Consider the following 72,089-nt stretch of genomic DNA (forward strand, 5'->3'; position numbering starts at 1 on the left):
ATAGTTTTGTTCTTTCGCGACGTTGGTTTATAAACGCCTCAATAGACTATTAAAAGGTGGCATAGTTGGAAAAACACCGTAATAGTTTGATACTTTGTGGCATTTTTTTTAAAAAAAGGCCTTAATAGTTTATTACGTTACTGATGTGTTATTTAAAAATGCCGCAATAGTTTGTACTATAGTGACGTTTGAAAAATAAAACACCGCAAAGTTTAATTAAAAAAAACCCCAACTTCCTCATGAATCAGCCAACTCTCTGCCTGTCTCAATTGTTTCAAGTTCTCTAAATCCTAACTCAAAACAACAACCATAGCGCAAGTACCACCACCAGCCACCGTCGCACTCTTCCGATCGTCAACTGCCAATCAGCAGGTATATTTTTCTTCTCCGTCGCATCCTACTTTCTTTCTAAAACAATCAGATGTAAGTTTTTTTTAAATCATCACTAAATTTTAATTTTTGTTTCATTTTAATCACCTAATTCTATTTGATATATATTTTAAATTGGTAATATATAAGAATTCATTTGTATATCGATAAAATCACTTTAATTTTTGTTTAATGGCCGATCAACTGTGAAATTTATAAATTAAAAATACTTTATTTCTAAAATATAATAATTTTCTTTAATAAACCAAAGTCCAACCGGTCCGAATGTAACATCATTATTAAACAGAAAAAACACAAGAAATGCAGATAAAATGGGATTTTGGAATTAGATTCAGTGACATGATTTTATCAGATGGGTAAAAGCAGCCAGACTGAGGGAAGATCTATCACTAACTCATTTAAAAAAACAAAAATCCGAAGCAAAACTGCAAAAGCAAAGTACCGGAATATATAATTGTCTCGACGTAAAAAGCAGTGCACAGTACACCACTGATCGGCCACTAAACAAAAATAAAATCAAAATATATAGCTTCACCTTAATCCCATATAATTATTGTTTTACAAGCAAACATGCCGTAAGTAACGTGTACCAGAAATTTATCGAGGAAATTAATACCACAAGTTAACATCAAAGTTGAAGAAACCCTTTTTTATGCTTAAAAGAAACCCTATTAGGGACCACTCCTTGTTACTAGCTCCTCATGCATGCTCCACCATTTGTAAGCTTAAACGAAGCTCTCTTTGTCTTTTGCAAAAACGCTACTGTTGGATCATAAACTTGATCCATTATGGGAGCCTAAACCCAAACCCAAACTAAATTGATGTCATTGCTTACATCATTTAAGTAATGATGTCATTGCTTACATCAATTTAGTTAGGGGAGAGTTAGGTATTTGTTGAATTTGTAATGGTTTAAATTAGTTTATTTGTGTGGTGTAGGATTGTTCTTGAGTAGTATAATACCCCTCCTCATTTTAGTTTAAGCATCAAGAAAAATCAAGAGCTTCTAAGTGATCGAAGAAGCAAAGTCTTATAAGAGTCAGTTGTAGTTCTTGGTTTTGGGTGAGAGTGCTCTTGTAATATTTCTTTGAGTTTCAATAAAAGTTGTTTGTGTGAGTGTTTTATTTCCAAAAAAGTGGTATCAGAGCGAGTTGGAAAGATCGAAGGTCTCGACGGGAGGAATCCAACGCCGCATTTTCTCAATTTGAGTTTTGACGCACCGCCACGAACTGCCGGAAGACTACTGTAAGAAAATCGAGTTGAGCCGAGTCAGCCGAGTTGGATCCCCTTGACCGAGTTTTCCAAGTCTCTCCCAAGGTTTTTCGGCGTTCCGGATTCATCCGTGTAATCGGATTTTACAAAATCTCATTATATTGAGAGATATGGCAAATGGTATGGAACCATTCCAAGTTTCGACACTCAACAACAACAACTATGACAATTGGAGTATCAAAATGAAGGCACTTCTTGGATCACAAGATATGTGAGATATCATAGAGAAAGATTATAATGAGATTGTAGATGATGTTGTTTTTGCTACTCTTACACCAGATCTAAAGACAACTTTGAAGGATTCAAGAAAGAGAGACAAGAATGCTCTCTACCTCATATATCAAACATTAGATGATGATGATTTTGAAAAGATTTCAAGTGCAAGCTCTAGCAAGGAAGCATGGGAGAAGCTACAAACCTCTTACAAAGGATCTAGGCAAGTGAAGAAGGTTCGTCTCCAAACATTAAGAGGTGAATTCGAATCCTTACATATGAAAGCATCTGAGTCTATTTCAGATTATTTCTCAAGAGTAGTAGCTGTTTCTAATCAATTAAAAAGAAATGGTGAAAAGTTAGAAGATGTGAGGATAATAGAGAAGATACTCCGTTCGTTGGATCCCAAATTTGAGCATATCGTCGTGACGATTGAAGAAACTAAGGACTTGGAAGAAATGACGATCGAGCAACTCCAAGGATCATTGCAAGTATACGAAGAGAAGCATAAGAAGAAGTATGAGTTTACTGAGCAACTCCTCAAGCTGCAACTCAAGGATATGCATGAAAGCCAACGCAATGATAGAAACCAACGTGACCAAGACAGAGGTAGAGGTCATGGACGAGGCTGGAATTACAACAACATCAATTCCAACAACAACTATGAGAAAGAAGAAAGCTCAACACGAGGCCGTGGAAGAATCAATTCGAACTCAAGGCATGAAAAATCTCAAGTTCGATGTTATAATTATCAGAAGTTTGGGCATTATGCTTCAGAATGTAGAACTCCCAACAACAAAATTGAGGATAAGACCAATTACGTGGAGGAAAAGACAGATGGAAAACAAACTCTTCTTCTAGCACGAAAGGAAACTGATGGTGGCCAAGCAAATTCCTGATATCTTGACAGTGGTGCAAGCAATCACATGTGTGGAAGGAAAGACATGTTCGTGGAGCTAGACGAGTTAGTTAGCGGAAATGTTTCGTTTGAAGATGATTCCACAATAGCAGTGAAAGGGAGAGGTAACATTCCTATCCGTTTGAAAGATGGGAGACATCAATTTATTTCAAATGTCTACTATGTGCCCAATATGAAAAGTAACATCTTAAGTTTAGGGCAACTGGTAGAGAAAAGGTTATGATATTCATATGAATAATTATAATCTTTCTATAAAAGATGATAAGAATAACTTCATTGCTAAAGTGCCGATGTCAAATAATAGAATGTTCTTGATCAACATACAAAATGATGTTGCAAAATGCCTGAAAGCTTGCTACAAAGATGCATCATGGCTTTGGCATCTTCGATTTGGGCATCTCAATTTTGGAGGTCTAGAGCTGTTATCTAAGAAGGACATGGTGAAGGGACTACCTCGCATCAACCATCCTGACCAGCTTTGTGAAGGGTGTTTAGCCGGGAAACAATTCAGGAAAAGCTTTCCAAAGAAGTCAGAGACAAGAGCCAAGAAGCCACTTGAGCTCATCCATACCGATGTGTGTGGACCGATCAAGCCAAGCTCTCTCAGTAACAGTAACTATTTCATTCTCTTCATTGATTATTTTTCAAGAAAAACCTGGGTATATTTCTTGAAACAGAAGTCAGAAGTTTTGAAGTCTTCAAGAAATTCAAAGCAGCAGTGGAGAGAGAAAGCGGTAGAAAGATCAAAGCCATGAGATCCGATCGAGGTGGAGAATTTACTTCCAGGGAGTTTCAAGAGTTCTGTGAAGCAAATGGAATTCGTCGACCAATGACAGTTCCTAGATCCCCCCAAAAAAATGGTGTGGCAGAAAGAAAGAACAGAACAATCCTCGACATGGCATGAAGCATGCTCAAAAGCAAGAAACTACCCAAGGAATTTTGGGCGGAAGCAGTAGCGTGTACAATCTACTTGACAAACTGATCTCCAACAAGAAGTGTATGGGGAAAGACACCGCAAGAAGCATGGAGTGGAAGAAAGCATGTCATTTCCCACTTGAGAACCTTTGGAAGTATAACCCATGTTCACGTACCAGACGAGAAAAAACGAAGCCTAATGATAAAAGTGAGAGTTTTATCTTTATCGGCTATAATGCTAATTCGAAGGGCTACAAGTTATATAATCCAAACTATAAGAAGTTTGTGATTAGTCAAGATGTGGTCTTCAACGAAGAAGGAGAATGGGATTTTAACTCTCATACATATGACTTCAATTTCTTTCCTCAGTTTGAAGAAGATGAGTAGACAATGAGGGAACAACTAGATGAATCTCAACAAGAGCTTGCAACTCCACCCACTTCACCAACATCAACCACTTAAGGAGACTCATCACCTTCATCATCGTCAAGTGGGAGTCAAAGTGAAAGAGTTGTGCAACGCACAAGAAGCCTTAGAGATCTCTATGAGGTAATTGAACGACAAGATAATCTTACATTATTTTGTCTGTTTGCCGATTGTGAACCAGTGAGCTTTCAAGAAGCGATACAAGAAAATAAATGGAGAGATGCGATGGATGAAGAAATCAAGGCCATCGAGAAGAATGCCACATGTGAACTTACCTCACTTCCCAAGGAACATAAGGCGATAGGTGTCAAATGGGTGTACAAAACAAAGAAAAACGCCAAAGGAGAGATTGAAAGGCACAAGACAAGGCTAGTTGCTAAAGGCTATAGTCAAAAGGCTGGAGTTGACTATGATGAGGTATTTGCTCCTGTTGCTCGATTGGAGACTATCAGACTAATCATTTCCTTGGGAGCTCAAAACAAGTGGAAGATACAACAGATGGATGTAAAGTTTGCATTCCTAAATGGAGTTCTTGAAGAGAAAGTTTACATTCAGCAACCATTAGGCTATGAAGTCAAAGGGCACGAAGACAAGGTGTTGAAGTTGAAGAAGGCTCTTTACGGGCTAAAACAAGCACCAAGGGCATGAAATAGCCGAATCGACAAGTACTTCCAAGAGAATGGCTTCAACAAATGTCCCTACGAGCATGCTCTATATATAAAGATCAAAAATGAAGATATTTTGATCGTGTGCCTCTACGTGGACGATTTGATCTTCACCGGAAGCAACCCAAGCATGTTTAATGAATTCAAGGATGTGATGATGAAAGAATTCGAGATGACAGACATGAGGCTCATGGCGTACTACCTTGGCATTGAAGTTAAGCAACAAAAGGATGGAATTTTTATTTCATAAGAAAGCTATGCAAAGGAGATACTGAAGAAGTTCAAGATGAAGAACTGTATGCCAATAAGCACACCAGCAAAATACGGGATCAAGATGACCAAACATGAAGAAGGCAAAAGTGTAGATCCAACATTCTTCAAAAGTTTGATAGGAAGTCTACGCTATCTAACTTGCACGAGACCCGATATTCTTCATGCAGTTGGATTGGTTAGTCGCTACATGGAATCTCCAACAACCACCCATTTTAAAGCCGCAAAGAGAATTCTTCGCTATCTGAAAGGTACAATTGACTTTGGCTTGTTCTATTCAGTTTCTAATGATTACAAGCTTGTTGGATATAGCGACAGTGATTAGGGTGGAGACATAGATAATCGAAGGAGCACTACTGGATTCGTATTTTTCATGGGCGATATTACGTTCACATGGATGTCAAAGAAATAATCGATTGTCACATTGTCCACTTGTGAAGAGGAATATGTTGCTGCTACCTCATGTGTTTGTCATGCAATTTGGCTTAGAAATCTATTGAAGGAGATAGGTTTCAATAAGAGCCTACCAAGGTTTGTGTCAACAACAAATCAGCCATTTCCTTATAAAAAAAAACAATATTCCATGATCGAAACAAGCACATCGACATTCACTACCACTATATAAGGGAGCGTGTTGCAAGAAACGATGTGGAAGTTGAATACGTGAAGTCACAAGATCAAGTTGCCGATATTTTTACCAATCCACTGAAAAGTGAAGACTTCATAAGATTAAGGAACTTACTAGGGGTCACAAGATCAAGTTTAAGGGGGGTGTTGGATCATAAACTTGATCCATTATGGGAGCCTAAACCCAAACCCAAACTAAATTGATGTCATTGCTTACATCAATTTAGTTAGGTGAGAGTTAGGTATTTGTTGAATTTGTAATGGTTTAAATTAGTTTATTTGTGTGATGTAGGATTGTTCTTGAGTAGTATAAATAACCCTCCCCATTTTAGTTTTAAGCATCAAGAAAAATTAAGAGCTTCTAAGTGAGTGAAGAAGCAAAGTCTTATAAGAGTGAGTCGTAGTTCTTGGTTTTGAGTGAGAGTGCTCTTGTAATATTTCTTTGAGTTTCAATAAAAGTTGTTTGTGTGAGTGTTTTATTTCCAACAACTACTTCTTTATTACTGTTATCTGCATGTAAAAAATTTACTGAGAGTTGCAAAATGTTGGATTACAGTTGGCAGCTTTCTGTTTCATAACATTTTTGCTGGCTCTTTGTCCCCTTACATTGTCACCTCGGGCGTCGCTGCCTGCTTTAAGCCACCAGCTATTTACTGCAGTCCACTTACTGGAACTTCCCACTGAATCGATACCGTTGAACCCATTAGCAATGAATCTGCAGAGCTCTTTTTCGCATTTGTTTGTAGTGAAACAAGAAGCTTCGACAACTCTTGTGTGTTGAAAGTCATTACTGGTGATGGGTAACTATTAAAATTGTGACATAAATGAATCCATATACATTAATTCCTATGTATTATGAATTTTAGAAATAAATCAAATCGAATGGAAACTAAAATAAAACAAAAACTAAAGATTAGTGATATTTTGAAAAAATATATTTAGATTATCAAAACAGAACCATAAGAATAGTTGAGTGACTAAATATATAAGTTAGTATCGACGTTTTTAGCGGCGTTTTACATGCAAAAGCCATTAATATTGTAACTTTAGTGGCGTTTTTGTGTAAACGCTGCAATAGAATGTTAAAAGGTGGCGTTTTTGGAAAAATGCCGCAATAATTTTGTTCTTTCGTGGCGTTTGGTTTATAAATGCCGCAATAGACTGTTAAAAAGTTTCATTGTTGGTAATATGCCGTAATAGTTTGATACTTTCGTGGCATTTAAAAAAAACGCCATAATAGTTTAGAACGTTAGTGGCGTGTTATTTAAAAATGCCGCAATAGTTTGTACTATAGTGGCGTTTGAAAAATAAAACGCCTCAAGGTTTAATAAAGAAAACCACAACTTCCTCACGATAAGCCATCTCTCTGCCTCTCTCAATTGTTTCAAGTTCTCTAAATCCTAACTCAACACAACCACCATAGCGCAAGTACCACCACCAGCCACCGTCGCACTCTTCCAATCGTCAACTGCCAATCAGCAGGTATGTTTTTCTTCTCCGTCGCACCCTACTTTCTTTCTAAAACAATCAATTGCAAGTTTTTCTTCTACTGAAATTTCTTATACACTTTGAGTCTGTTTGTTTCCCTTATTCTCTCTTCTCTCTTTCCCTCTAGCTTAAGATTCAATTCCTCTTTTCTTTTCTCTCACAGATTTGCTTAGGATTATGTAAACTAATAATCCTTTCTGCTCCTGCAGGTATTTTGTAAAATTTGTTTACTCATTCCTGTATTTATTTTACGTTTGTGTGCTCAATATAAATAATCCTTTGTCAATCTCAGGAAGTGTGTTATTCTTGGAACTCCTTTGATAAAATTTCAATGTACAATAATTTTGGAAACTATTTTTTCGTTGATATTATCATTCAATACAAAACAAAGAAGATGGTTACAATAATCAAGAAAATAACGGCAAGTATAATAAAAAAATAAAAACATTAAAATTTATGTGAAAAAGTATAATTCATAAAAATACAAGAGATAAGAGGAAGCCCCTATAACATTGAAATTGATTTACGAGAAGAAATCTAATATTAGAGTATTCCTTAATATAAATTCTCACTTTCAATCAAAATTTATGTACACATTAAGAATTAATATGTGACAATCAACACTCCCATTTTATGCTTTTATTTTCAAGCCAAAAGAAAATGATAAAATAACATCACTAATCCTTGTATTTCTTAAGCTTCACAATTTGAACTCCAAAATTAATCTTGTGTTCAATTAAGCCCCTACCTTTAATAACACTGAAAATGTAAAAATATAAAAGAAAAGTAAGATTCGAATGAACGAGCTTATATGTGAGTCAATAAACAAGTTTGTTCGTGAATATAAACAAATCAAATATACATTTTTTTGAGTTCACTCATTTATTAAATGAACATAAAATTTTTGTTCACGCTTGTTTATTTAGCTTAACAGACGAACATTATATGAATGATTCACAAATAGTTCATCGAACACTCTATTCATTTACACCCTATACATTGATCTTGGTTCTTAGCATATGCAATTTTAAATGGTAACAAAAGTTTTGGACAATAACTTAAGGCTTAAATGCACCATTGCTTCTATAGTATGTCGTTTGTACCAAGTTGCCTCCTAAAATATTTTTCGGGGCGTTTTGCCCCCTAAAGTTTAAATCGTTACCTCATTTACCCCAAATCGTTAATTATGTTAAAACACGAGGATAAATTATATATTTAGTCACTCAACTATTTTTACGGTTATGTTTTTGTCATCTAACTAATTTTATTTTTTGTTTCATTTTAATCACCTAATTCGATTTGATATATATTTTAAATTGGTAATATATAAGAATTCATTTGTATATTGATAAAATCACTTTATTTTTTTGTTTAATGGCCGATCAACTGTGAAATTTATAAATTAAAAATACTTTATTTCTAAAATATAATAATTTTCTTTAATAAACCAAAGTCCAACCGGTCCGAACGTAACATCATTATTAAACAGAGAAAACACAAGAAATGCAGATAAAAATGGGATTGTGGAATTAGATTCAGTGACATGGTTTTATCAGATGGGAAAAAGCAACCACACTGAGGGAAGATCTATCACTAACTCATTTAAAAAACAAATATCCGATGCAAAAGCAAAGTACCGGAACATATAATTGTCTCGGAGTAAAAGACAGTGCACAGTACAGCACTGATCGACCACTAAACAAAAAATAAAATCAAAATAGCTTCACCTCAATCCCATGTAATTATTGTTTTACAAGCAAACAGGCCGTAAGTAACGTTTACCAGAAATTTATCGAGGAAATTAATATCACAAGTTAACATCGAAGATGAAGAAAGGAAGCCCTTTTTCAAGCTTAAAATAAACCCTATTTCGAAACCCTATTAGGGACCTCTCCTTGTTACTAGCTCCTCATGCATGCTCCGCCATTTGTAAGCTTAAACGAAGCTCTCTTTCTCTTTTGCAAAAACGCTACTTCTTTATTACTGTTATCTGCATGTAAAAAATGTACTGAGAGTTGCAAAATGTTGGATTACAGTTGGCGGTTATCTTGTTTCATAGCACTTTTGCTGGCTCTTTGTCCCCTTACATTGTCCAGAATTCACTGCCATGATGTAGGGTTTTTCTTTTTCTTGACCTCCTTTTGTTAATTATAAAAACAACATGATCATGTTTAGCCCATTAAAAACTAGGGTTTATTAAGTTGTCTCCATCAAGTAGTGGAATCCCATTTTGACGTGAGATTGATGACAATTGCAACAACTGTCATATGGCCTAGCCTATTGGAGAAATGAACTAAACTAGAAGAAAACTTTTGGAAAATATGGGCGCAAGTCCCTCGGGCGTCGCTGCCTGCTTTAAGCCACCAGCTATTTGCTGCAGTCCACTTACAAGAACTGCCCACTGAATCGATACCGTTGATTAGCAACGAATCTGCAGAGCTCTTTTTCGCATTTGTTTGCAGCGAAACAAGAAGCTTCGACAGCTCGTGTGTTGAAAGTCATTACTCATTACTGGTGATGGGTAACTATTAAATTTGTGATATAAATGAATCCCTATACAATAATTCCTATGTATTATGAATTTTAAAAATAAATCTAATCGATTATAAACTAAAATAAAACAAAAACTAAAGATTAGTGATATTTAAAAAAATATAATTAGATTATCAAAACAGAACCATAAGAATAATTGAGTGACTAAATATATAATTTAGTCTTGTGTTTTTTATCGAAGTTAACGATTTAGGACAAACAAGATAACGTTTTAAACTTCATAGGGCCACACATCTCAAAAATACTCTAAAAGATAAATCGGTACAAATGACATACTTTAAGAAACAATAGTGCATTTAAGCCATAACTTAATAACTCTTTCCCTTGAAGAAGAATAATAAAATATGTAGGGAAACCAAAAAAGAAAAAAAACATAATTCTAAACTAGTAAAAATTAATTAACAATCAACAAGTTGATTCAACTGGTAAACAATTTGATTCTGCTTAAGCATATCTCAAGTTCGAGTCTTTGTAAATACATAAAATCCTCGCTATGAGACTCACCTACCAAAATCGGGATTGTCCGGATTAGCCAAGGCGATACCTTGGGAACCAGAAGGACCAAAAAAAAATATTAACACAATCATGAAACTGCAAAATGCTCATCTCATCTCAATGTAGCAAAGAGTTCTGGTGGGGGTTATAACTCCAAAGGGACGCATCACACAGAAACCTCCCCTGTTTATTAAATCCTCGTCAATGGATATATTTTTTTCAGGTTATATAATGAATGAATGAATGAATGAATGACTAACTTCCTTAATTCTGGAAACCGAAAACTAAGAAATATATTTACAATGCTATGGTAGAGGGGGGCAGATCAATACAGTCTGATTCGAGTCCGGATAGTTGTACGACATATGGGGCAGAGCTGGAGATCTTCTCCACAGTCACAACAAGTCTGTTAAATTGAATGTTTAATTTCATTATTCATTTATACATACATACATACACACACATATATATACATATATATATATATATGTGTGTATGCATGTATATTATGATATGAAATGAAATTAAAAATGGGAGATAGAGTAAGCAATCAACCTGATGTCCACAACCAAAGGCCATGTCCTTGGGATTACAAAGACAAATGGGGCAAACCTGTACATTTTTCAGGAGAAAAGGGATGAAAATTTATGGTAACGTCTATATTGTTCCAACTCTTCATTTTATTTGAGGTGGTCGTATTCGGCACGCATCGGAATGGTGTACCTGATTGTCGTGAAAGGGAGTTGTGGCTGTAGTAACTGCCGTTTGATATCCAGAATAAGAGTTTGCGGGGAAATAAATGGGAGGGGGAAGAGGAACTCTTTCTGAAGTATTTCCCTTCCTCATTCTGATTTTTATTGTAAAAAGGAAACCGATTAATTTTGAACAACACAATTAAGAAATGAACATGAATGGAAGTCCACAAAAAACGAATAAATTACCCCAATAAGCCAAGCTCAATCGTTGCTTTATACTGTGAAGGTATTTCCATCAAGGCTGAAACTGCAAATTCTGCTTGCTTTCTTGATGAATTCATCATCTTTGACATTATCTCAGTGAAGTTAACAAACTAGCACAATCAAGTGAATTCGCGATAAAAAACAAGTCAGCTTTTAAGAACCAGCTAATCATGTGGAACTCAGAACTTAATTCAATTAGTTCATGTTCACCTGAAAATTGTCAAAAACACGAGTAGGGATATTGTCATCAAACTCCCTCATCATGTCCCAAGGTCCATCACCAACCCCGACTAGGACGATCGACAACGGGAACTCACTGCAGCCAAATGGCCTTGTGAGGATATATGTATATCTGGTGCTACAGGATATTAATGAGAATTACCTTGCTTTTACGATTGCATCAATTGTATTCTTCTCTTGGGGGCTGAGCTGACCATGATGTGTGTCAACACTTTGGGTCACCTAAAATATACATAAGATGAGATAGAAGTTGTACACAAACTGATGTGTGGAGTTTCAGAGAAATGTGAACTACCTGTCCATCTGCAATTATCAACAAAACATGGTATTGACCACCACTTTGCTCGACAATAGTGGTCGCCATTTCGATAATGGGTGCGAAAGATGTCGGTCCTGCAATCAGCGAATATAAACGATTACTGTAACAACCAACTGCTTCTACTTCAAGATGTATATACAGCAAGAATAAGCCAGGCACCTGCAAGTCGCAGTTGGGGAACAATTTCTCGGTATCGTGCGAGCACGTCCTCAAATCCTTCACAGAATTTCTCTTCCGGATAGAAACTGAAGACGTCTTGATCATGTGTCGATGCTGGAAAATATATGAATCAGTGTGTGTCTTATAATCCAAATAGTGAATCAAATCAATGTAGAATGACAAGAGAATTGAACCTTACCATCTCCAAATCCATAACAAGGAATCAAGTTATCCTCATCAAAAGCAGATAAACTCTGTCCAATAATCGATATAGCTTGTTCATAGGGATTTTGACCTTGTCCGATGTGATGCAAGCTTCGGTGGTTGAAGGACCTCGCTCCTGGTTTTCCATTAATGTTCAAATATGGTACATTGCAGATAATTTGAAAAAAAGAAAAAAAAAAGAAAAAGAAAAATATAGGCATCTAATGGTACCTGTCCATTCGTTGCTCTTTGTGAAATCAATGCCAATAATAAGATTAGAAGACTCAAGACCAGCTTGTGCAAGTGCAGCAGTAACCTGTGATCAACAAATTCTCACAAAGAAACAAAAGGACAGGCCAAATAAAAGTTCAAAAGAATAACAGAACATGAAGCTAACCTGGTCTAGTGTCTGGTAGTTATCAGTTATCCTCGAGTATTTCCTCTCTATAGTCTTATGAACACGCTGGGGTGTTCGACATCCGTAATTATTCAACGGAGATGGCGCATAACTTGGATGCTGAGGGGTGGGGTGTCCGTAAGGACTCGATGAACCTATATCACTTGACCTGCTTGTTCGGGACCTTCTACTAGAACTCTTTGAAATTTTGAGTCCCATAACTAATAAAATCTAAAGATTAACCTTGCTTCAATGGTTCACTAATGGAAACAAGTGATGTCTCCTCCTGCAATGAGCAAACCAAAATTTGGCAAATGATAAGAGTGGACATGAAAGGTTGTACGGTTACTGTAATCTAATTCTATTGAAGTATTTAAATGTTTCAGATAAAGCGAAATTTCCATGGAAACTCAATAAAATGAAGAAAAGGGTGCCGAAAATTAGTGACCGATTCAAAGGTTATGCGACCAGAGGAAAGTTCCTGCAAATGAAGTAGAAATTTTGAACTCCAAGAAAAGAAAGTAGAAGAAGAAATTCTGGGTGAGTTTTTCCCCAGAAATGAACACGTTAGTCATTGGTTACAGATAACGTACTCAACATTCTTTCATTTAAAGAAAAAATATATAAACATACGTGTGAATCATATATAAATATAAGCAACCCCAGCAGCAAGAAATTAATTAAAGGTCAGAGAATACGGCACATGGAACTACAAGTCTGAACTTGTTCTTAATTTCCAGGTGAATGATGGACGGAAGTTGCTTGCAAATATGTTATCGTGAGCCTGTTGGTCGTTGATAAAGAGTAAAATAATACCTTCGATTTGTTGGGAGAGTGTGTAACTTAATCTAAATCTATCTCAGAAACCTCAACGAAAGTTGTGTCATTTGACAAAAATAATTATATATAAATGCTAGCCATTGAGAATTTCGACTCATGTTGGATTCTTGGAGTTTTCGTTATGTTAAATTTCCTTTCGGTTAGCATAATAAAAGATAAATATTCAATTTTTAAATCTTGTGTTAGATTTGAAGTAAAATTTAACTCTTCTTTTCCATATACTTTTTGATCTAAAGCCTATGTTATTTCCCTAAAAATCAAAGATTTATGCATACATGATTCCGATTCTCTTATATATTATTATACTTTAGCAATAATACTACTTAAATTTAATCGATAAATAAAATATAAATCTAAATATGTAAAACTAAGTCCACATGATACAAGGGATCTATTTCCTATATTGCTTTAAACATCCATATAATGTATTTAGTTTGGGTTTATAGTATCAAAAACATGTGTTAAATTTATTGGTTTAAACCCCTTGGCGTGGGTACGGTGAATGTCTCTCACCGGTTGGATCAAAGCACACTCGGATGATATAGTTAGACTTAGTGATAATATGGCGGCTGTAGGCGGAATCTTGTGTAACTTAGAGGGAGACTGGACTTTCAGATTCGCGTGAAGCTTAGGAAGATGCTTAGTCCTCATTGCTGAGCTTTGGGCTGTCTACGATTTCTTAATGCAGGTTTAGAGGTTAGGTTTCCGATACGCCGAACTCAAACCGATAGTCTTGAGGTGACAAAGATTTACAATAATTCTTTTGATGTGTTAGTTGGAAGTGTACAACATTCTGGGAATGAAGACTTTGAATCCAGCTTATTTGTCTCGTGTTGGTCAATTTGTGACAAGCAGCCGCATTAAAGAAATTGTTTAAGTTTCTTGAACCGGTCAATATTACATTCTTATTCTCCTCGGAAACTTTCTTAGAAATTTCCAGATATTTTAATGAATTGGTGCATAATTCTATTAATATTGTCATAGTCAATGAAAATTATTTCGTTACAATTGATTATGTATTCTTGTTAGAAAGAAAACTGCAGCTTAGAGACGAAGAAAGGGATTGTAGTTAACAGATTAAATTTTTTTACCCTCTCGGTCTCAAACCGAACACTTAATTTTGATGGTTGAACCTCGCAAAAGGATATTCTCTTTACCAAATTAATAGCGTATAATATAGAAGTTAAATTAGATAATAATTTTTGAGTTACTGCGTCATGTTTAGGATTGACAACGAGGTGAATTAGTATACATTTTGGTTTATGTAACATGATACGATGCCAATAAAATATAACGTTAGTGATCTAATTTAACTTGAGTTTGATTAGGGTTGTTTGTTTCACGGAAAACATCTTCCTTATTTTTCAGTGTTTGGTTGGAGGAAAAACGGTTGGTCATCGTAAAACATTTTCATGGTCAACAGAATTTCAATTGTGTTTTCTAGAAAATGACTTGCGGTCTGATTTTTGTAAGTTATTTTCCGAACTTTTCACTTCAAATAATAAATACTCAAAATAATTTTATTTTATGAATTTAATATTAATAAAATATTTTAATATCATTTTAATCAAAATATTAATTATTAAAATATTTAAAATATATTTATTAAAATAAAATAATCAATTATGTTATAATAATATAAGATATTATAGTTTTATTTTAATAATATATAATAAATTATTAATAAAATTTATATTATTTATTAATTTCATAGAAATAATATTATTAAATTATTAATAATATTAATATTATTTATATTTCATATTAATATAATAATCTAATAATATTTTAATAAAGATATTTAAAATATAATAATTAATATTTTTAAAATATAATATAACACTATTACTTTAATAAATAATTAATATAATTTATAATATTTTTATTTAAATAAAATATACAAATATTAATTTTTGTTAGGATTTTCGGAAGCTCGAATCGACAACCGGAACGGTTTGCAAAGAGGGGTCGGAACGGTTTTGTGTTTAGGGAGTAAGGAGATTGAAAGATAAAGAATTGCACAACGATTTATAGTGGTTCGACTTTCTCAACCAAAGTCTACGTCCACTACCTTAGCTCCTCACCAAGGATTTTCCAAAAAATTCACTAATTTGTTCTTTCTTTTGAGGATAAAGAGTAACCTTACAAACTCCCTAGTTTTTCCAGGCTAAACTAGAACCTTTCCCTAGCTTTAACACGGGCTAAGCTAGAACCTTTCCCCTTTACAAAAGGATAAAAGATGTAAACAAGAAAATCTCTCTCTAAGGTAGGTGTTTACAAGATTGAGCTCACAAGAACAAAATATTTACAAGAGAAAGATGAAATAAGAATGAAAAAGTCTTCTCTTGTGTTTGATTGCTTGGATAGTTGTTCTCTTTCATCTTCAAGTGTCCTTAGGTTGTATTTATAGCTTGGAATGTGTTTGAAGTCGTATATAGCCGTTGGGGATGTTTTGGAGACGTTTGGAGATGAGAAACAATTAATAAAACAGCTTGGAGCGTGGAGGGAATAGGTACCCCCCTCATGGGGAATCGGTTCCCTAAGTGCAATCTTTTTTGACCGTTAGACAGGGGGAATCGGTATCCCCTGGAGGGAAATCTGTTCCCCCTGGGGGGGAATCTGTACCCCTGGGGGGAATCTGTACCCCCTGGACAATCTTATTTTTCTTGAAACCCTTTAAAAAGAAAATATTTTTGGCTCGATTAAGGCTCGAAATACTTTGTAAAATTGTTTTAAAATAGTTTAAGTATAAAACACAATTTTACACTTTAGTAAGGATTAAAATGAACTTTGAAAGACTTGGAGTAATATTTTGATATTCAAATAATTACATCGAATATACTTAGAAAATCTTTTGTAAAATCTTAAAATTCATTTAACTTAATTTGTTATATCGAAACATCAAAATATTTTCAACAATCTCCCCCTTTTTGATATAACAAAACATTTGAGTAATTTTAAGATTTTGAAATCAAATTTGAAATTACTCTCCCTTACTTTAACACTTCTCCACTTTAACACCTTAACACTTCTCCCCCTTTTTGTTAAATCAAAAAGACTCTAATCTTTGAAGTTCAAAATAACTTTGGAGAGTAAGTAGTAAATTTGACATTTTAAAAATCATTTGAAAAATCAAAGCTCCCCCTCAATAAATGCATTCCAAATAAAATTTAGCTTTAAGAACAAGACACTTAAACAAAATTTAATTTCAACAAAGAATAACAAACATGTTAGTAGCACATGAAATTCAATATATCCAAGACTAAAATACTTTATGCAATACCAATTGTTGAAATTTGATATCAATACCAATTGTTAAAATTAAGTGTACATGCATAAAGTTTTCCAAAAATGTTATGCATTTGAAAATTTTGATATCAATTGTTAGAGAGATATCATTTTCATTTAAACCACATGCATAAACATTCAAATTTAGGTCAAAAATTTTAAAATTTGTAAAATCAAAGTATTTGAAAATTTGATATCAATTGTTAGAGAGATATCAATTGCATTAAAACCAATTTTGACCAAAATTTTATTATGATGAACTAAAAATTAATATAACTTTAAAATGTTCATCATAATCATCTTTTCAACATACATGAGATTAAAACAATGATGCATAATCATTTAAAAACAAAACTCATGCATGCTTAAAATCAAATGAGCAACCAAATAACCAAAATTAAAAGCATTAAGCTTAGAGGTTACCCATTCCTTTTTCATGTGTGGCTAGAGCATCTTGAATATCATCACTCTCATCACCATTGCTCCTACACACCTACAAGAGACATTTAAGTAGATTTCGGTATCCAAATTGCTTTGGATCCTTGGACGTTAGTTTCAATGCCCCTTGTTCCTTTCGGAACCCATACTTGCCTAATAATAAAACGTTTTCCTATCTTCAAAGGACAAGTATGTTCCAAATGACCATGATAATGACAATGTGAGCATATTGTCATTATTGAACTAAATGAATTATTTAAAATGATTTATTTTTCTTTTGTTAAGCATTCAAGCTTAACTTTTAAATCAAAATTTTGTTTTTCAAAACTATCAATTTTTATTTTTGAAAGCTCTAATTTCTTTTTTCAAAATTTCATTTTGGCTTTCAAAATCTATTTTTGTTTTCAAAAGAAAATCATTTTCAATTAAATTTTGAAATCATTTTCTTATATTTGGAGTTCATGGTCTCAAACTCCGAATATAACCTATTAAAAGCATCTTGTAACTCATCAAATGTATATGAATTAAATTCATTTGAGTTAGAAGATACCTCGGTCTCTTCATAAGCCATTAGAGACACCACCTTTGTTGGTTCTTCTTTCTTGTTTCTATGGATTTCCTCGAGCTTATTTCAAAACTCCTTGGCACTTGAACATGAAGAAACCCCTTCATTTCAGGACCAAATGCACAAAATAACATGTGCATGGCCTTGGCACATTAAGTTGAGCTTTCTTCCGTTCTTTGTCACTCCGCTTCTTCTCATTCTTCTTTGGAGAAGAGTAGCCATTCTCGATTATCTCCCATACATCAAGATCATTGGATTGGATGAATACCTTCATTAATTTCTTCCAATGATGATAGTTGACTCCATTGAAGTATGGAGGTTTGTCGGTTGGTAGGGAGTCTTCCATGTGGAAGGAGTCGGAGGTGGAAGCCATCTTCTCGGTTGTGTAGGGAATTGGTAGAGCTTCTTCTAGGATCGTCTCAAGGTGGTTAAACCTTCTTAACGAGTTAGGCTCTGATGCCAATTGTTAGAGTTAATCGATTGACGAATATGGCCAAGAGGGGGGTGAATTAGCAATTAAAATTTTGGTGGAAGCTTTTGTAGAAAATTGAAAGAAATTTGCACAGCGATTTATAGTGGTTCGACTTTCTCAACCAAAGTCTACGTCCACTACCTTAGCTCCTCACCAAGGATTTTCCAAAAAATTCACTAATGTGTTCTTTCTTTTGAGGATAAAGAGTAACCTTACAAACTCCTTAGTTTTTCCGGGCTAAACTAGAACCTTTCCCTAGCTTTTACACTGGCTAAGCTAGAACATTTCCCCCTTTACAAAAGGATAAAAGATGTAAACAAGAAAACCTCTCTAAGGTAGGTGTTTACAAGATTGAGCTCACAAGAACAAAATATTTACAAGAGAAAGATGAAATAAGAATGAAAAACTCTTCTCTTGTGTTGGATTGCTTGGATAGTTGTTCTCTTTCATCTTCAAGTGTCCTTAGGTTGTATTTATAGCTTGGAATGTGTTTGAAGTCTTATATAGCCATTGGGGATGTTTTGGAGCCGTTTGGAGATGAGAAACAATTAATAAAATAGCTTGGAGCATGGGGGGAATCGGTACCCCCTCATGGGGAATCGTGTAACCCCCTAGACCCAGCCTATGCGTTTCGACTAAGTCTAGTGGCTCACATTATGATTCTTTAAGACATTTTTTTTTTCCGAAACCGTTATTCAATCAATGTAAAATCACATTATAAATGACATGAAGTTATAATAAATCATACTATCAAAACCTAACTTGTAAATATAATACCAATAAGTAATAAATTAATTTAAAACATATCTTAAAAATCAAATCACGATAAACCGAATAGTAATAGCAAAAGTGTCATCATATTAAAATACCATACTTTAAAATAAGGTCCCTGTTAACAAAATAAAGACAACTTGCAAGGTAAAAACATTTCAATCAAATATACTTCAAGAGATATGTTGATCCTCCAAGTGCTCAATCCAGGGTAACTAACCAACAGTATCTGAAAGGGGGAAAACATTTTCGAAAAGTGAGCTAGGCTCAGTGTGTCCCAATATTACCATAAAATCACTATAGGTACACTAAACAAATCATAGTCCAATAAATCTCATAAAAATTATACTGCAGTAAATCTCTTTAAAAAGCGTTACCCTAAGGGAACATCTTAGGGCCTGAGAGCCTACCCAAGATAGATTTCGGGGCCATGGGGCCTACCTAAGAACACATCTTAGGGCCGCAGGGCCTACCCGAGAATAATCTCAGGGCCGCAGACCTACCTAAGAGTCACATTAGGTCTGTAAAATTTTCCAGCTTGATCAGAGCTGTACTTTATAAATTCGTATTCCAAAAATTCAATTGCACCGTGTTATAAATTCCATAAATCCATAAACATGGTAATCATATACCATTTCAAAACAATTATCAGATAACAGTCATAATCCATAAATCATCACATTAAATCGGTGCATCAACAATACGAAAACCAAAGAATTCAGTGTACCATATATTAAAACAAATAAAACAGTTCATTAATAAATAGGGAACACACCTCGATAATATGTTCAAATCGTGGATCTACTGATTGCTGGTTTCACCACGCTCTGCTACAGTTTTCGAACCTAATTTATAATATCACTATATTACTAATGGGTAACATAAATAAATCTCTAAAATCATAAAATTTACGAGTCTTACGAGTGAATACTGGTATACGTGGTTTAACTGATCTAGAAGAGTTGGGTCGAGCTATCGAACGATCCGGAGAGTCTCTTGTACCTTCAAACAATAATAATTAATCAGCCCCAAATCTTACTTAATTGTTCAAAACTAGAATTCTTAAGTATATAAGCATTTTTCGGGTTTGACTATCATTTTGGGGTATTTCGAGTCTGAATTTGGCCAAACGGACTACGGAATCGGAATCAGGACGTCGAAAAACATAAAGTATGACTTTTTGAAAATTCAGATTCTTGGTCAAAGTCAAAGTCAACCACTTTGACCGTAGATTTGGAGACCTTCGGATTCGAATTTGACAAAACAGACCACGGAAACGGATTCGGCACGTCGAAAACTATCATGATAGGTATACTCGGAAAAGATTAACGGTCGTTTAATGCTCGGTCAAAGCCATTTTAAGTTTTGGTCAAAGAAAGTCAACGGTCAATGGTCAACGGTCGGGTCGGGTCGGGTCAACGGTCGGGTCGGGTCAGACCGGTCAAACCGATTCAGACCGGTCAAACCGGTTCAAACCGGTTGAAACCGGTCAAACCGGTTCGAACCGGTTGAAACCGGTCAAACCGGTCAGAACCGGTTGAAAACCGGTCAAACCGGTTTCCAGCAGCCACTCGCCCTGCGGCGGCGCGTGTGGCGCGTGAGGCGTCCTCCGGGGCCCTAAAAATCCCGGAAAAATTTCTAAAAATTATTTTGAGCGATTTCAAGATACTTACAACGATCGGTTCAAATTTTTGAACGGCGGAGAGCTCGATTTCAAATCGGCCGAATCTTTGACTGCACCACCTCCTCACGCGCCGCCGTCTACGGCGGACAAGATTGACACCGGTGAACTCGGAACGGCACAAGGAACACGATGGTGCGGGAGGTGTCGTAAACAGAGCAACGATCAGCGGTGAATTTAAGATTTTCTCGGCGATAGAGCTAACAAAACCGTCGCTACTTTGACTGGAAATTCCCGACGTTTGGCCGCGTTTCGCTTCAATTAATTTGAAGGTTTTGCTCCTCGCTCGATGATGAACACAACGGTGGTTTCAAAACAACGATCGGAATTCGGACGGCGTCGGAATCGAGTTTGGAAGTTGTGTGCGTGAGGAAGGATTTGTGAAATTGATTTCTGTTTTCAAAACAGAAATCACGCATATATCAATTGTCTGCCGACACTCCATGGTTAAATTCAGGGCTTGGTCCCTGAATTTTCTTTAACTTTAAAACAAGCTCCAAGTTTTAAAATCTTTCAATTCAGTCCCAAATTTTCACAATTAAACCCTCAAATTTTAATTAAATATTATTTTGAAAATCGGGTTGTTACAATTCTCCCCCTCTACAAGAAATTTCGTCATCGAAATTTACCTTATGAGAATAGTTGAGGAAACTTAGCCTCCATTGACTCCAATGTCTCCCAAGTAGCTTCTGAGGGGCCTCGATTCCTCCATGAACTTGACCATTGGAATTCGTCTATTCCGAAGAACTCGTTCATCTCTCTCTAAGATCTGAATGGGCTCCTCTTCATATGACAAATCAGGTCTCAGCTCTACTTCTTCAACCTGAATAATGTGACCTGGATCTGGACGGTATCTCCTCAACATTGATACATGAAAGACATCATGAATATGACTTAGCTCAGAAGGCAACTCAAGCTGATATGCAACAGGTCCTACCCTCTTCAAGATACGAAATGGTCCAATAAATCTTGGACTCAATTTACCCTTACGCCCGAATCTTAATACTTTCTTCCAGGGTGAAACTTTCAAAAAGACCCGATCTCCCACTTCAAACTGTATATCCTTCCTTCTTTGATCTGCATAAGATTTCTGCCTATCAAATGCCTCTTTCAGACGGTCACGGATTAATCTGACTGTGTCCTCGTCTCTCGCACTAACTCAGGTCCCAACGTTTTCCTATCACGCAACTCAGTCCAACAGATCGGAGTGCGACATTTACGCCCATAGAGTGCTTCATAGGGTGCCATACGAATACTGGTCTGATAACTGTTATTGTAAGCAAATTCAGCCAACGGCAAAAAGTTCTCCCAACTACCATGAAAATCGATTACGCAACCCCGCAACATATCCTCCAGAATCTGAATTACTCTCTCAGATTGACCATCAGTTTGTGGATGAAAGGATGTACTATAATCCAATCTTGTTCCCAAAGCCGTATGTAACGCCTTCCAAAATCTCGAAGTAAATCTCGGATCTCGATCAGAAATAATAGACAATGGAACACCATGCAATCTGACAATCTCTGAAATATACAATCTTGCCAGCTTATCCAAAGTATAATTTACTCGCACAGGAATGAAGTGAGCTGACTTTGTAAGTCTGTCAACAATCACCCAAACAGAATCTTTTTTCAAAGGAGTCATAGGCAAGCCAGTAACAAAATCCATAGTAATACGCTCCCATTTCCATTCAGGAATCTTGATAGGCTGTAACAAACCTGATGGATGTTGATGTTCTGCCTTAACTTGCTGACAAGTCAAACACTAGCCACAAAGTCAGATATGTCTTTCTTCATACCAGTCCAATAATACCTCTCTCTCAAAGTCCGGTACATCTTATCTCCTCCGGGGTGCATAGCATATGGACTACTATGAGCCTCAGTAAGGATAGTCTGCCTCAATTCAGCGTCATCAGGCACACAATGTCTACCTTTAAAGCATAAAACTTCATCCTGATCAATTGCGTAATCTGTGTTTGTCCCCTCTACTTGCTCAAAGATGGAAAGCAAGGAGCTATCAAGGGGCTGCTTAGCTTTGATCTCATCAACCAAGGTCGGCTTAACTTGCAATTCTGCTAACAAAGTGCCATCGTCATATAAATTCATCTTGGCCATTAAAGACCTCAACTCCGATACCGTCTTTCGACTCAAAGCATCTGCTACAATGTTAGCTTTACCAGGGTGGTAATCAATCATGCAATCATAATCCTTTAGAAGCTCTAACCAGCGACGCTGTCTCAAATTAAGTTCCTTCTGGGTCAGAAGATACTTTAAGCTTTATGATCTGTGAAGATGTAACACTTCTCTCCATAAAGATAGTGTCTCCAAATCTTCAAGGCAAAAATTACTGCTGCCAACTCTAAATCGTGAGTAGGATAATTACTCTCATGCGGCCGCAGCTGACGGGATGCATAAGCCACCACTTTACTTTCCTGCATTAAAACACAACCAAGTCCTGAATGTGAAGCATCACTATACACTGTAAAATCCTTCCCGGACTCCGGTTGAATCAACACCGGTGCTTGAGTCAAAACCGCCTTTAATTTCTCAAAGCTCTCCTGTTGTGCCTCGCCCCAGTCAAACAACATATTCTTCCTTAACAACTTTGTCAAAGGAGAAGCAATGATCGAGAAGCCCTCAACAAAACGTCGATAATAACCAGCCAAGCCCAAGAAACTGCGGATTTCAGATACGTTCTTAGGTCGTTTCCAATTCATAATATCCTCTATCTTGCTGGGATCAACCTGAACACCTCGCGCAGAAATAATATGCCCCAGAAATGACACTTCTTGAAGCCAAAACTCACACTTGCTTAGTTTGGCATATAGACGATGCTCTCTCAAAGTCCGCAGAACGATCTTCAAATGCTCGTCATGCTCTGCCTCAGTACGAGAATAGATCAGAATATCGTCAATGAAGACCACCACAAATTGATCCAAATATGGTCGGAACACCCGATTCATCAAATCCATAAAAGCTGCAGGAGCGTTCGTCAAACCAAAAGGCATCACTAAAATTCATAATGACCATATCTAGTGCGAATGGCCGTTTTGCAACATCAGATCCTTTAACTTTCAATTGATAATACCCGAACGAAGATCAATCTTAGAGAATACAGTAGCTCCTCGCAATTGATCAAATAAGTCATCAATCCTGGGTAATGGGTATTTATTCTTGACCGTCATCTTATTCAATTTCCGATAGTCAATACATAATCTTAGCGACCCATCCTTCTTTTTCACGAATAGAACTGGAGCTCCCCATGGTGAAGTACTATGTCGGATAAATCCTCGATCGAATAATTCTTGCAATTGGACCTTCAACTCCTTAAGTTCCTTTGGAGCCATGCGATAAGGTGCCATAGAAATAGGTGAAGATCCCGGATAAGTCTCAATCTCGAACTCTACCTCTCTATCAGGAGGTAACCCAGGCAACTCTCAGGAAAAACATCAGGAAACTCGCTAATTGTACGAATCTCCTCGATTGTGGACAATGCACCTTTAGTGTTCAAAATACAGGCAATGAACGTCTCATATCCCTTTCGGATCATACGATCAATTTCCATCGCTGAAACTATATTGGAGAGATAGCCACGCCGTTCACCAATTAACACAACAGTCCGACCATCTGAAGTCTTCAGGGTAGCTCGCTTGTACTCGCAATCCAGATTTACCTTGTTTATTCAACCAATCCATCCCAAGAATTAGATCAAAATCCTCTAGAGGAAGCTCCATAAGATCAGCGAGAAAAATTTCTCCCTGCACCTCCAAAGGACAACGCCGAAATACCTTATTCACTAATACCGCTTGTCCTACTGGACTGTAACTGTAACAGTATTTTCAGTGTTCTCTATCGGAATCTGAAGGTTTCGAGATACTGAGCTCGATACATAGGAGTGAGTGGAGCCATTGTCCAGTAATGCAAAGTATGGGATAGAATAAATAGTAAATGTACCTGCAATAACCTCAGGCTCATCTCTGTCATCCCGACGTCTAGTGGCATAAACCAAGGCTGGCTGTCTAGCCTCAGAAACTGTTGGCCCTCTATTTTGCTGAGGTCGAGCTCTACTGTCTGTCCTGGACGCTGAACCACAAGCCTTTACTTGGCTACGATCTCTAATTGGAGTATGTACTATAGTCTGAGAACGCACAGGAGTCTGGGTAGCGATCCGCTCAGACGAAGCTAGCTGAGGACAATCCCTCCGAAAATGTCCACTAGATCCACAATGAAAACATGCTCGGTCTTCCTATAACACTCTCCCGTGTGCCGTTCCCACAAAAGTCACACTGAGGCACTAGAACCGGAACCGAAGAACCACCTCTAACTAACAGCTGAAGGTGATACAGTAGGCCTGAAGCGTGTATTGCTCCTCTGAGGGGCTGAAGTACGAGTCCTATTACCGGAATGTGCGGATGATTCAGTAGGGCCAAAAGATTTCCTAGATCGCTCCTGATCAACACGCTCTCTACCAGAAGCTAACGCCTCCATCTCCTCAGCATCCTTGGCTCTGCTTACCAGCACATCAAAAATCTCATCTTGAAGGGCTACCACCTGCCTACGTAGCTCGTATCTGAGTCCAAAGGCAAATTTACGACATCGATCTCTTTCGGTAGGCACCAGACTGATTCCATACTTTAACAATTTCAAGAACTCTATCTCATACTCTGAAACAGTCATGTCACCCTGAACCAAGTCCTGAAACTGCTGTCGTCTCTGGACTAAGTAGCGCTCACCCAAGAATCGACTCCGAAAGCGCTCCTTGAAGAAATCCCATGTCAACCGATCAGTAGAAACACTACTGGTCACTGACTCCCACCATGTGTGGGCATTTCCATCTAACATCGCTACTGCCCCCAAATATCTCTTTGCTGAGTCCAAACCCAACTGATCCATGCGTCTTTCTGTATCCTGTAGCCAATCTTCTGCTTCAGTAGGAATTCCTCCAAGCTGTCCTCCAAAAGTCCTGACCCCATTAGCAATTAGAGTCTGCGAAATAGGAACCTCAGATACAACACCAGCAGCTCTGACTGCTCCCTGTATCAACTGCAGAAATTGTCTACCAAAAGTCTCATCCAAAGCAACTCCGGTAGATTCTGACTCAATATCTGTCGCTCCTATGATCGGTGTAGTCATGCCAATACCATCGGTAGGAGGCAGATTCGTTGGGGTCGTAGGAGCAGGATCACCTATCGGAGGTGGGGGATCTACTCGTATCTCATCGATCGGATCTGCAAATCTAGCCACTCGACCTCGTCCACGGCTAGTTCGACGACCACGTCTAGCACTCATTTTGATGGATCTCAAGTTTACTACAGAAGATAAAACTTAGGGTTAGATAAGCACTTGGAGTCTCGAACACAGTTAAAAATTTTAATAACTTTGTGATATGACCTTTGTATCCTGTTTTGTAAAATATTTCAAAATCGTATCTTCCATGTGGACTCATACACAGTCGAGGGTTAAAAACCAAAAGCTCTGATACCAATAAATGTAACCCCCTAGACCCAGCCTATGCGTTTCGACTAAGTCTAGTGGCTCACATTATGATTCTTTAAGACATTTTTTTTTCCGAAACCGTTATTCAATCAATGTAAAATCACATTATAAATGACATGAAGTTATAATAAATCATACTATCAAAACCTAACTTGTAAATATAATACCAATAAGTAATAAATTAATTTAAAACATATCTTAAAAATCAAATCACGATAAACCGAATAGTAATAGCAAAAGTGTCATCATATTAAAATACCATACTTTAAAATAAGGTCCCTGTTAACAAAATAAAGACAACTTGCAAGGTAAAAACATTTCAATCAAATATACTTCAAGAGATATGTTGATCCTCCAAGTGCTCAATCCAGGGTAACTAACCAACAGTATCTGAAAGGGGGAAAACATTTTCGAAAAGTGAGCTAGGCTCAGTGTGTCCCAATATTACCATAAAATCACTATAGGTACACTAAACAAATCATAGTCCAATAAATCTCATAAAAATACTGCAGTAAATCTCTTTAAAAAGCGTTACCCTAAGGGAACATCTTAGGGCCTGAGAGCCTACCCAAGATAGATTTCGGGGCCGTGGGGCCTACCTAAGAACACATCTAGGGCCGCAGGGCCTACCCGAGAATAATCTCAGGGCCGCAGAGCCTACCTAAGAGTCACATTAGGTCTGTAAAATTTTCCAGCTTGATCAGAGCTGTACTTTATAAATTCGTATTCCAAAAATTCAATTGCACCGTGTTATAAATTCCATAAATCCATAAACATGGTAATCATATACCATTTCAAAACAATTATCAGATAACAGTCATAATCCATAAATCATCACATTAAATCGGTGCATCAACAATACGAAAACCAAAGAATTCAGTGTACCACATATTAAAACAAATAAAACAGTTCAGTAATAAATAGGGAACACACCTCGATAATATGTTCAAATCGTGGATCTACTGATTGCTGGTTTCACCACGCTCTGCTACAGTTTTCGAACCTAATTTATAATATCACTATATTACTAATGGGTAACATAAATAAATCTCTAAAATCATAAAATTTACGAGTCTTACGAGTGAATACTGGTATACGTGGTTAACTGATCTAGAAGAGTTGGGTCGAGCTATCGAACGATCCGGAGAGTCTCTTGTACCTTCAAACAATAATAATTAATCAGCCCCAAATCTTACTTAATTGTTCAAAACTAGAATTCTTAAGTATATAAGCATTTTTTGGGTTTGATTATCATTTTGGGGTATTTCGAGTCTGAATTTGGCCAAACGGACTGCGGAATCGGAATCAGGACGTCGAAAAACATAAAGTATGACTTTTTGAAAATTCAGATTCTTGGTCAAAGTCAAAGTCAACCACTTTGACCGTAGATTTGGAGACCTTCGGATTCGAATTTGACAAAACAGACCACGGAAACGGATTCGGCACGTCGAAAACTATCAGGATAGGTATACTCGGAAAAGATTAACGGTCGTTTAATGCTCGGTCAAAGCCATTTTAAGTTTTGGTCAAAGAAAGTCAACGGTCAACGGTCAACGGTCGGGTCGGGTCGGGTCAACGGTCGGGTCGGGTCGGGCCAACGGTCGGGTCGGGTCAGACCGGTAAAACCGATTCAGACCGGTCAAATCGGTTCGAACCGGTTGAAACCGGTCAAACCGGTCAGAACCGGTTGAAAACCGGTCAAACCGGTTTCCAGCAGCCACTCGCCCTGCGGCGGCGCGTGTGGCGCGTGAGGCGTCCTCCGGGGCCCTAAAAATCCCGGAAAAATTTCTAAAAATTATTTTGAGCGATTTCAAGATACTTACAACGATCGGTTCAAATTTTTGAACGGCGGAGAGCTCGATTTCAAATCGGCCGAATCTTTGACTGCACCACCTCCTCACGCGCCGCCGTCTACGACGGACAAGATTGACACCGGTGAACTCGGAACGGCACAAGGAACACGATGGTGCGGGAGGTGTCGTAAACAGAGCAACGATCAGCGGTGAATTTAAGATTTTCTCGGCGATAGAGCTAACAAAACCGTCGCTACTTTGACTGGAAATTCCCGACGTTTGGCCGCGTTTCGCTTCAATTAATTTGAAGGTTTTGCTCCTCGCTCGATGATGAACACAACGGTGGTTTCAAAACAACGATCGGAATTCGGACGGCGTCGGAATCGAGTTTGGAAGTTGTGTGCGTGAGGAAGGATTTGTGAAATTGATTTCTGTTTTTCAAAACAGAAATCACGCATATATCAATTGTCTGCCGACACTCCATGGTTAAATTCAGGGCTTGGTCCCTGAATTTTCTTTAACTTTAAAACAAGCTCCAAGTTTTAAAATCTTTCAATTCAGTCCCAAATTTTCACAATTAAACCCTCAAATTTTAATTAAATATTATTTTGAAAATCGGGTTGTTACAAATCGGTTCCCTAAGTGCAATCTGTTTTTGACCGTTAGATAAGGGGAATCGGTACCCCTTGGGGGGGAATCTGTACCCCTGGGGGGAATCTGTACCCCCTGGACAATCTGATTTTTCTTGAAACCGTTTAAAAAGAAAATATTTTTTGCTCGATTAAGGCTCGAAATACTTTGTAAAATTGTTTTAAAATAGTTTAAGTATAAAACACAATTTTACACTTTAGTAAGGATTAAAATGAACTTTGAAAGACTTTGAGTAATATTTTGATATTCGAATAATTACATCGAATATACTTAGAAAATCTTTTGTAAAATCTTAAAATTCATTTAACTTAATTTGTTATATCGAGACATCAAAATGTTTTCAATAAATTTTTATTTATAAAATTATAAAAAAAATATTTTAATAATAAATAAATTATTTTAATATTTTAAAAATATCAATATTAAGTTTTATGATAAATAATATTATTTATTGTATTTAATATTTGTAATAAATAATTTTTAAAAAATTCATTAACTAGTGTAAAAAGGGTTTAAACAACATCTTTCAAAAATCGTAAAACGTTTTCCAGAAATTTTTTTTTCAAAAAATGTAATTTATTTTACAGAAAATATTTTCCGGAAAACGTTTTCAGTAAAACAAACATACCCTTATTCATCCCACACTCAATCTAAATTCTTAACTATAAATTTGATCTCGACTTCGCTTAACGCAAAATTTAAGTCTTCACTTATTTTCCTCAAAATAAATTTAAAATATATTAATTTATTCAATTTAGTAATATACAATCAAAGTAAAATTTTAATTTAATGTCACAGTTCTAATATTTTATATACTATTATTATATCTATTTTATCAAATCTAACTAATAATATATATATGGGTATATTTTCTTTCTTTTTAATATTTTTTACATCAAAGAGAGGGAAAAGAGAATTTTAATCTTAATGGATATCTATAACATAATAATATATTTTCTTAATTCTCTTAGGTCAGGTTAGGGATGAATATTTTAAGATGAAAAAGTTTAATTTAATGTGACATAATATAATATTTAAGAATAATTATAATAATATTATTTTCTATTTTATTTTTCAACTACGTCTTTACTTTACCTAATATATATATTTCTTTATCAAGTATCCATCGTGTATATCTCAATAACATATGACATGTACAGAAATAATAATATATGATCTGCACAGAGATAAAGAGATATAAGTTTTAGCTCAAATTAACAAAAGCAATAAAGGAGATCAAATGTACAAATAGAAAATATATTCATCAACCAATGCCAAAATTCTTATTATTGGTATTGTCTATTTTCAATTCTGCAGTTCATAGTTTATATACCTTTTTTTGATTTCTTAGACTACCATCTACAAATAAATACTTGTGCCTCTGGTATAAACATATTTTTTGTAATTATCACAAATAATAACATAGGACAGTCTTCAAAATACTTTATCTGCACCGACTGAATCTTCTCAAGAATTTTCATCTATGCTATCTCCATACAATAGATGTTAGTATAGAAAACATAAAAATCAATACACCAGAAAAAAATCATATATATAAATTCTAACTCAGAAAATGCAGAATTAAAAAAATGCATGGTTACCGAGGTTGAAACTATTAGTACAACCTTATACACATTTGTAACGAAGGTTCCAATTCTATATTCATTTTTGGTCTACATTATAGAGAATGCAATTTAAAAAGATTATCTGAGATGGCAAAATATGACAATCTTTAAAATTCTTCATTTACAACTACAAAAGTCTCCCAAAATATCGATTTGCATTACCTCTACAAAATATCACTACTGCAAAACTGTTCTACAGCGGCGTTTTGAGAGTAAACACCACTAACTTTAAACATATAGCGGTGTTTCCATTCAAAACACCGCAAAATGGTAAATTTAAATATAGTGACGTTTTTTCAACAAATGCCGCAACAGAGAGTACTTTAGCGGCATTTGTATAAAAATGCCGTAATATGGTTCGTATATAGTGGTTTTTTTACAACAAACGCTGCAACAGAGTAGTACTTTAGTGGCGTTTTTAACAAACGCCACAATAGAGTTGTATAGCATCATTTATAGCGGCTTTTTTTGATCAAATGTCGCAAAAATACTCTTACTTTAGTGGCGTTTATATACAAATGCCACGAAAGACTCAGACATTTCAAGGTAATAATCTCTAAATCTTTCCGCCGCTATATTTTTATTTTGTACTCTCAAATTTCATAGATCATACGCAGGATGTTCGAAGCTCATTGAGAATGATGATAGAGGAGTGGATAAACACCCGATGTTTAGAACCGAATTGGGAAAAATCTGTGGCGTTGAAAAAATCTTCAATTGCAACAACATTATCTATCCTCGATGAAGACGACATTGCCTCTACTATTAATCCAAGTAAACTCTTCTCTCTTTTACTTTATTTTTTTTTTTGTTTAATGTTTGATTGAGTTCCCAGTCCACCTCCAATCAAGTTTTATACTGTAGGTGGAATGTCGTTATCTGTTTCAAGTGAAACACTGAAGCGCTCAAGAATTCTTCTTGATGAACTAGAGCTAAGGGATTTATTTGGTGAAATTAATGAAGAGCTTCTCCATATACAATTTACATGGAGGAAAAACTTAACGATGCTTCATCAAACAAAGAAAACTGTTTTTTTACTTCCTTTCCCCACGAAGGAGCAATGAAGACTAAATTCTAATGAACAATATTTTTTTTAATTGAAAGTGAAAGAACCTAGACTAAATTCTAGAGAACAATGTCAAACTGCATTACATTTAATTTGAATGTTTATAAATTTTAATTTATTTTAAAAGCTATAACAATGAATACACCAAGGAAAAAATATAATATAAAGTAAAACAATAGATTATAATTTACCGGTGCGCACAAAAATCAACTATCAAATTAAGCAATGAGAGAGTCACACAAGGAAATATCGAATGGGAAGCTCCACCGAATGCATGAGTTAAAATCAACACGGATGGAGCGAGAGACCTATGGAGTGGTTATGCATCTTGCGGAGGAGCCATCAGAAACAACGAAGGCGGATGGATAGTAGGTTTCACCAAAGTTGTGGGGATTTTTTCGACAGTTGAAGCCGAGCTATGGGGAGTGTTCGAATGTCTGTCTCAAGCCGGGAAAATAGGAGCAAGACATGTTATCATGGACATAGACAGCGCCGAGACATTTAACATGCTGGCCCGGAAAACACAAGGTTTGACAAACCCAATTATACTACTTCACATATGGGAGCTGATGAACAAAAATTGGGTGGCGTCACTCTTACTGCTGAAACGAGATGCGAACAGACTAGCTGATAGATAGCATGGCCAAATTGGTGCAGCGTGAAGATTTTGCTGGCAGAACATACCAGACCCCCCCCGGATGAGATCAGATCGATTCTCCAAGAGGATAGGAGCACGTTAGGCTTAGATTCATGTTAGCTTAGTTTCATACGTTTTTACCCAAAAAAATATTAGCTATTCACATAATTTAATTTACATAAATAAAATAAATATATATTACATATTTTTAATTTTAATTCTAAATTTATATCAACTTTTTATGTTAGTATAAATTATTTTAAAATTTATATAATAATTCAAGTAATAATTATGATTTTCATTTAGGTTACTACTATGCACTAGATATAACCAATGGTGAATTTAAAAATATTGGTTAGAACAATTTAAATATAATAAAAGAGTTGTTTAATATTATATATATAGTAATTTAAAAATATAATAATATATATTTAAAAAATATATCAACTAGACAATTATAACTTTTTAATATAATTTATATATATATATATATATTGAATTATATTCTATTTTTTGTTGGCATAAATGAATCATCACCTGGTTCATTTCCATTATTGAAGAGTGAGACATCACATCTATAATGAGTTAGGTAATTACTATTACATTAATCATTCAATAATCTCATCTTATGTACAAAACAATGTCTTTCTAGGGTTGTAAATGAGATGAGACAGATCGCGAGCTACTCAAGATCGACTCGATCAAGGCTCGATAAATACTCAGATTGAATGGACTCGACTCGAGCTTGAGCTCGACTCGAATTCTTAACGAGTCGAAACGAGCTACTTGATACTCAACTCGAAAAGCTCGTGAGCAGCTCGAAAATATAATATATTAAGATTTTATTTTTTAAAAATAAATTATTAATAATATTAACATTTATGTGTTGATTTTTTAAAAAAAATACAGTAAGACTTTCATGTATTTAAGGTTTAGGTTTGAGTTTAAGGTTGAGGCTTCAATCTAGTTAAGTTTAAGATTTTTTTTTTCATTTCGAGTCTTTTCGAGCTGCTCACGAGCTTCAATTTAGGATTTCGAGTTCGAGTCGAGCTTAAAAATTTTAAGCTCGCGAGTTTTCGAGTCTAATCGAACTACATTTCAAAGTTTTCGAGTTGAGTCCAGCTCAGCGATACTCGAGCTCGATTCGGCTCGTTTACACCCCTAGTCTTTCCATTGCTGAACCACCACATTATTGATTTGGGTGTTCCTTCCATTTTTAATTATTTTGTCAAATCAAAAGCGGTGGGATTTATTATTATTATTATTATTTTATTTTCTACGATAAACTATTTTTTTTATATAATAATAAAACTAATCTTTAATAGTTTATTAATTTTTAAATTTTGTTTATAGTTTCTTTCAATGTCAATTTTAAGGTTTTAAAAAATATTAATCATATTTTTTGTAAATGCTCAATTAGTGATAATGATGTAAAATAACAACTCATTACACCAATCATCGTTGACTTAAATTTTATTAATATACCATTATTTTGTTATTTACAATTTATAAAATATGTAAAATTTATTAAAATTCATAAAAATATATTTAAAAAATTCAAACAAAATATATTGAAAAAATAATTATCTTTTACATATTTTTAAGGTGTTTGTGAACGTCGTGCCTAACGCAAACTTTAACAAAGTCAAATGTATACTTAAAAAGGAAGTAAAGCAAAACAATGAACTCTTCACCAAACTCAAGTAATATATATTATGAAATTAAATGCAAGAATTTAAATCGGATGGTTACGTATCAGGTTTCTTCAAGTTGAGCTTTACGCCTCAATCTACAAGAGTGTAATGGCAACGGCAATCAGTGTGCTACTTGTGGCTTCCTTGCTCGGTTCATCCTATGCTTGTCATTTTCCAGCAGTTTACACCTTGGGGGATTCGAACTCTGATACAGGAAGTGACTCCGCGACATTCGGCCGGATTCCACCCCCTTACGGAGAGACCTTTTTCCGTAAACCGGCTGGTCGATATTCTGATGGGCGCCTGATCATCGATTTTATCGGTAAGGGTCTTTTTTGTTACGTCACACTTCTGGTTCATTTTACATGCATCCATGTATGAGCTGATACCTGCAAATTTGTGCAGCTAATGAGTTGAAACTGCCATCATTCTTGAGTGCATACCTTGATGCGGTCGATTCGAACTTCAGACACGGAGCGAGTTTTGCTGTATACGGATCAACGATTCAACCAGCCGTTGGCAAACTAATCGATGCAGGTTTTAACCCTGTATCTCTCGATGTACAGCTGCTGCAGTTTCAACAATTTAAAGAACGTGCCAGTGAGCTTTATGATCAAGGTTATATACCAGTTTCTGGTGTAAAGATTTATTATTATTTCATTCATTTATGGCAATGACTACTATTGTCTTCCTTGTATTTCAGGCAGGAATACATATAGGCTCCCCAAACCGGAGGAGTTTTCAAAGGCCCTTTACATGTTAGATATTGGGCAGAATGATCTCACTTATGCCGTTGTAACGACTTCCATCGAGCAAATTAAGGAATCCATTCCCAATCTGATCAACCAGTTTGCAGCTGCAATAGAGGTATTTTTTTTATATCTGTTTCGATTTAGCTGAAATTGAGTTGAAAATACAAAATTCAGTGATATACATTTTGCTGTCTCCCCATTGTTCTGTATATTCAGAAGCTATTTCAACAAGGAGCAAGATTCTTTTGGATACATAATACCGGTCCCCTCGGCTGCTTGCCGGTTTCCGTTCTACTTGGCCGTCCAAAACCCGGGAATATCGATCAAGCCGGCTGCGTCAAGTCTCAGAATGAGTTGTCTCAAGAATTCAACAAGCAGCTTAAAGACAGGGTGTCTCAACTCAGGGACAAGCTCCATGGTGCAAGGCTGATATATGTGGATATCTACTCGGCTAAATACACTCTAATCAATGAAGCACATAAATATGGTATGTTTAAAACCATTTTCAATCGTCTATATCAGAGAATTTCCATTGATGATGACCATATTCGATTCGGGGTTGCAGGCTTTGTTGATCCTTTAATAAACTGTTGCGGGCACTTCGGCGATTATACCGTCCAATGCGGGAAGACGGCAGTGGTGAATGGTACTGAACATTTCGGGGCAGCTTGCAGTGATCCTTCTAAACGTATTAGTTGGGATGGCACTCATTATACAGATGCTGCAAACTATTGGGTAGCCAAGAGGATCATGGGTGGCTCTTTCTCGGATCCCCCGGTTCCTATTACCGATGTTTGTTTATAAGCTCGCATACTGTGTCATGTAGGACCAAAATATTGAGCTCAATTACGCTCCAACATTCAATAAAAAATTAGCTTGATTCTAATGTTTAATTTTAAACTCGAATTACCATAAAAAATTAAACTCAAATTTAAATTGGCTCATCCATAGATCAAGTTCGACTGAATGATGAATAATCAGGAATTCATATAGATTCCTTTGAAATGTTTTACCGACGGTCTGGCATATTGTTCTTTGGGTTAAGGAGTCTGCTAAAGTTACTGGGACTTCATTCATTTATTTGCGTGCTGTTATCATGTTGTTAGTTCAGTTGAACAGTTGTAAACTGCTGCAGCTAAGTTTTAGCTGCTAAGTCATTGTACTATATAAACTGCTTTTTCAAGGTTAATAAGATACATGAGCATTATCCATCAGTTACTACTTTCGTATTCATTGTTAGAATACTCAACATGGTATCAATCGTCAGAAGGTCCTAACGGGTTTCTTTTTCTTTTTTGGCTTCATGCTTCAAGGTCATTGACAAGTGTCGTATTTCTGTCAAAATAATTTCGACTTCTCAAAAATAAATAAATGAAAAGAGAAAGTAGTGAAGGGTCGGTCCACAGGGACTCTGCAATTTCTGATGAAGTGAACTTTCTGATTTTGGATAAGGACGAGATAAGGTAGAAATTTGGATGAAGATGAGATTAAATAAGGGTTATTAAAAGATAATGATAAAATAAATAAATAAATAAATTTAAAGTGTTTGAGATAAAGAAAAACTTATAGTGAAATTAGTCTCAGACTTCAGCTTTTGCCTCAATTTTAGTTGATCATCGGAATAAAAATTTTGCTTCTGTAATTTGTCGGTTACATTCTACATGATCCAACTCCTATAACTTATTTCTCTCTCTAGTGAACCAATAATCCAACATCTATTTTTTGATATCAGTCATTTATGGAGACTAACTACGACTAACGTTATCAGCACCAACATGTTTTATAGAGATGGAGAAACCTGACTTGGACTATGTTGCCTCAATGAGAATCGATCCCGATCTCAATTTCCCTTAGCAGACTGCCGCTAAGTTTGTTCACAGGAAGTCAAACTTGCTATCAGCCGATTCTTCCTCCCAACTATAAATCATAACAACTTCCAAACCAACGTCGACTTTTTTTTATTAAAAAATATTTTGATTTTAAAAAGATAGGTCGATTACCTATCTTATTCCTCCAGAAAATTGAGAAATAACTCGAAATTATATTAGTGCTTTTCAATCCTCACAATAGGGATTGAGTCATTGTTTGAGCCATTGGCTATGGAGAAATTAGTTAAGTATGACAATCATACTTAGCATTTAAAAAAAATTAAAACAAAGAAAAACTTTGGAAAAGAAAATAAAACTTTTTCAAATAAAACTTTTATAAAACTAGAGGGAATAAGAAGAATGAATTATGAATGTGTTTTTAGGCTTACCCTGAGAGGGTATTTATAGTCTTCAAAAATCCTAAAAACAACGAAAATATAATTCCTAAAAATAAGAGATAATTCCTATAGATAATTCTTAAAATATTTAAACTAAAATCATAAAAACATGAGTTTAACTTGAATTCGAATTGCAAAAACGCGGAAGACTCATTCATCATTCTAAAAGCGTTAATTGGACCTTCTGGAAGGTGTTGACTCATCGCCTCGTCATGTGCGTCATGCCCAGAGTCATGCCTACTAATTCAGCTTTGATTCCGAAAATAAAAAAAACTGAATAATTCTATCCTTTTAATGCATTTCATAATCTAGTGTCTTGCACATAAAATGAATCAAAATGAACAAATCAACCACAAAAACTAACAAGGAGCAATTTAAAGGCAAAATAATAACTAAATAAAACACCTATCATATTTTCCCTCAGTTATTCAATGTTTGTCCTCAAGCATTCCTCAATTAACACATCAAAATCACAAGTTGTCATCTTCAATTTCAATTTATTCCTTAAACTTCCAATCGAACTAAATCCATGACAATTGTCGAATTCAAGGTACAATCAAACAAAGACACAACTAAGAAAAATTTAAGCAAGCAATATATCCCAATTATTTGCCAACATCAATAAAACATAACTCAATACCTCACAAAGATTCACACATATCCGTTCAAAGTGTTTAGGGTAAAATGAAATCACTCAAACTGTAACTAACCAAGATATTATCATAGGCTTGGAATACAATCAAATCTCCACTACTAAAAGTGAACATAATGAAATAATCAAGAGATCTTTAAATCAAGGTGTAATGGGACTTAGGTTAGGATAGAGAAAAAGTCATGATAATCGGTTTAAGTACAAAGACAAGAGATTTACAAATAGTTCTTAATCTTCATAAAATAAAAGTAAACATATAAAAACATAAACATAAACATTTTTTTTCTTTTCAATCTTTTTCTGTTTTTAGTTTTTTTTTTAATTTTTGGTTTCCCTCTTGTTGTTTTTTGCATTGTACTGTTGTTCGAACTATTTTTTTATTTTAATTTTACTAATCAAACCACTTAACTATTGAAAATAATATCAATTAAGCCACCGATCTTCTAATTCTCCGTTAAATGTTAACAGTTAGTGACTTGATTGACACTATTTAAATATTAAGTAATCTGATAGATAAAATGCAAAGATAAGTGGTCAAATTAAAATATGACCATAGTTAAGTGGTCATGGGTGTAGTTTACCCTTTAATTAACAGTGGCAGTCGTTTGGAGTAATGGTTGAACTTGAAGTTGATTGGGTGAAGACAGCGACAATGCACCCGTTACGAGTCAGGTGAATGCACTCGTGTCGGATCTCTCATTACTATTACTATTATACTATTAATCTAAGATGTGAGCTTACCTTATGGTTTTATGTAGAGGACGGCACACGTTGACCGCTATGCGATAATCATCAACCTATTTGATAGATGTCCTGAAAGAGAATTAGCATGGAAGTGACTAGACCCAGTGTTGGTACTGGTATCAGTGGGAGATGACATACTGCTTGGGCTTCAAAAAACAGCGTTAAAACTTTTAAATAGCAGCCTTCTTTGCCGTAGCATTCTCTCTTTTCTTGCTTAGTGGAAGGCAAAGGGATCTTGGTCAATCCGGGAGTTGTTATTTTCCTGCCGTATTCAACTTCGGTGATTCCACTTCTGACACGGGTGGAAAGTCCGCTGCGTTCCACCGTATTCCTTTGCCTAATGGAAATATTTTCTTCCGAAAGCCATCTGGGAGATATTGCAAGGGCAAAGTAATTATTGATTTCATTGGTCTGTGAGTCTTTTCTTTCTTGTTTTGATTCCTTAGATATTCATGAACTTGTATGATCTTTTAGATGCATCTTATGAAAGACTTATCTGTTTGCCGCGGATCATTTGTTTTATTTTTAATTCACTGGCTTTTCACATCTATCCCCGAGAGGTTAAAACTTGGGACTTTCAATCCATCGAGGTTAAGCTTAAAGTTGGGATTTTTTTTATCATTTCTTAAGTTTCAATTATGGTTATGTTTTAGGGATTAAGGTGAAATTTCATCCATACTATAAGTCAACTTCGCATGTAGCGAAACATTTCATGTTAATCCTGTTCTATAAGTGATCTGCTGACTGCTGAGTTGCTTACAATCTCTACTTTATAAGATCAATTTTGATTACTCGGTTCCTAAAGACAATCTTGTGTTTAGGATGAACTTTGAACTAATCACTTAAATGGTCCGTTTGTTCAAGTTTTCAGACTGGATGTTGATCTTCTTTGTGGTAAAATCATAAGAATGCAGTTTGTTTATCTCTTGTACTGAACTCAGTTATTGTACCCTGCAGCTGAGAATTTGGGACTGTCATATATGAGTGCTTATCTGGACTAGCTGGTACAAACTTCCGGCATGGAGCAAATTTTGCTACGGTAGGGCCTACAATTCAGCCGCTGGATGCGAGAATGTTTAAGATAGGGTATAGCCCCATTTCTCTTGACATACAACTTGCGCAATTTGAGCAGTTCAAAGAGCGACTAAATGAGCTTTATAAAGAAGGTTAGAAACAATTCAAGAATTAGGGGTAAAAAAGAACTGTAAATTCTAAACTAGAATAATACTCGAACATTTCGGATGGTTTTTGCTGATGTTCCTTTTCCTTTTTCTTTCTAGGTGTGGGTTCAAACATTAAGAGCAAGCTACCAAGACCAGAGAACTTCTCACAAGCACTTTACACATTTGATATTGGGCAAAATGATATCGATTGTGCATTTAAGTCGATGACAGAGAAACAGGTTATAGAATCAATTCCTGGAATTATCAACGAGTTTGCTCTCGCTGTTAAGGTAACTAGATGTTATGCTTACACAATATGTTTGTCTTGGTTTTCTTACAGTGGTAGGAGATTGACGTGATTTTGTAAAATCCGTTATCTATGATTCTTCTATATGATATACTCCAAGCATGAAGCTTGCTTTAAAGCATATTTAGACACTTTGATGCTTTGAACATATATCTTTTTCTTTTGTTATTTCCCTAGGCAGAGCTTGTTAAGGGCTTTGTTTATTTGTTGTTGTTGTTGTTGGGGAAACCGGGTAGTTTCAAAATTGATCTGAAATGTCAAGATCAAAACCACCAAAGGTTGCACAGCGGACAAACCCATCAAACTATTGAATATTGAAACACAATGGAAAAACCGAATAAAGAACAATAAAGGAGAGAACACACCCAAATTTACGAGGTTCAACGAGAATATCGTCTACTCCTCGGGAACCACACCGGATAATAACTTCACTATCAACAAATATTACAACAAATGGAATTCTTTAGAATTCCCAAAGTGAGAGAATGAAGAAAACAAGAGGAAGAGAGAACTTGTTTTGAGATTATTTCTAATGAAATACTTAGACCTATTTATAGTTGAGTTTTAAGGACTAAACTTATAAATAACCTAATATTTTAGGAACCAAAGATGAAATTCTCATGTGCAAAGTTGACCACCTACCAAAGATGAATTTTCTCATGTGTACAAGTTAGCCACCAACCAACTTGTCAACTTTGCTAACTTGCCAAATTTGACAATTTGCAAGCCAAACATAACAAATCTCCACATTGGCTTGAAATTACCAAGCCTACTCAACTTCTTCAACTCTCCAAATTTGATGAAGTTATTTTAATGTAGTGCCTCTAATTGCGCTCACAAGCGCCACACACCCGAAGGTGTTCATACTTTTAGAATGTTAATCAAGTTCAAACAATTATTGAACTTGATTACTGTTACCACATTGGTCATCATATCTGCAGGATTTTCTGTTGTTGCAATTTTCTGAAGCAGAATCTTTCATTCTTCAAAGATCTCCCGCAAAAAGTGATACCTCACGTTGATATGCTCAGTCCTTGAATGGTAGACTTGATTTTTCGCTAAGCGAATAGCTCTCTGATCGTCACAATAGAGACTAATGTGACTTTGAACAACTCCCAAGTCTTCCATAAACTCGTTAAGCCAAATTGCTTCCTTCACAGCCTTTGAAACTGCCATGTATTATGCCTATGTAGTAGACAAAGCCACCGTAGATTGCTAAGTAAACTTCCAACTTACTAGGGCTTTAGCAAGAGTAAACAAATACCCACTAGTTGATCGACGCTTATCCAAATCACCAGCATAGTCGGAATCAACATATCCAACCATACACTGACCAAGTGCTTCATCCTGTTCAAAAACTAAACCAACATCCACGGTTTGTTGGAGATACCGTAGAATTAATTTCACAGCTTGCCAATGTCCTTTTCCAGGATCATGCATGTACCTGCTCACAACTCCAACTGCTTGTGAAATATCAGAACGCGTACACACCATTTTATACATCAAGCTCCCAACTGCATTAGCATAAAAAACTTTTTCCATATACTCTCGTTCTTCGTTAGTTTTAGGAGATAAATGAGAACTAAGTTTCAAATGAGAAGCCAATGGGATACTTACATATTTGATATTTTCATTCATGCCAAAACATTGTAATACCTTTCTCATATACTGCTTTTGTGTTAAACAAAGCTTTTCTCTCTGTTTATCTCTGTTTATCTCCATACAAATAATCTTTTTAGCCTCACCTAGATCTTTCATCTCAAACTCTTGATTCAACTGAGCCTTTAATTTGTTTATCTCTTTTTGACTCTTCGAAGCGATCAACATATCATCAACATACAAGAGAAGATAAATGAAAGATCAATCTTTGAGCTTTTGCAAATACACACAATGATCATATTTGCTTCTAGTGTACTTTTGCCTCCTCATAAAGCTATCAAATCGCTTGTACCACTGCCTCGGAGATTGCTTTAATCCATATAGCGATTTGGTCAGCTTACAAACCCATTTCTCATAACCACCATCTTTGTATCCTTTTGGCTGAGTCATATAGATCTCCTCTTCTAAATCACCGTGCAAGAAAGACATCTTTACATCAAGTTGAGCTAGCTCAAAATTCAACTATGCTACCAAGGCCAACAATATTCTAATGGAGGAATACTTCAAAATTGGGGAAAATACTTCATTGTAGTCGATTCTCTCCTTTTGAGCGTAACCTTTAGCTACCAACCTTGCCTTGTAGCGTACATCTTTCTTGCTATGAGATCCATATTTCTTTGCAAATACCCACTTGCATCCAATTGCTCTTTTACCTTTCGATAATTGTGTTAGTTTCCAAGTGTTGTTCTTTTGGAAAGATTGCATTTCTTTATCCATGACACTTTTCCACTTATCACTTTTCAAGCTTTGTATTACTTCTTGGTAAGTGATAGGGATATCATCATCAAAAACTGGAAGAGCATAGGTCACTATATCAACAAATCGAGCAGGTTTACGAATTTCTCTCCTTGGCCTTGTAACTGCAAGTGGTTTTGGTGTCTCCAATGGTTATTGGGTTTGAAGCTCTTCATCTTCTAATTCTTCTATTGGAGTTGAAGAATCAGCTGCATCAACTTCTGAGATCATCGTCTGCTGAAATTCCACCTGTTTTGGAGTATGCTCCATCTGCTGCGGAGTACTACTTGTTTGGACAGCTTCATTTGTTACCTTCTTTACTATGACAAATTCATCAAAGGTAACATCTCTGCTACAAATTATCTTCTTGGTGTCTAAACACCAAAGGCAGAATCCCTTCACTCCATAGGTGATTCCTATAAAGAGAGTATTATTTGCTCTCGGATCAAGTTTGGATTCCTTTACATGATAATAAGCAGTGGATCCAAATACATGTAAAGAATCATAATCAATATCAGGTTTTCCAGACCATACCTCCAATTGTGTTTTTCCTCCTATCGCTGATGATGGCAGACGATTGATGAGATGACCAGCATATGTCACAGCCTCAGCCCAAATTGCCTTGCCTAACCCAGCATTAGACAATATAAATCGAACTTTCTCCAATAGTGTTCGATTCATACGCTCTGCCACCCCCATTCTATTGTGTGTATTTCTAACAGTGAAGTGTTGAACAATACTATTCTCATGTCAAACGTCAAAGAATGGGTCACTTTTATATTCCCCTCCATTGTCCGTCCTAAGACATTATATCTTTCTACCAGTCTGGTTCTCGATCATATTTTTCCATTTAAGGAAAATTCGGAGCACTTCATCTTTAGACTTAATCGGATACACCCAAACTCTTCTGGAAAAGCCATATACAAAAGTTACAAAATAATGGTTTCCTCCCAAAGACGGTGTCTTTGATGGACCCATACATCTGAGTGAATATAATCCACAATACTTTTTGTATTATGTATAGTGGTGCAAAACTTCACTCTCTTTTGCTTTCCCATAACACAATGCTCGCAAAAGTTCAATTTGCAAGCCTTTGCGCCTTTCAACAATCATTTCTTTGCCAGAATTTGCAAGGATTTCTCTCCAGTATGTCCCAACCGCATATGCCACAACTGGGTTGTGTCCAAATCATCACCTCCGGAAGCTGCTGCAACTGCTCCAATAATTGTACTTCCTTGATAGTAAAATAAATTATTTTTCCTGATGTCCTTCATCATTACAAGTGCACCAGATGTGACTTTTAAAACTCCATCTCTTATAGTGACTACTGAGCCTTTGGATTCCATGTCTCCCAAAAAGATGAGATTTTTCTTCAAACTGGGCACGTATCGGACATCAGTCAGAACTCTGGTTGATATATCTTGATTCTTTAATCGAATTGAACCTATCCCAACAGTTTTATAGGCATTGTCATTGCCCATATAAACAACTCATGCATTTAGTTCTACTAAATCGGAGAACCACTCCCTATTAAGGGACATATGATAGGTGCAACCCAAATCTAATATCCACTCATCTGAATGAAATGTTGTTGATGAAGCAACCAATGATATGCCATAGTCATTTGCATCATGCTATGCAATACATGTTGTGCAATACATGCTGTGCAATACATGTTGTGCAATACATGCATCTGGAGCAGCTTTTCATTTCTTCTTCAGCTTCGGACAATCTTTCTTCTAATTGCCTTTTTCATGACAAAAATGTACATTCATTTTTTCCCAGTTTGGACTTCGACTTTGGTATTCCTCTCCACTTTCGCTTTTGACTTTTCGAGCGACCTCTTGCCACCATGGCCTCCGCTCCTTCGTACTTGCTCTCCTTCTTGGTTTTCTTCCTGAGCTCATAACTATACAAAGCAACAGTTACATCTTTAAGGGTAATATTAACCTTACCATGAAGTAACGCTGTCTCAAGGTGCTCAAATTCATCTGGAAGAGATGACAACAACATCAAAGCCAAATCTTCATCTTTGAAGGTTTTATCCATGCCCAATAAGTCTGCCACTAGCTCATTGAACGTAGTGATGTGTTCATTCATACTGGTGTCTGGTTGATAATCAAATATTAACAATCTTTTCTTCACGTGGAGACGATTCTGAGAGCTTTTCTTTAGGAATTTTTCCTCCAATGCTTTCTACAGCTTACTTGCAGAAGTCTCGTTCTTGTAGTCATACTTCTACTCCCTGGAAAGACAAGATCCAATCGTGTTGCACGCCAAACGATTAATTGTTCTCTATTCTTTCTCCTCCATATCTACAGGTTTTTCTTCCTCAATGCCGATGTCTAGACCTTGTTGGAATAAAGCGTCTAACACCTCGCCTTGCTACATACCAAAATGACCATATCCATAGAACAACTCTACCGAGAAGTTTGCATTTGCCATCATCCTCCTCACCAGTCCAGATGAAGAACTCGATGTCTCAACTGATCCGTATTTTAGCATTTTAATTCTAACGAACAATATTCAATAGCACGAAATGTATCTTTTCAACAACATGACCACCAGGATAACCTCAACTGAAGCTCTGTTATCAATTGTTGGGGAAACCGAGTTATTTCCAATACGAACGTAGTTTCAAAATTGATCTGAATTTTCAAGGTCAAAACCACTAAAAGTTGCACAGCGGACAAACCCATCAAACTATTGAATATTGAAACACAATGGAGAAACCGAATAAAGAACAATAAAGGAGAGAACACACCAAATTTACGAGGTTTGACGAGAATATCGTCTACTCCTCAGGCATCACACCGGATGATAAGTTTACTATCAACAAATATTACAACAAATGAAATTCTTTAGAATTCCCAAAGTGAGGGAATGAAAAAAACAAGAGGAAGAGATAACTTATTTTGGGATGATTTCTAATGAAATACTTAGGTCTATTTAGAGTTGAGTTTTAAGGACTAAACTTATAAATAACCTAATATTTTAGGGACCAAAGATGAAATTCTGATGTGCAAAGTTTGCTTCCTACCAAAGATGAATTTTCTCATGTGTACAAGTTGGCCACCAACCAACTTGCCAAATTTGACAAGTTGCAAGCCAAATTGCATTGCCATGGTAGACAAGAAAAAGGAGATAATGCTTGAAAATCGATATCTTCAAGATCCTATTAGCCAAAACTAAGGACCATGTTTTCCTACCCTATAAGAACAATCATAATTTACTAGGAAACTTTGTAGATTCAATAATCTTAAAAGATTGAAAAGATTTGTCATATCTCCATCACCTTGTCTGAAAGGATATCTCAGTTCATGAAGTCTGTCAATTTGAAACTTCATAAAGGGAAAGACAGAACCAGTTTTGATGACTGTCTTTATTTCAACTTGGAAATGCTCTTTGCTGAAACAAACTATCCTCATAATACTAATAAGAACAATATAATAAGTTTGGACCTTAGAGATGACATTATTGGAAGGGACAGCCACGAACCCTGAACATGAACCATAAAACGGATATGGACCATACCAAAAAGAAAGGAGAGAGAGAGAGAGAGAGAGAGAAGAAAACGACATAATAAAAATTCCCTTCTAGTCTCCTATATCCAAATCAAGTTAACGTAAGCAAATAGTTGAAATGTTAAAATTTATGTTTTAACTTTCATTTCCCCCCTTTTCAGCGACTACATCAACATGGAGCAAGAATATTTTGGATACAACACAGGTCCAATAGGATGTTTGCCCTTCCACGTTCTAGATTATACTCCAGTAACTGAAAATGTGGGTCGAAATGGTTGCGTAAGGTCTCATAATGAGGTTGCTCAAGAATTTAACAGGCAGCTGAAAGAGAGTGTTATCCAACTTCGGATGCAATTCCCAGATGCAGCATTGACTTATGTTGATATTTACTCAGCTAAATATTCTTTAATCTCTGATGCAAAGCACCAGGGTAAGCTCAGTTGCCAAATCATTTTGTTCCACAACCAAATTATAAAAGATAATAAGCTCCACATGTCACTGTGTGTGTTCTATATTAAACACCAACCCTTTATCACAGGATTTGCAAATCCACTTGGATACTGCTGCGGGATAACATGTGCTGGAGGAAGAAATTAGAGAATGGGACTGCAACTTTGTCGACTTCATGCAGCAATCCTTCAGCTTATATAAGTCGGGATGGCATCGAGTTTAGCAGCTCATGAGCAGCTTGAACTCAACTCGGTTAAAGCTCGATAAAAACTCGATTCGGGATGACTCGACTCGAATTCGAGCTCGATAAGTTCGCAAACAACTCGTTAATTTTTTTATATAATTTTATTAGTAGTTACCTTAAAAAATTATTTCATTAAAAAAATACTAATTTATAATAGATAATAGAAAAATGATAAATTACTAATATATTAATTTTCTAATAAAAAATAAAAAATAATAATAAATTATTAATTAGCATTTTACTACACTTAAAAATTAAATCATATTTATTATTTTAATGTATTTGTGGATTGTTACTTTGAATTTTAGACTTTGAAATTATTTCATATATTCTTTTGATAATATTCTTGGTTAAATTTATTAATTTATGTTTATATTAAGCTCTGTATAGTATTAGTAGATTTTACCTATAATTAAGAAAATAAGGTAAAAATTTAGGCGAGCTTAATGAACATCGAGCTTAACAAGCAATGAGTCGAGCAACACATTTTTTTAACGAGCACGAGTCGAGTAAAAACTTAACGAGCTTAACTAGCTTAACGAGCAATAAGTCGAGTCAAGTCGAGTAATAAATTTTTTTAACAAACACGAGTCAAATATTATCCAATTCACGATCGACTCGTTTGATAATCACACGGCATCCATTACTCTCATGCTGCAAATCTGCGGATAGCTAATAAGGTTGTTGATGGATGGCTTTCAGACCCTCCAACTCTCATCATTAAAGCATGCCACATGTCTCTTCATTCCAAGCGCCAGTAGTGTGGTGACTGATGCCAAGAGGACACATTTGACACGAAGGAGCGGACCGAGGCCTTTTGTGCTGTTTGCACTGCAAACTAGTTCGTTATGTACTAATTACGTTTAATTAAAAGTTGTTTTATGATATTTATGATTTTAAATTAGTGTTAATATATTAAGAATGTATTAGATAATTAAATATATATATTAATCTTTTTTTAATGTACACGTTAATAAGTTACAAAGAGGATCCAAATTACATACAAGGCTCAACAATTAATTACAACAGACCCAACATTACAAGCCCAACAACAGCAAGTCCACATGTGACAACCCATCAGCATCTAGGGTTTCATGCTAAACATCCAGCCACCGCCTGGACCAAGTCACCCTCGTCGTCTCTACCGCTTGCTCCTGTCACGACGGTAGAACAAGTGCAACATTTATATACAAGAAAAACACTAAGAAAATTGGATTATGGTCCACTAACTTAGCCATAATCAATAACATAAAAATATGACACCTACACATGTTTAACAAACTAATTAGGAAACATGACTCCAAGCAATCCTAATGCACGTAACCAACACTCTTTCAGCATTCGGAGCTGCAGCTTTCAAGTTCCTTAGTTTTTGCACTTAGATAAAGAAAAGCCACCAAAAAATTGTAAGAAGCTAAAGAGGACCATGAATCATGGTCCATGATCCCATATTTTATGTTTTTAATGTATATAAATGTAGGATTTATTCTTATGATGAATCATCCTTTTCAATTCATTCTTCTTCTGATTTGTGTCATATACTATTTGCTTTATTTAACTGTGTTTCATATTGCTGCATTACTTCTCTTAACAAACAGATTATGTACAACAGATATGAAAAGTTACAGCATATCCTAATGATTTTACTACTTTATCTGGCTTATTATAGCTGAAAGCTTTGGATTACCGTATCTTAGTGCTTATTTGGACTCGGTGGGTTCAAACTTCAGCCATGGAGCCAACTTTGCAACTGCCGGATCCACCATCCGGCGACAAAATATAACTATTTTTCGAAGTGGAGCTAGTCCTATTTCATTAGATGTACAGTTAGTTCAATTCTCAGACTTCCATAGAAGATCTCAGATATTCAATAAGCAAGGTACTGCAATCCTAAGTTATGCGCACTACCCTAATTTTCAGTTAAATAAAATTCAATTACGTGAATTAACAATGGATTTGACTTTATAATATATCAGGGATCTTTGATAAATTGTTGCCAAAGGAGGATTATTTCTCAAAGGCATTGTACACCTTTGACATTGCCAAAACGATCTCACAGCGGGCTACAAGCTTAACCTGACCATGGAACAAGTCAAGGCATATGTTCCGGATGTGCTCCGCCAATTTTCTGATGCTATTAAGGTGGGATAAGAAGCATTTACTGTCTTGATATAGCGATAAATAGGCCCATGTACTTATGTTGGGAAATAAACGAGTAACAAGTAATTTCCCTATAGCCAGATTAGTGAGAATACGAAATAAAAGCGGGGAAAATAATACCCGAAAAATTGATAACAGAGTTCAGCCAATTGTGCTTACGTCTCCGGACTGCTGTAGATCTTTTACTAAAGAGAAAAAAATTACAGGTGTTTACAAAACACATTTGAGAGAGAACTGGAAGATTTTGAAGCTAAATGAGTTAGGGTATTTATAGTTGAAGCTAAGGGGCTAATCTTTGAAAATACCCTAAAGTGCAATGACTAAAAGTGTAATTAACCTAAATAGAAATTAAATGCACCGAATTCGATGCCTAATCCACCGAATTCGACGCCCCTATTATTGATTATTATCGCTCCCCATCGCCCCCCATCTTTGACTTTGCTAACAATCTCCCACTTGAAGACTGATTTTAATCTGTATTCACACCTTGATCAATGCAGCAACATTTCTGGTCTTGTTACTCTAGCATGCCAACTGAAGCAGAACACAACTTCAGTTTGTCTGTGGTCACCGTCTTTGTCAACATGTCTGCCGGAGTTTGAGTTTCACTAATCTTTTCAAGTTTCAAAATCCCATCTTTCAGAAGAGACCGGATAAAGTGATATCGCAATTGTATGTGCTTCGTTCTGGAATGAAAAGACGGATTCTTTGCTAGATGGATAACACTTTGACTGTCGTAATACAAGACATTGTTTTCTTGTTTCTTGCCTAACTCTTCCAAGAAACTTTGGAGCCAAACCATCTCCTTGCTGGCTTCCGTAACAGCGACATATTCTGCTTCAGTTGTGGAGAGAGCAACTATCTTCTGTAGTTGAGAAACCCAACTCACTGCAGTACCTCCTAGAGTATAGACATACCCTGTAGTGCTCCTTCTGATGTCAACATTTCCGGCTAAGTCAGCATCTATATAGCCTGTCAGTATCGTATCTCCACCTTTGAAACAAAGTGCTTTGTTTGTAGTACCCCGCAGATATCTGAGGATCCATTTGACAGCTTCCCAGTGTACCTTGCCTGGATTATTCATGTACCTGCTAATAGCTCCCACTGCATGAGCAATATCTGGTCTGGTACAAACCATGGCATACATCAGACTTCCAATTGTTGAGACATACGGCACCTTCACCATGTGTGCACGTTCTTCCTCCGTCTTTGGTGACTGTTCTTTGGAGAGTCTAAAATGAACACCTAAAGGTGTACTTACTGGTTTAGCATCTTGCATGTTGAACCTGGAGAGTACTTTGTTAATGTACTCAGCCTGTGATAACATCAAAGTCCCCGACTTTTTGTCTCTCTCGATCCTCATCCCAAGAATCTGCTTTGCAGCGCCCAGATCTTTCATTGCAAACTGCTTCGACAATTTTTGCTTCAAGTTTATAATCTCTTGCATGTTTTGAGCCTGCAACGAGCATGTCATCAACATACAACAATAAAATAATGAAGCTGTTGTCGAACCTCTTGATGTAGCAACAATGATATGCTTGGCATCTGGTAAAACCACTGCTACTCATGAAGCTATCGAACTTCTTGTACCACTATCTAGGAGCTTTTTTTAAACCATACAAGCTCTTCTTCAACCTGCATACCAGGTTTTTGTTTCCTGCCTCTATGAAGCCTTCTGGCTGCCTTATATAGATTTCTTCCTCCAAATCACCATGAAGGAAAGCTGTCTTTACATCTAACTGCTCAAGATGTAGATTTTCTGCAGCTACAATTTTCAACACCAGTATGATAGTAGACAGTTTCACGACTGGAGAGAAAATTTCATTGTAGTCAATACCTTCTTTTTGCTGAAAACCTTTGACAACCAATCTCGCTTTGTAACGTTTGCTCCCATCGTGCTCTTCTTTGATCCTGTAAATCCACTTGTTGTGAAGCGCTTTCTTGCTTGGTGGTAATTAAGCTAATTCCCACGTCTGATTTGACATAAGCGAGTCCATCTCATCTTTTATAGAAGACTCCCACTTGCATTGCTTCATCATAGCACTCTGGTTCACCATTGTCAGTCAACAACAAGTAGTGCAAAGAAGGAGAATACCGTTGGGTTGGTTTAGGAATTCTGGAGGAGCGTCTTAGTTCCGGTGTGCCTGGTTCTTCTTGAACTGCTTCAGGACTGATCTGAACATCATTTCCAGAAATCTCCTCGAACTCAGCAAATTCCTTTATTTCAGCTTTGGTATTGGAGCTGCTTGATTCTACAGTTGACCTGTCTTTGTACATCACATTCTCATTGAAAATGACATCTCTGCTTCTGATGATCTTCCGATTTTCATAGTCCCAAAACCGGTAACCGAACTCATCACCGCCGTAACCAACAAAGGCACATTTGTTGGACTTAGAATCAAGTTTACTTCTTTCAGCAGAGTTTATGTGTACATAAGAAATACAACCAAACACTCTTAAGTGTGCAAGGTTTATTTCTTTTTTGCTCCAAACTTCCTCTGGTATTCTGTCATCCAAAGGAACTGAGGGCCCACGGTTGATCAGGTAAGCTGCAATGTTGATAGCTTCAGCACATAGAAATTTGGGCAATCCAGCATGTATCCTCATGCTTCTGGCACGTTCATTCAGAGTTCTGTTCATGCGCTCTGCTACGCCATTCTGCTGCGGTGTCATGGGAACTGTTGTCTCCATCTTGATCCCATTGTTTGCGCAGAAGTCTCTGAATCTCCTATTTCTATACTCTCATCCATTGTCAGACCTCAACCGCTTGACTTTTAGATCAGTCTCATTTTCCACCATGGCCTTCCATTTTCTGAAGGTATCAAAGACTTCTGATTTCTTCTTCAGAAAATAAACCCACACCTTCCTTGTAGAATCATCGATGAAGGTGACATAATATAGTGAGCCTGCAAGAGATGGAACTGGAGATGGTCTCCATACATCAGTATGAACCAACTCTAACTTTTCAGCCTTGGGTATCTTACCAATCTTTGCAAAGTTGACTTTCTTTTGTTTGCCAAAGATGCAATCCTCGCATAGTTCGACATCTACATTCTTTAGATCCGACAGCTTCCTTTTTGACAAAAGTGTCTTCATCCCTTTCTCGCTCACGTGACCAAGCCTTTGGTGCCATAGATTTGATTTTCCATCAGCATCTGCGACTGCAATGATATTCTCTAAATTTGAGGTTACATAGAGAGTATCAGTTTTCTTACCACGAGCAATGACGAGTGCTCCTTTGGTAATCTTCCATTCACAGTCTAAAAAGGTTGTGCTATATCCTTCTCCATCAAGCTGTCCAACAGAAATCAAATTTCTTTTGAGACCATGAATATGTCTCACACCTTTCAGCGTCCAGGTGGTCTGGTTTGGCAACTTTAGTCGGATGTCTCCTCTTCCGACGATCTTCAAGGTTTCATCATCAGCTAGATGAACCTTCCCAAAATCACCACTGACATATTTCTCCATGATTTCTCGGTATGGGGTGGAGTGGAAAGATGCCCCTGAATCCAAGATCCATGATTCAATCGGATTGTTGAATCTTAGAATCATCGCATCACCTGTCTCCTCTGTCATGTTGGCAGATCCCTGTGCGCCGGTATCTTTCTTCAGTGCTCGACATTCTCTTTTAAAGTGACCCTTCTTGCCACAATTATAACAGGTAAAATCTTTCTTTCTTGTTCTTGATTTTCCCGTTCTGGATTTGGATCTTTCACGATTTGAATTTCTTTCTGAATTTCTCCCTCTGGACTCCGTGTGCAAGGCTGAGGAGGTTGATACTTCACCCGATTCTCTCCGTCGAATTTCTTTGCTCAGTACCAGATCCCGAACATCGTCGAATTTCAATTTACTATTTCCCGACGAGCTGCTAACTGCTGTAACAGTAGCATTCCAACTGTCTGGTAGAGATGATAAGAGAATTAAAGCTCGAACTTCATCATCGAATTCAATTTCCACGAAACTCAACTGAGTTGTGATTGTGTTGAGTTCATTCAGGTGTTGAGCCACTGATGCCCCTTCCGTTATCCGCAAATTGAATAATCGCCTCATCAAATGAATTTTGTTTGAGGCTGATGGCTTCTCATACATACTGGAGAGAGCCGCCATAAGACCCGCCGTGGTCTTTTCCTTTGCTATGTTGAAAGCAACATTTCGGGACAACGTCAGTCGGATAACTCCGAGGGCTTGTCGGTCGAGAAGAGCCCAGTCTTCATTCTTCATGCCCTCTGGTTGCTTTCCTGAGAGGGTTGATATAGATTTTTCTGGTACAGAAAATCTTCGATCTGCATCTTCCAAAAGCCAAAGTCCGCACCATCGAACTTTTCAATTTTCACCTTCCCTTCGTCTGCAGCCATCGCTCCCACTCGAATCTGGCTTCTTCGGATCGTTTCTGACAATTTGTGCGAACCACCGTGTATTATAACACTTCCGTCGACAAATTCGTATCGCCGACAAAATTTCACTATTCACGAAATTTACTATTCACGTAAATAGTAATGAATAGTAACCTCGAAAAAAATGACAAAATTCACAATCCAAAAGCTCTGATACCAGTTGTTGGGAAATAAACGAGTAACAAGTAATTTCCCTATAGCCAAATTATTGAGAATACAAAATAAAAGCGGGAAAAATAATACCCGAAAAATTGATAACGGAGTTCAGCCAATTGTGCTTACGTCTCCGGACTGCTGCAGTTCTTTTACTAAAGAGAAAAAAATTACAGGTGTTTACAAAACACACTTGAGAGAGAACTGGAAGATTTTGGGATGATTTTGAAGCTAAATGGACTAGGGTATTTATAGTTGAAGCTAAGGGGCTAATCTTTAAAAATACCCTAAAGTGCAATGACTAAAAGTGTAATTAACCTAAATAGAAATTAAATGCACCGAATTTGGTGCCTAATCCACCGAATTCGACGCCCCTATTATTGATTATTAACGCTCCCCATCGCCCCCCATCTTTGACTTTGCTAACAACTTAAATATGATTACATGATTATAATCCATTTTTTTGTGTAGGAGTATACAATATTGGAGGAAGAACATTTTGGATACACAACACAGCGCCGACAGACAGCCTACCATATGTTCCGGACAGATTTCTCACCAGTGCAGCTCAACTGGATAGATATGGCTGCTGTAGTCCGTTCAATGATGTGGCTCAGTATTTCAATGAGAGATTGAATGATGTTGTGATTGAATTAAGGAAACAACTTCCCTTAGCTACGATTACATATGTCGATGTCTACTCGATGAAGCATAGGCTCATCACCCAAGCCAGGAAAATTGGTAACTAATCCTTAGATCTTGATGAAAATGATGGTTAATGTTTTGAGCACAAATTTTGTTGTTTAAAGCTACCCTGTAGGATAATTAACTTGTTGAAATCGGTATTTTCGGATTGACAGGATTCAAGCTCCCTCTGAGAGCTCGTTGTGGCCACGGTGGGAAGTAAAATTTCAACAATTTTCAAAGGTGTGGGGGAAAGATTACCGTGAACGGAAAGGAGATTTTGATTGCAAATTCATGCCGAAATCCTTCATTCCGGGTTAACTGGGACGGCATTCATTTCACAGAAGCAGGTAACAAGTGGATATTCGAACAAATCTCCAATGGCTCATTTCCGAACCCACCAATTCCATTGAAAATGGCTTGTCAAAGGATGGAACAATGACACTGTCAAAAATTATGAAATAAATGCCTGATAGTTCATAGGGAGGATAGTCATGGCCTTGATAGTATCAGTGGTAGGTTATGTTTTAGTAGGGCAATGCATGTTGTAGGCCAATTTCTCATCAAAATCACTCGAGCATTTGGTAATGCTCATTAGCTCAACAATATCTAAACATTTATTCTTAGCTTTGTCCGTCCTAATTACACGCCTTTGTGTTGTCATTAAATACTCTTTTTAAATGTAAGCAAAAAGGATATTTACCCTTCTAATCCACAAAATTAAGTCGAAATGGACAACTGTAAGTTACTCTTGCTTTTTTAATGTAAGCCAATTATGATTTTTGTACCAAAAAATGTCTGATTAATTTATTTTTGTTGAATTTTCTGATTAAAAATCACAAATCATTCGTACATTGATCATAATGAATATCAATGACGGAAAAACCGAAATCATAAAATAATAATTATAAACTCACAAGTTGGTTTGGTTCCTATGTTAAGAGGCAAAATTTGATGCCGATGTGAGAGTTCACTATACTGACGTGACAATCCACAGTGTTGATGTAACGGTCCACAATGCTAACATGACAATCTGAGTGTTATAAATTGAACGCAAAATATATACAAGTATACACTGTCAAGCAAGTAATATAATAGTGAGTAAGTATCGTCTCCACATAGATTAGTGAGATTTAGAGTGAAGTTATTACACAGAGTTTTCACTAAGTAAATATATATAGTGATATAGACAAGTGATAAGGAAAAAGTTGTGGCAAAATATTGAAGTGTGGAGTATAAAATGTTGTGACAAACAAATAAGTATGCTAAAGCAAAATAAAATGAGCATTGGGGTATAAAATAAGAGATCTGGTGACCTCACATAATCAAGCTTCTATAGGGATAAATGATTGGGTTTGCTATGGCATTTAATATTCTGTGTCTAGAATGATCTGTGTATTTTATGAGTATACTGCTCGGCATGGTTTGCTATTAATGCTCCTAGGCTAAATCTAGTAAGGAATCTGACAAAAAAATGCTATGCCAATACCTCTATGCGTGAAATACAACACAAGTCTATCGATTAAGTCCTACCCCTTTTAGTTGTTAAAACCCTCTCCTTATCTTTAATGTGGATTAAAACCTCACCATCCCAGTTTATTTCTATTGCTCACGTCAATCTAGCCTAACTCTTTCAATATTAAACATTTATACTTAGAAAACTGCTAACCCTCGAAAGCCCTTACAAGTCTAAACAATTAAAAAAATAAACAATAGTAAAGCAACATTTAAACATAAAAACATTCAACCATTCATTAAGCACAAAATAAAAATCATCCAAGCAAATCCATGCCAAATAAATTAGTTCATGGTAGGATACAAATCATCCCCAAGAATAATTTGTTTCATTACAAACCCACAAGAGAAATAAAATGAAAGCATAAAGGGAAGAGGAAAACTCCCAAACTCTCGAGTTATCGTAAGCTTCCTCGAACCACCGTAAATCGTCTTAGCAAGCTAGCTTCTCTCAAATGCCTAGCTTGCTATCTCCTTGAAGCTTGGCTATGGAGGTCACTAGAAAAGGAGGAAGTAAAGAAAGAAAAGAAAAATGATGGAGACTTTTATTTTCCCTCTTGTTGCCTCTCTCTTCTCTTTTTTCTTATCTTATTTATTCTAAAAATAAACAAGAACTCTATAACTCCCAAGAATAATGAGATATAATAGAGAATAAATTACCCATGAACTCACTAACTCCTAAGTAGCTGTTAAGTTCTCATAAACTCTATAACTCTCAAGTTCTTCCATTCTCATAAATTCTTCAACTCCTCCTTAATAATGGGATATCTTTATCTTTATCTCTTAAAATGGACTATTTCCTTCACATGTGTGGGTTAGACAGGCTGGTAGGTGGGCTTCATGTGTGGACTTGGAAAGCTGGTAGCAAAATATCTTTGGATTTTTTTGTAATTTTTTGCACCCAAAAATGCTATCCATAATGTTGTAACAATATTTTCTCTCAATCGGCTCATCAGTCTTCTTATCCATAATGCGGGCCTGTATTTGAGCATAGGCAAGAGGGGCACTTCCCTATAGCCCCTCTTGCTTGGGGCTCAAAATTGTGAAATTCATATATAATTAAAAAATAATAAATTATTTGCTTAGTCACCCATTTATTATTTTATTTTTGTTTTGGTTATTCAATTATTATTTTTTTAAATTATACTTAACGTGACATTTTAATTTTGTTGGTTATACATCATTAAAAAACTAAGAACGATATTTATATGATATTTTTAAATTATTTTTCGCTTGTCATTAAAATTATATTTCTTCTTCTTCTTCTTCTTCTTCTTCTTCTTCTTATTATTATTATTACTATTTTTTCTATTAGGGTGCACCTTGAGCATCTGTTCATGCCCTCTCATTTTGTATTGGGCTCCTAATGTTTTATAAGATTATTTATTTTATAATTTAACCCTTTAATTTTCTTTAATTTTAGTTTTTTATCCTTATAATTGAGGTCCTTAATTTTTGTAACCCTACTTTTTATCTTTATAATGGAGGCCCTTAATTTTTTTCATTCCCATTTTTTTTTTACATTTATAATTGATGATCCTAAGTTTTTCAATCCCATCTTGTACACTTATAATTAAGCTCCTGCTTTTTTCAATCTCACTTTTTACCTTTATAATTGAGGTCTCTAATTTTTTTCAATCCCATTTTTACTCATATAAGTTAGGCCCCTAATTGTTTTTAATATCACTTTTTACCTTTAAAATTGATGTCCCTATTTTTTTAATATCACTTTTTACCTTTATAATTGGGGTCCCTAATTTTTTCAATCATACTTTTACTTTTATAGTTTAAGCCCCTAATTTAATCATTTTTATATGATTTATTAACGTAATATTAAATTAATTATTCAATGTATTAAAATATACTTTCATTTTATAAGGGTCTATCTTTTAGTTTCGTTCAGGGTCAAAAAAATGTCTGAGATAGTTATATATTTATTAGATAGTTTATTAAACGTACTAAAAATAATTTATAAACAAATTTATTATTTTTTTCTTACAATTTAATTTTTCGATACTTATTATTGGAGGCCTAATTTTTATATTCGTCAAGGGCCACTAAAATCTCAGAAACGTGCCTGCGATAATGCAAATCATCACTTCTTTTTAGCTTTCTTCACCTGCACAACAACAAAAAAAGAGCACGACATTTCCCATCAAATAACATCAATTTACAAAATAAAATGTTGCAACAAAATATTTTCACCTCATTCAACTATATGAGCCTAAATGCAACTAAATGTTATGACAATTGTTTTTAGACATTCAATAACTTAAGTAAAAAGGTATAAAAATTATAATTTTACGAAATTATCACAGTCCATAGTGGTTGATAACGTGACGTATAACATGAAAGATAGATTGTCACATCAACATTGTGGATCGCCGTGTCACCACCGTGAATTACCACACTAATACATAATAATCAAAGACGAAAAATGTTAGTCAAAAAAATTATATTAAATTTATTTTCTAAATTAAAACGTAACATTAAAAAAAATAAGAATATCACATTAAATTATAAAAAAAAGTACATGGCTTATTACTTTTATCTCTTTTTGCCTTTAAAATAAGAGAAAATCGCCTCAGTGACCAAAAAAAAGTTATAATATACGATTTTAACCAACTTTTTTTGGATTTGCCAAAATGACCAACAAAATCGCAACGCGAAATAAAAATCGCAACGCGATCCCCAGAATCGCAAATCAGTTTCCAGAATCGCAAATCAGTTTCCAAAATCGCAACGCGATTCTTGAAAATCGCGATGCGATAGTACAAATTCGCATTGCGATTTTCCAAAATCGCAACGCGAATATGAAAATCGCAACGCGAACACATAAATCGCAACGCGTATCCGTAAATCGCAACGTGTATCCGTAAATCGCAACGCGTATGGGTAAATCGCAATGCGTATCCGTATATCGCAACGCGTATCCGTAAATCGCAACGATAATACATAAAATCGCAACGCGTATCCGTAAATCGCAACGCGATATTTAAAGCGCCATTATAATCGCTACGCGTATTTTATTTTCAAATTACAAAAAGAATATTAAGACAAAATCCCGTAATCGCAACTCATAACCTAAAACCTAAAATCACAACTCAGTCCCATCTCCATCTCTCACTCTCTACGGCGAAGAAATCCGTCCCCATCTCCGAAGATTTCCGTCCCCATCTCCGGCGAAATCCCTCACAACCATTCACGGTCAGAAATCCCTCACAATATTCAGAAATGGAAAATCAACCTCCGAGGGTTAGTTTTTTAATTATTTTATTTTGAAATGTTTGCATTATTGTAGGTTTCTCATATTGAAACTGATGATAAGTTTACTGGTCATTTCAATAATAGATTAACCATTTCACTTAGATTTCATTTCGCGTTACGATTCTGTCGTTGCGATTTTCATTTCGCGTTGCTATTCTCTCGTTGCGATTTTCAAGTTAGTATTTGTCTTTGTCTTTGTTCTGTCTTTTGGTTGAAGTAATGCAATCCATTCAAGTTTCAATTTGCAGAAGAGTCGCAACGAGATAAATGAAAATCGCAACGAGAGAATGACTGTCGCAACGAGAGAATCGCAACGCGAAATGGAAATCGCAACAAGAGAATCGCAACGCGAAACCAAAATCGCATTGCGATTTTCATTTCGCGTTGCGATTCTCTCGTTGCGATTTTCATTTCGCGTTGCGATTCTCTCGTTGCGATTGTCATCTCGCGTTGCGATTCTCTCGTTGCGATTTTCATTTCAACCAAAAGACAAAACAGTGTTGCAAATTTTAGTTTCAAGAATAAACTACTACTTTTTATGTTTATTGTTTTTGGTATATCTTCACAGTGTAGTTTTTGGTATATCTAACTTGGTATGTTTATTGTTTTTGTAGAAATTTTTTTCGGCTCAATTGACCTTGAGAAATAAAGTCAGCCTGGCCACTACAATTGCAAAGAAGCTTTCACCTGCTCAAAGACAATTGTTTGAGGAAACCTGCTTCGGGCCATGGCTGAGAGTACAGCATCCGGGTGGAGATGCTAATTTGACCCATTTGTGGCTTCAGACCATGACATCAAATCTACCCGACAGTATACAACGTGGTGAGGAAGAGATATGGTTTCATTTTCCACCAGCGTATACTTGCTTTGGGCGGAAGGAGTTCTGCTTAATCACTGGTCTACGATTCGGACACGATGATGTAGGCCGGTACACTCGTCATATCGCCCGCCCATCATGGTTATCCCGGGTTTTTCCGGATGAGTCAATGGAGAAGCCGAACCTACATGTCGACGACCTGAAGAAATTATTTAATAAGAAAGCTGGTTTCACTCGGATGGAAGACGTCGATGTTGTCCGAGTATGCCTTCTACTACTTGTGTATGCCGGCTTTTTAGGCAGAGAGGCCAGACAACCTATTCATCGGGAGCTAATAATATTGGTAGAGGACCTGAATGCATGGAATCTGTTTCCGTGGGGTTCGTATATATGGAAAGCTACCTGGACTAAGTTGTCGTCTGCCTTTGATGACCGCAAAAGTTTGCGGGGCGATGGGTCCAAATACACTTTGTCAGGCTTTGTTTGGGCCTTTAAGGTAAGAATTTCTATATAATGTTTCTAAAATTATAATTAATTATTTAACAATTACTAATTTTGTTATTATATTGTTTGTAGATTTGGATATTCGAGGCTTTCCCCAGCATGCGTACATATGCAATAAAAACGTCAAATGATATTCCCAGGGCTATTTCCTGGAAGAGGAAAACTCTGTTGGATTGGGAAGACTTAATACCATATGCCACAATAAATAATGTAAGTTAAAACAAATACTTTCATATAATATATAACAAGTTATTAATAGTAGACGTTTAACTTTGTTTGAGTTTTTATATTTTAGGAGGCCAACATTCCATTACAAAGACTGTCACCCACGGAGGAAGAGCTTGCCACTGATTGGTGGCAAGCTAGTCAGAGTTTTTTTGATGGCACGGATGATGAGCAGCATCCACTTCCTCCAATTCGAGAGCCATCACCTCACCTAGAGCCATCACCCGATCGTGACGACTATACACCTCTAGAACGAGAGCCATCACCTATCCCGTCACATCATCGAGCCTCTTCTCCACCATCACCTCATGATAGGCGACCGGCAAAGATGCCACGACTCCTATCTCCCTGTTCTCCACCTCCACCTCAACGGGATGAGTCAAGGGAGTTACGTGATGAGGTCAATGCCTTGCGTGAGGAGATCGGTACTCTACGCGATAACGATGGTGCATGGCGTGTGGAGGTGTCAACTTTACGTGGTGAGGTTGCCGCTCTACGTGAGATGATAGTATCGTTGCAGAATGAGGTTCATACTCTACGCAACGAGGTAAGTTTAAGATTTTCCATATTTAACTTAATGATAAATTTACTCGTAATTTCACTTAGATTAGCCATTTCACTTAGATTGCTTAGTAAATTTATTCGGTTGCTGCCAATTCTGCTAAACTGTGTATTCTTTAACACTGTGAAATAGTATTTGTCTTTGTTTTGTCTTTTGGTTGAAAGTAAATTTGTTCGGTTGCTGCCAATTCTGCTAAACTGTGTATTCTTTAACACTGTGAAATATATTTGTCTTTGTTTTGTCTTTTGGTTGAAAGTAAATTTGTTCGGTTGCTGCCAATTCTGCTAAACTGTGTATTCTTTAACACTGTGAAATAGTATTTGTCTTTGTTTTGTCTTTTGGTTGAAAGTAAATTTGTTCGGTTGCTGCCAATTCTGCTAAACTGTGTATTCTTTAACACTGTGAAATAGTATTTGTCTTTGTTTTGTCTTTTGGTTGAAAGTAAATTTATCCATTCAAGTTTCAATTTGCAGAAGAATTTATAGTTTACTTTCGCAACACGAAACTTAAAATCGCAACGCGAAACCAAAATCGCAACGCGAAATGAAAATCGCAACGACAGAATCGCAACGCGAAACCAAAATCGCAACGACAAGATCGCAACGCGAAACCAAAATCGCATTGCGATTTTCATTTCGCGTTGCGATTCTTTCGTTGCGATTTTCATTTCGCGTTGCGATTCTGTCGTTGCGATTTTCATTTCGCGTTGCGATTTTGGTTTCGCGTTGCGATTTTAAGTTTCGTGTTGCGAAAGTAAACTATTTTTTCTTCTGCAAATTGAAACTTGAATGGATTGCATTACTTCAACCAATAGACAAATCAAAGACAAATACTAACTTCAGGGTATTAGTTTGAAACATATTTTTCTTTGTTATCTGATGCATTTTGTGAACTATGATAGAATAATGACTTGGGTGAATACAATGCAAGTTTGAAACATATTTGTCTTTGTTTTCACTGTTTAAATATCATGTCTGTTTATTTACTGATTTTTGTATTTAATTATTTAGCGGCCCGATAGAGTGGATGCTTTACGTCGGGTTATGCTTGCACGACGGAGTTCACGCATCAGACAGCGTGCACGTGCTATTAAGTCTCCGTACACCCCAATAGTGCGAAGACACCGCAAGAAGAAGCCCGACTCGCCTGTCATCCCTCAAGAGTCCACTCCTATCGTTGAAGAGGCCCCCCATATCATTCCTCGAGAGTCCCCTCCCACCGTTCAAGAGGCAACTGTCATCGTTGAAGAGGTCCCTCCCACCATTCCAGAGCCCGATTCACATGGGGTAATATATCGAAGTATTGAGAAACCCCCACCGGTTCCGGACATGATGGATGAGAGTTGGCTCTCGTATGAGTTACCGGCCAGTACCATACCGGTATCTGAAGAGGAGAGGGAACAACTACCGGACACAATTTTGGATAACACCCTTTGGGCTAAGACCGCAGTTGATTTTTATCTACATGAGCGGAGCAAGGGGTGTTTCACTGACATATGCAAGCTCACCGATGATATCTTTTTGTTGCTTGAACGGCCTTGGTGGGGCGTATTATTAGGGGTCGAAGACAATGGCTATTTCGATGGGGGGGTAAGTCTTATATTTTTCTTATATTTCAATTTGATTAATTTTTTTTTTAAATTTATGTAAGTCACTAATATATGTCTTTTTTTGTAAAACAGCATATCGATGCGTGGGTGACACGTCTTCTAATAATAAGAAAACTTAAGAAAAATAAAAATATACGATATACAATAATGCCGACGTCTTTTCACGCCGTTCACTTGAAGAATGCACGAGATGAATCATTTGATTTGGGCAATGGACAAGCTAAACTTTATCCTGCATGGTGGGAGGTCGATAAGGTTAGTATTTATTTTAGATTGAGTTTAAAGGTTTTATGAAATAAGTGCGCAAATGAATGAATTATTACTTATGATTGCAGGTGTTTATCCCTGTTTTGGAACGTAAACATTGGATTCTCGTCGAGCTTCAGCTCCCATCCCTTAAGACAATAGTGTATGACAGCATGATAAATTACATATCATTGGCTGATTTAAGAGATGTTATTAAGGGATGGAGCTCTCATTTGGCTAAATTCTTGGATGCGATCAATTATTGGACTCGTTCTGGAAACAAGAAGCCAAAGAAGCTCAATATTACAGTTATTAGAGACGAGACCGCGCCACAACAAACGAGCGGAGCCAGAGGAGATTGTGGTCCTCTCGTATGCTTGGCGTTGGAGCGTTTGACGACGGGAAGCATCAAGTATCTACCTCCCACCGATAGAGATAAAGCTGCAGTAGGCTTGTGGTTTCGGCATTATATGGCTAAATCGATATATACGAGACGCTGCCTACCTGCATCCGCGTTATAAAAATGTCCATAAACAATTGGTAAGTTTATATACTTATAAATGAAAATGTTTGGTTAAGTAATTAGAATTCAATAATTTGCGTAGAAAGTGTTGTTTGAACAAATGTTTGGTTTCTGCAGGTTAATCTCAGAAGTGAACTGCGTGAAAATGATGTCGAGCTGCAAAAGTTGATTCAATAGTTTAATTGATTGTTTTTGATTGTTTAATTGATTTGTAAAAGTTGATTCAATTTTTGATTGTTTAATTGATTTGTAAAAGATGATTTGTAAAAGTTGATTTGTGTAATTGATGCGAACATAATTCTTATTTGTGCTTGTTTAATTGATTGAAATGTAATGGTTGATTTTGTTGATTTCAATCTGCATTATGTTGAAGGCAAAAATGACTATCGCAATGCGAAATGAAAATCGCAATGCGAAATGAAAATCGCAACGAGAGAATCGCAATGCGAAATGAAAATCGCAATGCGGAAATGAAAATCGCAATGCGTTTATAATTTCGCATTGCGATTATCTCGTTGCGATTTTCATTTCGCATTGCGATTTTCATTTCGCATTGCGATTCTTTCGTTGCGATTTTCATTTCGCATTGCGATTTTCATTTCGCATTGCGATTTTCATTTCGTATTGCGATTTTAATTTCGCATTGCGATTTTCATTTCGCATTGCGATTCTCTCGTTGCGATTTCATTTCGCATTGCGATTTTCATTTCGCATTGCGATTCTCTCGTTGCGATTTTCATTTCGCATTGCGATTTTCATTTCGCATTGCGATTCTCTCGTTGCGATTTTCATTTCCGCATTGCGATTTTCATGTTGGGATTTTCATTTCGCGTTGCGATTGTATTTTCCGTGTTGCGATAGTCAAATGCATGCCTAATAGTGATAACAACTGAATAACAAGAGTTGGTTAAGTCAAAATGGTTGGCCTGAGTCATTAATTCAACTGAAAATGTTAAAAGTTCACACATAAAATCCACATAATACAACGTTTGCATATGAGCTTTTGATGGCAACGTTTACATAATACACATAAAATGTTAAATGTTAAAATGTTTACATAATACAACTGAATAACAACGTTTACATAATACAAAGTTCACACCATATGAGCTTTGGATTTTGATGAGGATCCATATTTTGGTAGAGGAAAAGATGATTTTGATGGCACTGGTGATCCACATGTCAACCTTGTATGACCACTTTCCTTGCACCGACTACATGTCGATCTCTTCTTCTCTTCACCCTTAGACGGTATACGATCGTGACTTTTGGTCGGCCAGGTAGCCTTCTGTCCATGGCTGGTGGCAAAACTGTTTGTAAGTCATCTGGTATGTCCCACTCAGAAGGATGTGGAATAGGGTAGACAATCTCGGCATAAGTCTGTCGATAAACTTCTGTAGTGTAGCAATCTATAGCGTATGCGCTTGAATCATCTTGGTTTAAATGAAGAGCAACTTTTATAACATGGCCACACGGATAACCAGATGTTTGCCATTTCATACAACTACACGTCTTTGCATTTAGATCGACTAGCCCATTTAAGTTATTATCCAGTACTTGAAACAAAGTGTTTGAACATGGTTCAACTCTCCATGACGTTGACTTCACAACACGTTTCGTTATCTTTTTTCAGTCCATGGTGTAACACGATGTTCCAATGTTCCTGTAAATTTAAATAAACAATACTTAGTAAAATATATAAATATGATAAGTTACGAATTCAAAGAAATAATACCTGCATGGTTTCTTTTCTTGTAGTACCACTGTTGAATAGAGGCTCGAAAAAACTCCATTAACATAGTAATGGGTAATTTCCGGGAATGACGACTTAGAGCGTTGATTGATTCTGCACTATTAGACGTCATGAAACCATATCTTGCTCCAAGTTGATGTACTCTTGACCATCTTTCAAACCCGACATCTTCTAGTGTTTGAGCACACTGAGGCAAAACACGTCTTAAACAATTTATATGCTTATTGAAATCCACTTCCCGATAAGCTTTTACAGCCTTCCAGTATGTCCATTTGTGCTTTTTTATACCAGCAGACCTTGATTTTAGATTTCTATACAAATGAACACCACAAAGTCCATGAAAAGCATCTGGGAAACACCTTCTAACAGCGTTGTCAATTGAGTTTGCCCTATCGGATATGATTGTCAGATTGCTAATAGGACCTATGCAATCCCTAAGATGCCCCATAAACCATGTCCATGAATCAGAGGTTTCAGATTTGCCAACCCCGTAAGCTATTGGCAATATCCCATTGTTAGCATCCATGGCTACTGCTAATAAGTTTACTCCAAGGTATCGACCTTTCAAATGTGCTCCGTCAACTATAATAACTGGGCGCATGCAAGTAATAAACGAACGAATCTACAAAATAATATACACAAGAAATATAATCATTTAAATGTGAAATGCATGTAACTAACAAAAATGAGTCAACAAAATTATATTGATTTACTAACCGTAGCACCAATGGCGATAAACAGCAACTCAAAGCGTCCATCTCTATCTGTTTTGATATGAGTTACCGACCCAGGATTTTTCAGCTTTAAATTGTGACAATAAGCCGGCAGTTGGGCAAACGATGCTTCTGGCGACCCCCTCAACAATTCCAAGGCATAACATTTGGCTCTCCAAGCTTGAGAATATGATATACTAATCTTGAACCGAGCATTCATGTCAGTCATAATTTCATGTCCCCGATATACCCTGCCATTCAAAAACATTAACTCAGCCAGAAAACCACCCAACACCTTTTTGTTTGCCTGTCTATGGTGAGGAAAAACTTGGGTTCTTGAACATGTATGTTTATCAATAAAAGTCCTAACTTGAAACATTTTGCAATCTTTTATTCTCTTTGCAATCATACGCCACGTACAGTTTTTGTCAATCATACACCTTGTTTCGAAACGATCTTTGCTTGATTTGTTAACTTTTAGTTGATAGCCATCTTCCACACATTTCGTATATAAAGCTATCTTCAAGTCTTCCTTTGTATCAAAACAATCATCTTTCTTGATACGAATAACTTTTGTGTAACAATCAACTGCTTTCTTTATCAACTCTTCTTCCGGTATCTGAAGTAATTCTGGCATATTCCAGTTATACGCCCGTGGCATTTTCTTTTCTTCGGGGACTTTTTCTTCTTCTTTTTCTTCTTCAGGATTATATGAATTACAGAATGGATGTTCAACATGTTCATTCACAGTCGTAACTTCCTCCTCATTATCATCAACATTACATTCTTCGGCAACGGCTGTTTCATCATCAAAATTCGGGTATTGACCAATATCAATATCATTACACGCATGGTCTGTTTCTTCTTCTGAAACATCATCAAAATCCGTGTATTGACCAATATCAAAGTCCGGATATTGACCAAGACCAAATTTCGAATACTGACTAGTACTCACAATTTTTTCTGTTGGCTCATCATCGTCTAACTGGTCAATACGAAAACCGGAATTTGGTGCTGAAAGTTTATTGGGATTTGGATTAGAGAAAGGTTGTGGGTTTTGAGAAAAACTTAGTTGATTACTACCCGCTACTGACCCAACAATACTACTTCTAGGTTCAACAACATACAATGTAACATCATCTTGTGAAACACTAATGTAAGCAATGAATCGTTCAACATCTTCATTGTCGGTTAACAAATAAACTTTACCATTTCTCTGATAAGATAGCCTAAATCCACTTAGGGGCTCTAAATTCAATTTATTTGAAACACGTAGCATTAGAGTTTCATAAGTTAACTTTTGTAAAGACAATTTTAGTTGAAGATTTATGGGTAAAGGCATATATTGTAAAACACCATTAACATTATCCCATGACCCTCCAAAACACAAATCTATCCAAACATGATCAACATTAGATGATTTCATGGTTGTAACTAAACAAACGAGATGCGAAACTAAGACCTGTTGCCGGATGGGGAAGGATGTCGTTGGATATAGGAACGGATGTCGCCGGAGAGAGTGATAGATGGAGATGGAATGAGTTGCGATTTAGGGATTTAGTTTATGATTTCAGTGTTATATACCCAAAATTTCAGTGTTGTGATTTACAGATTCTCGTTGCGATTTACGGATTATCGTTGCGATTTACAGATTCTCGTTGCGATTTACGGATTATCGTTGCGATTTACGGATACGCGTTGCGATTTACGGATTATCGTTGCGATTTACGGATACGCGTTGCGATTTACGGATACGCATTGCGATTTACGGATACGCGTTGCGATTTACGGATACACGTTGCGGTTTACGGATACGCGTTGCGATTTACGGATACGCGTTGCGATATACGGATACGCATTGCGATTTACCCATACGCGTTGCGATTTACGGATACACGTTGCGATTTACGGATACGCGTTGCGATATACGGATACGCATTGCGATTTACCCATACGCGTTGCGATTTACGGATACACGTTGCGATTTACGGATACGCGTTGCGATTTATGTGTTCGCGTTGCGATTTTCATATTCGCGTTGCGATTATGGAAAATCGCAATGCGAATTTGTACTATCGCATCGCGATTTTCAAGAATCGCGTTGCGATTCTGGAAACTGATTTGCGATTCTGGGGATCGCGTTGCGATTTTTATTTCGCGTTGCGATTTTGTTGGTCATTTTGGCAAATCCAAAAAAAATTGGTTAAAATCGTATATTATAACTTTTTTTTGGTCACTGAGGCGATTTTCTCTTAAAATAAAAGGGAGCATTTTTGGAGCATTGAGGCAGCTTTTCATGGAGGACCACTCATTCACTCACTGGACATCTTTCTCGGATGTGACACTGCCTTTCCTTTAATCCTCGAAAGAACCTTTTTCCTAAGGAAGCCAGCAGACAACCTTTTCATTTGCACAGCAATGGTAGGAACCAGTAACTCTGTTATTGCCTTTGCTTTCTGCCAAGCCAGAACAACCTAACTTTTAGGTGTATGCTCCACCGGGTCGGATTGTATTTTTGACCCATTTGAATCCGTTCTAAAAATTAAAGTAATTTATTTTCATTCAACTCGATCCAGATTTAAGAGAGTTTTATTCAATTTGAAATATGATACGATATTTTAAATTAAAACTTACATTCAATCCGACCTAAATGTTTATTAAAAATTTATTTTTATTAGATAAAATAGAATGTAATTAAAAAAGTAAAATAAAAAAAGATATATTGTCTTTAATTATATATAAGATAATAATCATATTACTTCCGTCAAGTCAGACTTTTTTCACCTTAACTTAAATTCAACCCCATTAAATCACATTCTAAAAATTGGCGTTTCTCCCGAAATATCACCCTAATCCTATATATTTTTTGTCAGGCGTCGTTTAGACTATATTTCTCGATCTAACACCCTTTGCAGGAAGGCGCGGTGCAGGGGCGCGCCTTCCTGCAAAGTGTGTTAGATCAAAAAATATAGTCTAAACGGTGATTGACAGGGAAATATATAGGGTTAAGGTGATATAAAAATCAAACTCAAATTCAATTTTAAAATAAAAAATCAATTTAATCGAATCAAATTAAAACCTATCGGATCTTAATAAAATAAATATTCATATATTTCACCCTCAGATCAAGTTAAAATCTTCAGAATCCGAAAAAAATGAGCGTCCATATATTCAACCATCACCCCCAAGTTTAACAAGAACTTTGCTGCCACGTTAGTGAAATCATGCTCTATTAAATAAAAATTAGCTCACCCTATTCCCATATGTAATGGGATAAGGGGAGGTAGGATAGTAGACTGTTCCAACGTCAGGTTGAGAGTTGTTTCCGTGAGAAACTTCCGGCAGTCAGAATTATGAAATCATGCTCTATTAAATGTATTTCTTAATATATTTAAAATAATATAAAGCTTTCTGGGTGACGTGTTTGGCGTCGCTAAATCTGGTTAATGGTTATGGCAAGCAACCCCACCTGTTATGGGGCAGTCATAGTTCTCCTTTTTCATCCTTTTCCTCGTGTTTTCTATCTTCTTGTTTGATTAATATCCACATGTGCATGCTTAGGTGTCGATGTGCATGCTTGCATAAGCATGTTCACATGGAGTGTAAATCCATGACATGTCATACAAACAAAACATATACATGTGAATTCATGTACATTATACCTTAATTATTTATCTTCTCAACTCGCAACAGTAAATCACATGTAAAGCTAGTACAACCATATATTGAGGGGAAAACACGTACACATCTTCATCATGATCATCCCCATACACACAAGATTTTTTCAGAATTACTAAAACTACCATTAGAAAACAATAGGAAAGTGTTGATTGGAAAAGTTCCAATCTGGCTTGTCAAATCCTGCCTTCCAGCTTCGTTTCGGGCCCTTGTGTTTCCAATGGAACCTCTCAATCATGTTGAATAAGCCTTCGATTAACAGAAAATGATGCATAGATGATGATGAATCAATTAAACAAACGTGAAATATATATGAATGTGCTTTCATTCGACTTTCCAGGCATAGAGAAACAAGCAGAACCTGGAGGAACCCAATACTGCATTATCATAATCTCCTGATGCAGAACCAGGTTCTTCATTCGATGGAGGGGATGATGGAACCGGGTTAAATATGAAAAGGCCATGTCTCGGACCTGAACCGAAGAGCCAATCATGAACATCCCAGAAAACTTGTAATCCATTTTTGCCAACATTAATGGACTCGTTACCTCTGAATTTCCACTGCAGATGCTTAACTTGAACTGCTAGTACCCTGTCGACTCGTATTTCCAGTACCGGATTGATCCCGTCGGAGTTGCATTCGACTGAGATATCGTGAAAGGCTCCTTTGTCGCTAAACTTGACCCTCGTTGTGAACTTCCTCTTGCCAAATATATGTTCCCTCCTGGAGATTAATATTGGGTCAATAAGAGATGGCCTACAACCACTCTTTCTATAGGCATTTTTCTTTTGATCACCCAAGAGTAGAACGACCTCGTCTTGGCAAATGATGGCGACGTAGTAATCTGATCGCGGCTCGGTCTCGCTGTTGAATTTGGCTGCCTTGAGGTCCCAAACCACTTTCACGGTTGTACCGTCCACGATGAAATGTTTGGATCCTTGTTTTCTCCAGAAATACCATGGCTTGAGCTCAATTTTGCACCTGTAATGCTCATCCCCATCCGGTCCTTGAACCGAGACGGAAAGGCCGTGAAGTAAAAGATTCCTACACCATGTGACAGTAATCAAGCGACACTCACCGGCAAGCTTCGTTCGATACACTGACTTAAAAACGCTCTGCCCCGACCTGCCTACACTGGTCGGCTCATCAGGTTGCATCCGGTGATCTCTAGACGGAAAGCAAGCTGGGGTTCCTATGGGATCGTGCATGGTTAACGACCATGCTCTGATCAAAGAAAACTAGCTTTTCGAAATATTAGAGGCAGAGGATTAATCTATGATTGTCAACTTGTAAGGAAGAGAGTAATATATGTTATATAAGCAATCAATGAAATGCACAGGATAAGTCCTTTTAACAAGTGTCTGTCCCCCTTTTCTTATTGTTATCAACAAAAACACCTTTTTTCGATTTCTGTAAAGAAACTCGGATGAACCTCCAACATAAATTGTAAAACAGATAACTGCATCTATTTTTTTACCCTCCATCAAGCATATATTGTTGCTTCTAATGATTGCCCTGATCGGTGCCCATATTGGCCCTCTCCAAGGCCAGGCCAACTTCAACTGGAAAAGTAATGAAATAATTTTCCCACACTATTCAAATACAATCATTCTGACGATAAATCAATGTTTTCTATTCTGTATAGAAGGGAAACTGGGATAGCTTTTACTTACTTTATTAGCTATGGAGGATTATTGCAGCAGGCTATAATAGAATCTGATTCGTAATGGGATGTCGTTTTCCTCACAAATTTCCAGGCTGCGTTTCCCTATCAATGCTTGCACAGTTTCCCGCGGATGCATACTATTAAATTGTTGTCGCAACACAATGTAATGTTACGTCATAACACTTTCTAAGGCCAATGCGATATCGGAACCACATTCGTAATATAAATCACGTCATAACATTTTTCAATGTCAGTGCAATGCCGTAACTGCGTCCGTAATATAAATCACATTATAACATTCACAAGACTCACAACTATGTGCGGATATCCATATGTTTCGCTATATCTGCCGCTCACAGAAGAAATTGTTTTGCGCTATGGTTATTGGTTATGAGTGGAGACAGCATCTAAATTATGTATACTCACAGGGTCCTTGCAAGCCAGAAGAAAATGGTGGTGCTCTTCGTCTTCAAACTGGTGGACACTCAAATCTCTAATCTCAAACCAAGTTGAACACAACCCTAATTAATTCACCTCTAAACAGAAAAAGTCAAAATCACAAAATCTTCGCTCACACCTTTAATAATCTCACCCTCATCGGTCTCACCCACTTACTGACGTTCCGCCATCACCCATGATAACTCAAAGGAGAATCGACGACAACAAAGTGTTAAAAACCAATGGGTTAGGGGGGTGATGACGATGTAGACGACAACTACTGTCGATCTTGGTGTGGTGATCTTTGATAAGTCATTTAACGATATAAGGCTTAATAAAAAGAAGAAGAAGTGGTTTAGGGCTACCACCGTCAAGAGTGAGGATCAGTGTTGGATTGCGATTTGGGATTAAACGATGTTGCGATTTGAGGGTGAGATCATCAATGAGTTATTGTTTTAGGGTGAGACCGTCAAGAGTGAAGGTGGATATTACAATTTGAGGTTTAGAATTAAAGTCTATAGATTCATCATTTAGAATTTGAGTTGATATTAAAGTTTAGAGTTTGAGATTATGAATTAAGGATTTTGATTTTTTTATTTTAAAATATATTTGAAATTAAATAGGTTATAAATAATAACAAATATTAAAATAAGGTAATTTTAACCAAAATTCACCTAAAAATTAAAAAAATCAATTTAGCCCCATTTCTCGAATATGTATCAAACTAGCACCCTTTCTGACAAAATAAAAGGGAGGCACGTTTCACAAAACACGTCTTGTTGATGTGGTCCAAAGGCGCGTTGCAGGGGAAGCGATTTCTAGGGGTTTTGCTGATTTGGTGCCACGGTGGAGGGTGCGTCGTAGGGGACGTTCCTTTGAAGGCGTGTTGCAGGGGGCACACCTTTGAATACCTAGGTTTAGGTTTAGGGTTGATTGAGCGATTTAGAGGGTTTTTAGGTTAAATTGGTCTAGATTTTTTCCAAATGTTTTCGGGTTAGATTAAAATTAAAAATCTTAATCAAAATGACTAAACCTTAAACTAAAAAACTAATGATATCTAAACATTAAATTGTAAACCATCAATCGTAGATGTTAAACCTTCTAAATCATTAATCATAAAAAATTTCTCCCTAAAATGAAAATCGTAATTTATAAACC

General features: G+C 36.4%; 3 protein-coding genes and 1 pseudogene across 3 annotated transcripts; 2 read left to right on the top strand and 2 right to left on the bottom strand.

Moving 5' to 3' along the window:
- Positions 1-10,534: 10,534 nt before the first annotated feature.
- LOC120210863 (E3 ubiquitin-protein ligase RGLG2-like) lies at positions 10,535-12,730 on the bottom strand. Its single transcript, XM_039209523.1, has 11 exons — positions 12,512-12,730; positions 12,346-12,430; positions 12,110-12,250; positions 11,911-12,024; positions 11,728-11,825; positions 11,575-11,654; positions 11,403-11,508; positions 11,175-11,302; positions 10,957-11,080; positions 10,789-10,845; positions 10,535-10,639 (listed from the first exon to the last, which is right to left on the bottom strand). Exons 1-11 carry the CDS (start codon positions 12,728-12,730, stop codon positions 10,559-10,561), a joined length of 1,233 nt encoding a protein of 410 aa, XP_039065454.1. The 3' UTR covers positions 10,535-10,558.
- A 20,857-nt stretch (positions 12,731-33,587) lies between these two features.
- Positions 33,588-35,169, top strand: LOC120210855 (GDSL esterase/lipase At5g14450-like). The gene is made up of 5 exons (XM_039209520.1): positions 33,588-33,849; positions 33,933-34,145; positions 34,231-34,394; positions 34,496-34,766; positions 34,845-35,169. Exons 1-5 carry the CDS (start codon positions 33,636-33,638, stop codon positions 35,081-35,083), a joined length of 1,101 nt encoding a protein of 366 aa, XP_039065451.1. The 5' UTR covers positions 33,588-33,635; the 3' UTR covers positions 35,084-35,169.
- Positions 35,170-38,026: 2,857 nt separating this feature from the next.
- LOC120210864 lies at positions 38,027-48,103 on the top strand (annotated as a pseudogene).
- A 20,716-nt stretch (positions 48,104-68,819) lies between these two features.
- Positions 68,820-70,110, bottom strand: LOC120210883. The gene is made up of 2 exons (XM_039209537.1): positions 69,143-70,110; positions 68,820-69,109 (listed from the first exon to the last, which is right to left on the bottom strand). The coding sequence occupies exon 1, from the start codon at positions 70,033-70,035 to the stop codon at positions 69,151-69,153; it is 885 nt and encodes a 294-aa protein (XP_039065468.1). The 5' UTR covers positions 70,036-70,110; the 3' UTR covers positions 68,820-69,109; positions 69,143-69,150.
- Positions 70,111-72,089: the final 1,979 nt, after the last annotated feature.

This window comes from Hibiscus syriacus, unplaced genomic scaffold, assembly GCF_006381635.1.
Source record: "Hibiscus syriacus cultivar Baekdansim isolate YM2019G1 unplaced genomic scaffold, ASM638163v2 tig00109937_pilon, whole genome shotgun sequence".
NCBI classification, from domain to species: Eukaryota; Viridiplantae; Streptophyta; class Magnoliopsida; order Malvales; family Malvaceae; genus Hibiscus; species Hibiscus syriacus.

Bases quoted from the DNA above. Each gene is read 5' to 3' on its own strand.
- LOC120210863 (XM_039209523.1), bottom strand. From the start codon at position 12,730: ATGGGACTCAAAATTTCAAAGAGTTCTAGTAGAAGGTCCCGAACAAGC. The intron at 11,826-11,910 runs GTGCCTGGCTTA...CGCTGATTGCAG, and splicing joins TCCCCAACTGCGACTTGCAG to GACCGACATCTTTCGCACCC. The intron at 11,509-11,574 runs GTAATTCTCATT...ATTTGGCTGCAG, and splicing joins GATGCAATCGTAAAAGCAAG to TGAGTTCCCGTTGTCGATCG.
- LOC120210855 (XM_039209520.1), top strand. From the start codon at position 33,636: ATGGCAACGGCAATCAGTGTGCTACTTGTGGCTTCCTTGCTCGGTTCA. The intron at 34,395-34,495 runs GTATTTTTTTTA...CTGTATATTCAG, and splicing joins AGTTTGCAGCTGCAATAGAG to AAGCTATTTCAACAAGGAGC. The intron at 34,767-34,844 runs GTATGTTTAAAA...TCGGGGTTGCAG, and splicing joins CAATGAAGCACATAAATATG to GCTTTGTTGATCCTTTAATA.
- LOC120210883 (XM_039209537.1), bottom strand. From the start codon at position 70,035: ATGCACGATCCCATAGGAACCCCAGCTTGCTTTCCGTCTAGAGATCAC.